Here is a 72,089-nt window from a genome sequence, read left to right on the forward strand (position 1 = left end):
TTCAATTCCAGCCATTTAACACCTGCTGATTATGAGAAATTCAACTTCTAAGTTCATCTGAATAAAATTTTGGAATGCCTCCAGGACCAGCACATCATCAAGAAAAGTAGCTCCTTATCCAGGAATCTGTGACTGGAATGTCAAATGAAGCATTTATTTAACTGGTTTTACATTGCATCATGCTTTTTCATAGGCAGTCTAAGAGCAAACTGAATTTTTTTTTAGATAGCATCCAATGGGCTTTCTGTAAAGCCCACATGTCAATTACCCAACATGGAGTAGAAAATATAACTGTCAATTGCTCACAAAAGAGATGATTTACACATAGATTTGCCCACAAATCTTTGAGTTGTTTGTAAAGAATATATATTTAACAAATTGGAAATACTTAATTATATTACATACAGGGATAAAGTGAATAATCCATTTAAAAAGACACCATTCATTGCACAGGCAACTATTTTAGATAGTTACCTTCATAGTTTACACATATTTATCATAGCCCAAAGAGTTATACATGTTTATTATTATGGCTAATATGGTATTAAGTATAAAATTTACAACTTACAGTGATAGTTGTTACAGGGTATAGTTAAATTTCATTCATGCAACACATTAGAATTAATAATAGCACTGTACCAAGTCTATGATTTCACTTTATTTTCATATCTATCCTAGGAATAAAATTATATCTTTATTTTAATGATAAGAAAACTAAAGTACTAATTCTGGGGATTCGAGTAGACAAAAACATAACCTGAGATTTATAAGGACACACAATTTAAAAATCAATTATAATTAAGGGTAATAAATGTTAATGGGGGGGGGTTGTTAACAAGAGAAACTGGGCAACCTCAGAGGATCAAGAGGAATTCCTGGAGGAATGGAATTTTATAGTAAGAATTAAATCAAGACTAGAAGTTACAAGTTAAAAGTAATGAGGAGGATGAGAAGGAAAATGCAGAAAAGGTTTCAGCATGTACCATGCACTAGATATGGAAGAGCAATGCAACAGAAAGTTGAGTGTGTTTCAAAACAAATCTAATGGTATAAAGGAAAGAGGAATCACAAGAGAAAGACATTGCTAAATTGTCAAAGAATTTGTATCCTGTGTAAGGAGTTTACTTGTAAGGCTAAGGGCAGCTGTTAGGCATTGAAACATTTTAGTCACAATAGTTTTGCATTTTAAAAGGTTGCTTTGGCTCCAAGTGGGAAAGAATTAAAAGACAAACAGCTTTGAATTCACAGAAACCTAATAGAAAATAACTGCCATAATTTATTTAGTTAAAATTAAATTTAACCTGAAATGGGAGGGAAGAGTAAACAATAAAGATAGAGGAAACATACAGGAATTAAAATCAAGAGCACTGCCTTTCAAACGTTAGCATGTGTCAGAGTCACTTGAAAGGCTTGGTATAACACAAGTTGCTGTGTCTACTCCCAGGGTTTCCAATCCAGACGATCTGGAATAGGGCCAAAGAATTTGCATTTCTAACAAGTTCTCCAGGCAACAGGACATTGATGCTTCTGGTTAAGGCTCTCTTTGAAAACCACAGGTCAAAAGAAGGAAAATAGGAAGGGAGCCAAACATTCTATGTCCTGCAGGTACACCCTCTCCTCCCTCTATTGTGGAACGTAGGGAGAGGAGTTCTCCAAGGAATTAATTTGAAATAAATCCAAATCATTCTATTTCCATTCGGACTCAGGATTCTGCCTTTCCAGAGACCACATTTCCTACAAACTCTATTGATACAGCACCTAATCACACTTTAACAGCATAAGGCAGGAGAGAGCTTTAGGTAAGAAAGTAAACTGGGTCTTGAAGTCACTTTTGGTTTATTTAGAGATTATACATGCACAGAACTATATTCATACATTAATCATGATCCTTGTTTCATGACACAAGCACTGATCAATGTATGGCCCACTTTTATGGATTGTTATTTTAAAAAATCAAGTAAGTACTCACAAACCAATCACCTAAAACCAAAGTTAAGGATAGTGACCAAAAAAATCCCCCAAAAACAAACAAACAAAAACATCCCTACATTGAACCATATGGTAATGCCCCAACCCATGTACTTGCGGTCTTTCCCAGGCCGATTTAACTATCCCTTAAACTTTAATCCCATATGTCCTTTTCATGTAACTTTGTGACTACACCTAAGTGCATATTTCTGAAAAGAAAATATTTAAATTTTAGGATTTTTTAACTTTATGTAAGTTATAGTATGCCTTATGTTTGGGACATACTTTTATAACTAGTATAATATTGATGACAATTACAATTCCATGTGTCACTATAGATTAGCTGTGACTACTATACAATATTTCTTTACGCAGATATACCAATTTTTCATTTTGTTTTTCTTTTTGTGAAAGTGTTGCAGTAATCATGTTTAGTCATTCACCATCATTTAAACTGCTGTGAATTGTTTGTCTTGACTTGAAAACAAGAATAGAGAAACACTTTAAAGAGATATTCTTTTCCCATTCCAGAATTGGTGAGCATAATCATATTTTGCTCTACATTTACAGTCATGAACTCTTAAGCTGGGAGCTACAACCAAGAACCAAAAAATGGTGCACTCAGCTTCTTATAATTCATCTCTGCTAATAAATTATAAGAAACAAGGATAATTAATTAGGGAAAATATTTTATTTGGGTGCTTTCCATAAACAAGAGACTATAATTCTTTTTTTGTGTTTTTTTCACTTAATGAAGTATCTTTTTTTTCTTTTTTTTATCGTTCAAATACGTTTGTCTCCATTTCCCGACCACCACTTCTCCCCACCCCACCCACCCCCACCTCCCACCTCCCACCTCCCACCCTCAATCCTTCCCCACTTTGGCTTTGTCTATGGGTCCTTTATACATATTCCTTAACTTGACCCTTCTCCTTCTTTTCCCTGTTATCCCCCTTCTTCCTCCCCTCTGGTTACTGTTGGTTTGTTTTTTCTTTCAGTGTTGCTAGTTATATTTTTCTTACTTGTTTTGTTGATTAGGTTCCATGGGACTAATTCTTAATACATTATTTTTCATCTTTGCAGTTTCTTTAAGCAGTCCAGTGTGCCACAAAATTGTTTTAGGATGTTTCATATAAGAATTGTTTTAAAATTGTTCTTACTATTAGGGTAGTTGTAGAAGTATTTCAAATATAACTGGTGATTTTTAAAAGCCTAAGTACTGACCTAAGAAGCAATTGTATAAATTCTACTCTGGAGGGAAGGGACGATCTCAATGAATGTTGTATGACTTTTATATTTCTGGGCCTTCAAATAGAAGTAAAAAGATTGATTGTGCAATTCTGCTTTTTAAACAGGAAATATTACCTCCTTAACCCTGCATGGAAGGGCTGATATTTTAAATTGCCTATTTTATTTTAAATTAACCCATCCTAATATTTTTTTTTAATTTGTGAAATGTTTTTATTTTTCAATGTTTAAAAAATAAAAACTGGAAGTTCTTTGTTTAGTTATAAAAATAAAATCTTGTACATGTCTGGTTCTTCAACACTTGATGTAAACAAGTAGATTTTTTTTTTATTTGACTTCAAATGGAGCCTAAAATTGTATGTTATGGTGATCTCAATGTGCTCTTCCCACTCTTGGACACTAATAATTTTCGGCACCTCTTTGTGTGTTTGCTAGCCATATGCATTTCTTTCTATATAAGCATTTCTTTTTTCTCACTATTTTATTGATCTGTTTGTGCTTTCTTGTTTATTGATAGTTCTTTATATAATCATATTTCTATTTTAAGTTTTATGTATTAATAATATAATCCTGAAAGGTGCAGCCATCTCTTCAATTGCTGTAAATCTCTTGATAATCAAAAGTGCTTATTTTTATTTAAAATATATACATTTTTTCTTTCATAATTATTTTGTTTTGTCTTAAGAAATCATTCAAGAAAAAAAGATATTCATTCAACTGTATTTTTTATATGTTTTAGTGGTTTGTTTTTTGACATTTACATAATCTATTGTTAGTTATTGTATAAAGAGATCAAATTTAATCTTTTCTATATAGAAAACTTAGTAAATACTAAGAGAATAGTATAGAAAAATGATAGCACCCAACAAATTTGGATTTATCCAAGATACTAAAATTAGTTAGAAAAAAACCTGTAAATATGATTTACTACCTTAAAAAATTAAAATGGAAACTGTGTTATAATCTCGAAGTGTTTGGTAAAGCTCACTACCAAGTCTTTGTTTTGTTGTTTGTTTTTTTTTTACAGGCCATGAGAAATTTAAGAAGGGACATTTCTTAGCCTTGTAAACAAATACCTATAAGACAAAACAAACTAAAGACCTGAGCTAATTGTACCTTAAATGTAGAAACTTTATAAACTTTCCCTTTCAAGTCAGGAATAAGAAATGCCAACTATACTGTTGAGAATTTAGCTAACCTACTTCATGTCACTGCCTGGGTACCCATTTTGTGTGGCTGGGTGGTCTGAAAGGGGCTGTAACGGACACCAGCCCCTCCCTAGTCCTCGTCCTAGATAACATCCCACACAGTCACAAGTAAACATAAATTCCTGGTAACTCCCAAAACCCCCTTTTTGTGTGACTCCCAAAAAGTCCCTGGTAAGCTGTCTTTCCCCTGTCTCCCTGGGCCTTCTCCTTTTGGTAAGCTTTGAGGGAATCTTATCCTACAAAGCTTACCAAAACCCTTTTGCTTTGAATCAACCAATCTTTTCATTGTTTTTGGGGATTTGAATTAACAAATCTGGCTTTAGTACAAGAACCCCAAAGCACTTCAACTGAGAACCCTAATAAAGGTACATGACTCAGGCCCTGCCAGCACTCTCTTTGCCTGCACTGTGCCTTGACTTCCTCCTGTGGGCCTCCTAGGCATGCCCTCTGCTTCCTTCAGGACCTGAGAATAACAAACTTTTCTATCTCTGTTTCACTGTTAGTCTTTTCATTGAATTCAGGCTCACCATCTGACACTCCAGGGCTTTACCTAACAAATGTTAATTTTAAAAAGTCACAACATATACCAATATTATTTCATATTATAGTCTTTAGTCAATAGTATAAAACCAACAGAAGAATTTAGAGGCATAAGCATTAGCAATGAGGAAATACAACTTCCTTTTTTTGTTCTGGAGAGTACCATTCACACAGAAAATTCAAAGCAGTCTATACATTTTTAAAAATAACAATTGAGTTTAATAATTTATATGAAATTGATGTACAATAGTCAATTGGTTCTGATATCCTCTTCCCTTAGAATTACTGCTTCCCAAAGTTATTTTGTTCCACAATAGACTCTCAATTAAGTCACCATTCCTTTATGTATAGACACATTTGAATATCCTTTCTAAATCACAAAGTTTAACACAATTGACTCTCAAGATGAAATCTCTTTTATGTGTGCGCACATGCCCCCCCCCACACACACCCCCACACACACACCCCCCCCCACAGTTAAAATGTAATAGTGATGTTTTCGGGATTTTAACTTTTATATTCCAGAAAAGAGAAATACACAATTATTGAGAAATTTTGTGGAGAAGTACAAATGAGCTATGCAACAAGGATTCATATAGGTAATTAACATTAATTATTTGAGGCATAATATTTTATGCACTTTGATGAATTATAATTTCTCTTGATTATATAAAAGCACCATGTATTGAAAAAAATATTTTTGAAATTAAGGGTACAAGGCAAAAATGAGATAACCAGCTAGTCTATAGAGATTAGGAACTTTTCTGTTATTTGTGTCACAAGTATATGTGGGGAAGTTTAACATTATTTCCAAAAATGGAAATGAGCATAATACAGGGAGCACAAATAACACATCTTATTGGGCTTCTTTAATGCTTGAAAAAAAGGACAAGTAGCACTGGTTAAAATTTTGAGGAAGAAGGATAAGTAGAAAATCTATTTTAAAGAGCAACAAGCTGCTATACTTTCAACATATGCTATACATTTATAGGGCACTGAAGTGATTAAATAACTTAATGTTTTAATCAAGAAAGTTCTCTGATATGTTTAGCAGAATGAGTTTCTGGTTTGGGGTAAGAAGCAGAATTACATTATTGTAAAATAACAGTGCTAATTTTAATCAAGTTTTTTTTTTTTTTTGCCTAAATTTGTGAGCTAAGTGAATACCTGATTATATAATAATCAAAAAAAAGTAATCTTGTGAGATGGTGATGCCCAAATTTTTGTGTCTAAAAATAAGCACTGAAGTTTTCTCTCCAATTAGATTCACATATATTAGTGAAAAGGGGGACAGATGTTTTCTTCAAGACAAATTCTTACTGGTAGGATTTAGTAATGCAAATATGGCTGCTGTTGCATCATTGACCTGAAAACAATCTTTTAGGTTTTTTGAAGAATTGCTTAATTTTTAAAGGTATGCAGTTTAATATTATTTGAACATTGAGGTAGTAATGCATTTGTTTAAAATTTCTTATTTTCCTTCAATAATCAAAGTTTATTGAGAATTAACTATGTTCTAAGCACTGTCTTAACTTTTGGAGAAACACTAAAGAACAAACCATATAAAATTTCCTTTCCTCATTTGAGTTTAAATTATACTGGAGAAAAACAAATAATATACAATATAAATTAAAATATATAATATGATAAATATGAAAAAAATTAAGGAGAAAAACAAAGCATGATGGAAGTATGTGCGCTCAGTATGGGGTCTGGAATTTGGCCAGGTATTTAGGGATGTAACTGAAACTGGCGTACACATCTCAGATCCTACGGCCCTATAGGGCCCACCTAACTCTGAAATATGTCTCTTGGCCCCACTTCCTAGATGCCATAGCAATAAGGATGGTTTGCCCAAATCATGGGAGCCCCGCAGTCATGCATATACAAACATCCCCACTGTTGCTTCATCTCAGTACCACTGACTGTACTTGGACTATCACAGGAAAGAGGGTAGATCTTCAGCATGCCCAACACAGCCAGAGCCTCAACAGCCTTAGTGCTCTGGACCAGCTTAATTGACCAAGGATGAGTCTGTCTTCAGCCCTGACAGCCTGGAAATACAGTGTATCAGAGACTGTAAGTGTGCAGAAATTTTTATACCATGAGGTAACCTTGACGAGTGACAAATACAAGATTGCCAACAGACTATTTAAATTACTTGCTCTTCCTTTCCCTGATGGCTGGTTCCAAGAGGCAGTGGAAATGTCTTGAGTAACCCAAAAAACAGTGATATTTCTTGTGAGGTCATTTCCAGCTCAATAGAATCAGCTTATCAATTTATAGAACTAACCTCCTCCATCTTTTTGCATAATCTTACCTAAACTTTGTCTCAAACACTGCTTGCTAGGGAACTCAGAGATAGTAGTTAACTCCTGTTGCATAACAAATTTTCCCCAAATTTAGTGGATTAAAACAATAACCCTTTGCTATTTTATGAGTCCATGGGATGATAGGGTAGTTCTTGTAATCTTGGCCAGTCTTGGCTGATCTCAGCCAGTTTCAGTCGTATCTGTGGTTGGTAGGCTGGAGGCTGCTAGTCTAGATTAATCTCAGCTGGAATTATTTTGCTATCATGCACATGGTCTTCCACCCTCCTGTCCTAGGCTTGTGTTCTTGGTGGTGGCTGGACTCCAAGAGTGTAAGTATAAGTGTGCAAGATCTCTTAAGACCTACACTTAGGATTGGAACTTATCCCTTCCACAGCAGACTATTTCCTAAAGCAAGTCAAAGTTCATCCCAGGATCAAAGGGTGAAAAACTTCTAATTTCTGTCATCATGCACACAACTACAAAGTCATATTGCAGGGAATATTCAGAGGGACAGAAAGAATTATGGCCATTTTTGCAATCAGTCTATTATGCTAGAATAAAACCAGAAGGCTTCACTAAAAAGCTGACATTGCAGTAAAAATATGAATAAGAAAGAACTATGAAGTTATGTCAGAAAGATCATTTCTAATCACAGAGAACATTAGGGCAAAATCTCAAAGGCAAGAGCATGCTTGGATTATTAAAAGGAAGTGAGCGCAGTTATAGCAGAGTAAGCAAGGCAGAGGGTCCTAGGACATATGTCATTGAAGTCTTGAGGTCGCAAGGAAAAGTGATTGAATGATTTCAAAGTTTAAAGCATTAACTTTATGACATAAAAATCACTTCGACCCTCTGGCTCTCAATTCCTCATCTCTAAATAGAAAGAGTTGTGAAAAGCAATGTATTTCAACCTGCTTTATGCAGCTGAGATTATTTCTGCCAGTGATATATTTTATGGAATTGCTGCCTATAAAAAGTAAACTCAGAACTGGTCTGTTTGAGTGGCAGTAGGAGGGGCCATGCTCAGCCTCTCGCCCCATTTGTAGCAGTCAAGAGGCTGTTTCTTAGAAATATTTTTTAATAACTAGATAGATGATCATTAAAATTCTATCTATATCTATGGCTCTATAGTTAATAAAGTTCTCCATACACTGCCTAACATGTCAGAAATTGAGCAATTAACTTGCCACCATTCGTAGACCTCAACCAGCCCTGTGCCCTGTCCCACACAACACACATGCTCAGCAAAAAAAAAAGAGAAAACAGCCTTGGAAGGTATTTTTTGTCACTAAATTAAAATCCTAGTCACATACTTAAATTATAGGTATATTATGCATATTTCAGAATTTCTCCTAATTGTTGTTTTGCAAATTAATTCGAGGTAATATTTCCTAGGACCATTTTCTGAGACTCAAGAAATATTATCAGTTTCTGCTTATTTATGATTCCTGTGATGCCTAAAAGGAAGAAAAATATTACTAATAGGAAAAATTTATTTACAATGTAATTTTATAGCCTAATAAATTTTATAATAGGCCTGTGATTCTAAGCTAGGTGTGAGGGAAGCTGGGACTTTATTTTTGACCCCGTGGCAAAATCACACAGACACATGGGGAGCACAAAGCAGTGCTGAGATTTTCTTATTTTTATATCTGACCATGAGATTACATTTTTTCCAAAAGCCACCGAAAATATAAATAAATATTAATGAAGTATATAAAACATATTAAAACCTTTAAGCCAGAGATTTCCCACACTGAGGACATCTTGGACTGCATCTGTGAACCTTCTACAGCACTTATAGTCCCACTGTATGTGTTTGTGTAGTGTCTCATGGGTAAATCATATAGCGAAAACATGGTAAGATCATGTGTCCTATAAGCAAGCATTTGATTATAAAATACAATATTTAGCTGATAAATTAAAAACCGTGTAGTATAAACTAGTGTTAGACACAACTTTTTTAAGGGAAATCAGTATTTGCTTAAGATGAGTGATTCTCATTGGTATTTTCATTAACCATAAATAATTTTCATTTGGCTATGAAATTTAAAATAAACTTTAATAGACAGTTTAAAATCTTATCATTATAATCTTTTCAAATATACCATTTTTTCTGCTCTCTTTGATCCATATTACCCAATTTTAAATTCTTGTTGCCAAATTATTTATGTCTTGATAGGTACGTTTTTCTTTCCTTCTGATCCAGAAGTAATGCTTTTAATTTTGAAAGCCATTTACATTGATCTAAAGTGACAATCATTAACCTGTGATTAGTCTTTGATCTAAAGTGATGATTATTAACAGCATTCATCCTAACATGTTAACGGTCATCTAGAACCTTTCACCTTCGACTCAAAAAATATAATTATATTAATTATGTAATTCTTAAAAGACTCCTATATCTACATAATTACTCTTATTCCTTTTTTAATTGAAGAAAGCAAAGTATTTAGGTTACCCAAAAGTCATGCCAAAAGTTAAATCTGAGTATAAAAGTGAAATCTGTGTTTTAATTTCTAGCTTTATACTACAAAGTTGAAATTTTTATTCAGAACATTTTGGCACATTTTTTCCCCCAAACATATTTTATCTAAAAGGTAGTAGAACACATAAAAACATTTCTTCCTTGGTAAATCAACCAAAAATAAAACTTACTTCTAAATATTACCTTAAGATCTTTCAATACATGAACTGTGAATAGTTATACTGGAGAAACTCTTTGAAGACTTACTGCAAGGAAGGGACATGTGGAAGCTCATAGGAAGGCAGATCTTAGGGGGTGTGTACCTTAGCAATGTGAGATCAATTTTCATTATGTGCATAATATTCCATTAAATTATTTAGTGCAGTCAAAAAGCGATGGAGACAAAAGTGCCAAAGGTTGAAGTTTTGCTGGTAGGTTACTGTGAAAAATGGCTATAGTGATATATGTAATTCAAACGAATAGTTACAGCAAGAACAATTCTCCCATTACAAGTATAGACATAACGTTAATATAAACGTTTTCGTGATTACACTTAACAATACATCTGAGGGGTCATCTTTCATCTCACAGCCTGTGTCAAAGCCAATATGCTCTTGTAGCACCATATCTTTTTCATAGTAGTTAGCAAACTGTGCATTAACATTTGTTTGCAGAATTGTATAATTATCCTTCTCTTTTGCTGGACTGCTTGAGGGTGGGCATCACCATTCCCAGTATTTAGTACCATATCGTTCATATGTTATATATGAAAGTATTAATGAAGTAAAGCATTTTGAATGGGATATCGGAATAAATTGTGTTTCAGTCAAAGATACTTTTTTGCATTATGTATAAGGATATATTATAGTTATGGTAAAACATCTCACCCAATTTACTCATATAACATGAAGGGATGATAAGTGTAATAATGCTTCAAGTATTCTGTGGCCTTAAGATGACTTTTCAAAATGAACCAAATAATCTGCCTAGAATGATGTTAGTTCATAAATATAACTTATCCTGAGTTTATCACACTTCTATTGAAATAAATTGTTATAGATTTATTTAGTAGATCCCTTGAATGAAACTAAAGTATTTTGGGTGAAACACTTTTTATTTGCAGAACCCTGACGAGCCTTTTACTACACCATTTTACTAAGTTCCTTTTAAATCTTTAGTGCCTATTATGTGTGGAATAGTGAGTGGATTCCCAGTAAGAAATTCAACAGACCAATTTAGTACATTCTTTTCAACTGCCCAGAATTTCTCACTCTAGAAACTTTATTATTTCAATAAACACCATTTTGGGAAGCAACTGAATTTTAAAACAGACAAGAGTATTATGTTGTATTACCTAACTTAAAGTAGTTTATACTGCATTAACTTGCTTAAAGTAAACAAGTTCTTAAAAGCTTTGTGCAAAAAAACAAACAAAATTAAATGCATCACATTGTACTGCATTGTAGAACAAAATGCTTAGACATAGTAAACATGACTTAAATAGCAAATTTATTGTTATAACTTAAGAATATCCTTAAAAGTATCAGTATATGTCTGCCAATGAGTGCATATCATTGAGAACACGGCACACTTCATCAAAGGCAAATGTAGAATTAGTGGATCAATTGTTTAATAGCACACTTGTGATGCTCAGGTCGCCCTTGCCTGATCGGGAGAGGAACTCGAAACCACTGAGGCTGAAGCTGAGGCTGGAGCTGAGGCTGGAGCTGAGGCTGGAGCTCCTCTCACTCACTGTCATTAGCTGGTCTGTGCTGCAGGGTCGCTCTCAGGGTCCCACAACATGTATCATCCTTGTAGCACCTCACTCAGTTTCTAATTTGTATACTGGAGATAGAAAAGTTATTTGTACTTGTGGTATAATTTACTGAAATGACTTAAATTTATAAGCAAATAATAAACTCAGAGTTTATTCATCATGGCATTTCTGGTGTTTAGTAAATTAAGGTAAGGTTTGTGTACATGGTTTAGCAACTCATGCTAACTTCAGATTCATTCAGTTTCATAGATATAGCAGAATATTGTTTGTTTAATATAGTCATTTGAAATAGAAATCTTCTCAATTTATTTTACATTTGTTTTCTTTTTTAATTGAATTTATTGGAATGACATTGGTTAATAAAATTATATAGATTTCGGGTATACAGTTCTACAATAAATCATCTGTATATTGCATTCTGTGTTCACCACCTCAAGTCAAGCCTCTTTCCAACACCATTTATCCCTCCTTCACCCTCTCCGACCTCCCTCCACCCCACTTTCCCACTGGCATTCACCATACTCTTGTCTGTGTCCATGAGTCCATTTTTTATTTGCTAAATCCCTTCAGGCTTTGTATCCAGTCACTGCACTCTCACTTTTGACAGCTAGCAGTATATTATCTGTATCTATGAGTCCATCTCCACTTGGTTAGTTTATTTTGTTCATTAGATTTCATATATAATTGAAATAATATAGTACTTTTCTTTCTCTAACTGGCTTATTGCACTTAGTATGATATTCTCCTGGTCCATTCACGCTGTCATAAAAGGTTAGATTTTCTTTGTTTGCATGGCTGAGTAGTATTCTATTTTGTAAATGTACCACAGCTTTTTTATCCATTCATCTACTGATGGGCCACTTGGACTGCTTCCAAATCTTGTCTATTGTAAATAATGCTGCAGTGAACATAGGAGTGCATATAAGGTTGTCCAGAAGAAATCCAGCCATTGTTAATATAACAAGAAGAGTATCATGACATCCATGTAACCTGGCAGCCAAGGAAAGTAGATTGGACTGCACATGCATGAACAATGACAATTTCACTGTACTAGTCAGTGGGGGCAGTAGACGCTGTTGAATGAGCTTGTGTACTGTGTGGCTGTTGCATTCAAAATGACTGAGCTAGTAGAGCAATGAATCTGCAGCAAATTTTGCACTAAACCTGAACATTCCTCTGAGGAAAGTACTGAGATGATTCAGAAGCCCACAGCTATGGGCTACTGATGACTGGCAGCTTCATCACGACAATGCACCCACTCATGAATTACGTCTTCTGCTGAGTTTTTTGGTGAAACATCAAATCACCCAGGTGATTCAATCCTCCTTTAGCCCAGATTAAGCACCCTGTGACTTCTGGCTTTTCCTAAAACTAAAATCATTTTTAAAAGGGAAGAGATTTCAGGAAGTTGATGAGACTCAGGAAAATATAATGGGGCAGCTGATGGAGATTGGGAGAACTGTGTGAGGTCCTAAGGTGCCTACTTGGAAGGGGACTGAGGCATCATTGTCCTATGTACAATGTTTCTTATGTCTTGTATCTTCTTCAATAAACGTATTTTTCATAGTACATGGATGGATACTTTCTGGACAGAATGTGTATATTCTTTTGAATTAGAGTTTCAGGCTCTTTTAAATATATTCCCAGATGGGGGATTGCTGGGTCATAAGGCAGTTCCATTTTTAATTTTTTCAGGTATTTCCATACTTCTTTCCACAGTGGCTGCACCAACCGTCATTCCCACCAACAGTGCATGAGAGTTCCCTTTCCTTCACATCCCTGCCAATACTGGCTTGTTGATGTATTGAGGAAAGCTATTCTGAGAGGTTGAGGTGGTATTTCATTAAGGTTTAATTTGCATTTCTTTGATAATTAGTGATATGGAGCATTTTTTCATATGCTATTGGCCATCTGTATGTCCTCTTGGAGAAGTGTCTATTCAAGTTTTTTTACCCATTTCTTAACAGGATTGTGTTATTTTGGTGTTGAGTTCTGTAAGTTCCTTATGAATTGTAGATATTAAACCCTTATCAGACTTCCAGTCCAGATTAATGTGTAGGTAAACATGCCTCCTCTATGCATACAACTAGAGCAAAAAAATACGACTAGACTACAAAACAAATATCACCCCGAATTGTCATAAAATCAAGCTGTGTGGTTGTCCAATAACCAAAGATTTAAAGAAGACACATTCATCCTAATGCATAGGAGCGGCAGAGACAACAGAGTTGCAGAGAGGCACACAGGGGCTCAGAGAGACATGGAGACGTGGAGTGGCGCAGAGAGGTGCAGAAACAGGTATTAGAATGGGCAGTCCCACAACCACATGTAGGGGATAAAAAACAGGAGGGATCACTTGGGAGCGAGGAATTCCAGCCCCAGTCCAGACCACCCAGGCCAGGGTTCCAATACTAGGAAGATAAGTCCCCATAACTTCTGGCTATAAAAACCAGTGGGGGTTGGGGCAGCAGAAAACACTGTAGGGCTCTCAAGATACTCCCCTTAAAAGGCCCATGACAGACTTAGGACTCACACAGACCCACCCCCTCCAGAATTCAGCACCAGGGCAACAGCTGGAAGGGTACCAGTGGCATATGGGAAGAAAATGAAGTGCGAGTAATGGGAGAGAGCTTCCTTCTGGGCAAAACTCCAGAGGCCAGGCAGAAGCATTGTTCCCCTCTGCGAGCCCTCGTCCACACAGAGCAACAGATCAGTGACATGGGTCACCCAACCCTGGCCATTACCTAAGGCTCTGCCGCATACAACCTAACAGGTGCACTAAGACAGGGAGTCAAAGCTGCTCTACCTAATACACAGAAACAAACGTACATAGGCTGCCAAAATGAGGAGATGAAGAAACATGGCCCAAATGAAAGAACAGAACAAAACTCCAGAAAAAGAACTAAATTAAATGGAGATAAGCAACCCATCAGATGCACAGTTCAAAATATTGGTTCTCAGGATGCTCCAGGAACTTATTGGATACTTCAACAGCATAAAAAAGATCCAGGTGGAAATGAAGGTTGTATTAAGAGAAATAAAGAAAAATCTATAGGGAACCAACAGTGGAGGGGATGAAGGTGAGAATCAAATAAACGTTTTGAAACACAAAGAAGGAAAAAAGATTCAGTCAGAAAAGCAGGAAGAAAAAAGAATTTTAAAAAAGCAAGGATAGGCTTAGGAACCTCTGGAAAATCTGTAAATGTGCCAACATCTGAATCGCAGGGGTGACAGAAGGAGAAGAGGAAGAAGAAGAAATTGAAAACTTATTTGAAGAAATAACAAAAGAAAACTTCCCTACTTTGGTGAAGAAAATAGACGTACAAATCCAGGAAGCACATAGAGTCCCAAACAAGACCCAAAGAGGACAACACAAAGACACATCATAATTAAAGTGAAAGGTTAAATATAAAGAGAGAATCTTAAAAGCAGCAGGAGAAAAGCAAGGAGTTACCTACAAAGGAATCGCCGTAAGACTGCCAGCTGATTTCTCAAAAGAAACTTTGCAGGCTAGAAGGGACTGGCAAGAAGTATTCTAAGTGATGAAAAGCAAGGACCTACAACCTAGATTACTCTTTCCAACAAAGCTACCATTTAGAATGGAAGGGCAGATAAAGTGCTTCCCAGACAAGGTAAAACTAAAGGAGTTCATCCTCGCCAAGCCATTCTTATATGAAATGCTAAAGGGAATTATGTAAGAAAAAGATCAAAATGATTAACATTAAAATGGCATTAAATTCACAACTATCAATAATTGAATCCATATAACAAACCACGCAAACAAGCAGAACAGGAACAGAATCATAGACATGGAGATTGTTTGGAAGGTTATAAGCTGGGTGGGGGAAGAGAGGTAATGGGAAGAAAGTTACAGGAATTAAGAGGTGCAAATGGGTAGGTACAAAATAGACAGGGGGATGTTAAGAACAGTATGGGAAATGGAGTAACCAAAGTACTTATTATGCATGACCCATGGGCATGAACTAAGTACAGGGATTGCTGGAGGGAAGGGGATATTGGGTGGAGGGGGGCAAAAGGGGCAAAATTGGGATGACTATAATAGCATAATCAATAAAATATGTTAAAAAATAAAAATAAGCCCTTATGAGATGTATCAGTGAATATGTCCTTCCTTTTAGTGGGTTGTCCTTTCATTTTGTTGATGGCTTCCTTTGCTGTACAAAAACTTTCAGTTTGATGTAATCCCATTGGCTTATTTTGTTTTTGTTTCCCTTGCCTGAGGCAATATTGGAATGAATGCTGATAATAAAGCCAAATGAAATCATAGACATGTACATGACTAGAATTTCTCTTTTCTGTTTGTGAATTTCAATATTGCTACTATTTTTATACTTAGAATAAATGCATAAGATAAAAAGAGCTTGACATAACATCCTGTCAGTAAAATTAGTAAAACCTGGAAAGCAATTTCCATTTTAGTATGTGGATCAGGAGATAAGATGCAATATTAGTTCATTTTCACTATGGCAAAAGAAAGTGTAATTTTCAGTACTCTCCTAACTTCTATTATCCACATGGGAGCTGTTATTATCTGCATAATGTACTGAGGCATTGCAATTAGGCTTACTGTTCAGATTAGTTTTCCTTGGTTTCAAGTCACTTTCACTTGAAATGATAAAATTAAATTAGCAGTCTTAACCTGGTCAATGTGAAGTTCTTCCCCAATGGATTTTGCAAGCTATTGTTGCTCTGTTAGTTTTCGTATAACGTTGGAAGCATCTGGAATATAGATATTTTTGCCCCATTTGTAGGAATTTTTTATGAAAAATGGCAATATATATTTTTCTTTAACTCAATTTCTTTCATTTAGTTCTTATACAAGAGTTAAAATAGCAATACAGTGTTTTGCTTTGGAGTTAATGTATACTTTTTTTTTGGTGTTTCAAGCTATGTGATGAGGTTTATATTAAAAATTTAAATATATTGACATGATAAAATAATAGAGTCCCATCTGTAATACAAACTGCACTTTGTCTTTAAAGCAGGAGGTAGAATTATTATATTATGTCTGGAAAAGAATTAGTCTCTTGCTTGTTTGCTTTCATTTTTTCCTCCTTTATATTTTTGTATTTCCCTTCTCTTTGACACAATTATCAAATGCAAAGAGTCTTGTTTTTTAATTTGTTTCTTTTGTTTATTTGTTTGTTTGTTTGTTTGTTTTTTGGTCTTATCAGAGTATAGGGGACTCAGGAATTTTTTTTTAAAGGAAAATAGCACAGACACCTAAAGAGTAGTATTCATATTCAAATTATACTTATTCATAACTGATTAAAAGGGGGATATCAAAAGTTGAATTGCCAAAAATCTGAACATCCTCAGCAGTAGAGGCAGTGACATTTTCCCCTGCTTATTTAAAATAAGAAATAAATTTTGGTCTTAGGCTTCTGTCATGAGGAATCAATCATCCTTAGTTCCTCAGTTACTCCTGTCCCTTTCATCTCCCCTCTACTTGGAAAGGCTTTGTCCCAGTCCTTACTTAACTAGCTTTTATTCTTCCTTCAAGACACAGTTCTGTCACTTTTGGAAGTGCTTCCGTAATAGGCTGAGATAAGTGTACATCTTTGGAATGCTGCAGCACGCTGCTCGCACATCTGCATGCTCGCTATACATTGTTTACTTCGTCTTTAAAGCTTAAATACAAAATGTAACAAATCAATAAGGCATGAACTGCCCTATTCATTTCTATATCCTCAGACTTTTACACTCATTTTTTGACAGTAGAAATTGAATAACTATTTGTTGAAAGACTGAATAAATGAATCATTAAATTGATAGGTTAGGATTTTTTTTTTAGAGTAGTAGAAAAAAGTGGAAATGACCAGCTAAATGCGAAAGACAAGTTGTCATATCCTTTTATAATCCTTCTCTCTTTATACTATATGCTGTATATATACTTTCTGACTCAGAAGTGACATCTGGCTGTGTGCATGAGAGAGAGAAAGGGAGAGAAGCAGGCAGACAATAGGCAGACTATAGATGCCTTTAGGCAAAGTATCCCACTTTTCAGTTCTCATTCTCTACCACTCCATATATTATATGCCTCATCCCTTTATGGTACTAGAATAGCCCTAGAAAGTAAGCATTTGAATTTGGAACTCTTGTTATAAGTATGCCTTGAAAAGAAGAGTGCTCTGATAACAATGGAAAATTAAAAAAGAAATTTCCTTTAACTTGGCAAGTTTTCTTTACAACGGATTGACCTTTATATTACTTTGAAAATTTTAATCTTGACACATTTACTGTTTTTTTTATTTAGATTCTCAATTTAAATATAAACTCAGAGAAATAGCCATAAGTATACAATTCCTATCAAGAATTGTTAAAATCAAAACTCTCTGAAGATCCAATGTTACTCCATAATTGATCTGACACCTCATTAGAACTCACGTAAAGCTTTCCGTGGCCTTTATACCACCTAGTGTGATTATTTAGGCATTTTTCTGCAGAAATATTAATGCAGTTGATTATGAAATAGTGTTGATATTTGAAATGCCTAAAACACAGGTAAAAGTAATCTAAATTTTGGGCCTCACCTATTCCCAAGGATTTCATTTAAGGGAGTAAAATTCATATACAATAAATACAAGTATAAAAAAATACTTGAAACCTAAATATACCTAGACTAGAAATTTAAGAAAATGAAGTAGAATAAAAGGAGACATCCCATGCAGCAGAGAAAGGTTGCTTTATTTAGTAATGCTACACAGGTATTCAATTTTTCCCCCCAAGGGTAAATTATTTTTAACTTGAATTCAAGAATAAGCATGATTAATGAATCTAGTAACTATAAATTTTTTCCCAGGATAGAAATTCCCATTATCCATTATTTTAAACAACCCTTTTGTCAATTTGTGTTTGATAAACATTAGAAGCTAGACTATTTATTTTCATCAGGTCTTAAAAATATATCACAATAATATTTAAGTTTAAAGTTACCTCTGATGATGCTACCTTAATTTAATAGTTTTGCTTCTTATTCTCCTATTTATAGATGCTAACTACTTCACATGTTATTTTCTTTGATATTAACTAGATACTCACTAGGATTATGAAAGATGGAGAGTTAATGCCATAAATTAATCATATACACTAAAGATATAGTTCTCCCAGGCACACTTGACAAAAACGATGTTTTACCCAGCATACCTTACAGCCAATAGTTGCTAGATGGCAAACGTGGGAACACTGTCCACGACATAGGAGCTAGTTCCCATCCCTTTTCTTTGTATACCATGGTTAAAGCTGTTGCTCTAGGTTTCAAAACATGTATAACTGCAAATGAAGATTTTTTCATTGGGGAAAAAAAGCCAAATTTAAAAAAATCTTTCCTTCAGCCATTTGGTTTTGGCTTTGATCATATGTATTGAAAATGAGGTAATCCTTCTTCATATCCAAACAGAGATGCCTCTCATTATTTTAATCAGAATCCTATCGGCTTGAATTCAGAAAAATCTGACTTTTTATTAAGGGGATTTTTGCAAAACTTAATGCCAACTTGGAAAACTTAGCACAGTATTCAGGGTCTATAAAGAAAAATCTGATGTAATTTAAATTCAGAATTAACAGATACATGCATATGGACAAACATACCAGTCGCTATACCAGTGAATAGCAATTAATTTTAAAGGTAGAATAATGGTCTAATCACTAAAATTATATAAAATTGTAATAAAAACTTCATAGTATATCCTGTTATATTACTGCTTAAAATTGTTTTTTGCAACTGAGTGACATTAAGTGTAGTTTAGGTCCACTGCATACAGTGTCATAACTGCTATACTTAGTGGGACCTGAAAATTTATTTAATAATGCTTATTACAAAAATAACTTTACTGAGAGTGCTAAAATAACTTACATGTTTTAAAAGGACACAAACAAAAAATAGGAGCATCAATATTTAGACTAATTGAAGGTGAATGCAACTTCTTATATAATCAATGAATAGACCCTGAACTATTTTCCTCAGCAAGCATGTCAGAAGATGGTTTAGTTCAGACTTGTCTGTTAATGTATTAATGTAAAGACTCTTATCTTGCTTTCCCAAACTCCCTTTTAAGCCAGTATCTTTGTGAATGGTGCTGAACTTTAACAGAGAAAAGGTGTATTCTATGCAGATGATAAAAAATGCCTACACTACCCCAAAGAGGCAGAAGCGGGGCGCTCATGAACCAGACTGCACGCGATTGAAACACAGTCCTCACAGCAGGGGGTGGGGGGTTGGATCCTTGGCCGAAGGGGTCACAGAACTGCCCAGAGACCCCTGAGGAGAGACTAGAAACGGAGGCATTGGGGAAGAACGGGAGGAGGAACTGGGGAGTCCCGACTCCTTCTCCTTGCCGTAGTCTCCATTGCGTGGGAAGAGGCCACACCCACAAAGAGCCAAAAGCCGAAAAGCACGCAACAGACACCCCAAAACGACCCAGTGCAGGTGCGCACACTTGTGCCGAGTGACCGGCGAGGGTTGGTGAGCATGTGTGTGACCCGCAGGGGCTGCCAAACGCTTGCCCCGGCGGGCAAGGCCTCCCACAGATTGGCACCCATCCAGCCTGCAAGGGAGTGCACAGAGGGGCAAGGGCAGGCGTAAATTGACCCGCTGTGGCCCGGGAGTACAGAGCGGCCCACAAAATTAGTAGATCGGGGCTGAAGGGGTCACAGAGCTGCCCAGAGTCCCTGGAGGAAAGACCAGAGACAGGATTAACTGGAGAATCCTGGAGCTGACTTCCTCCCATTTCCGTAGTCTCCATTTGGCGAGGGCAAGCAACGCACCCGAAGAGCCAAAAGCGGGGAAAACACACAATAGAAGATCCTAAACCAACCCGTGCTGGGGAGCTAGCCGGCCAGGGGGGCCAGATAAGTACACGATGTAGAAAATAAGCCCCCTGGTCTGGGGCAAGCGCCGCCCAGGCAGGCAGGGGATCCTGCCGGGCAGGGGAGCGCGATCAAGGAGCCCGCGAGAGAGTGCAGAGCGATCCAGAGAAATAGTCCAGCCCTGACCGAAGGGGTCACAGAGCTGCCCCAAGCAGGAGTGAGACACAGACAGTAGACTCCTGGAAGGCTCAAACAAACGACCCAAGGTCATATAGGGTCAACAACTGACATCATCAGAGGCAGGCCCAGAAAGAAAAGTAAAGGGGAAAATTAATAAATAAGTAAATAAAAAGACCCACCTACTATCATAGATGTTTAATCCACAAAGTCAGGAAATCTAGACAGCCCAATTGAAGCAGAAGCAAAAATAAATTAAAAAAAAGTGAATTACTTAACAGACTCTCACAAAAATGGGAAGAAAAAGAAGTTCCCCTCAAATGAGTGGAAAAGGGGACTCCCCACAGAGAGAGCTCAATGAAATAGAGGCAAGGGAACTATCAGATACTGAATTCAAAACATTAGTTCTAAGGAAGCTCAATGAGCTCTGCCAGCTCAAAGAGAACTATGAGAAACTGCAGAGAATCTATCAGGATCTTACAGCAAACTATATCAGCCTGGAAGAGGACATAGAAACTATCAAGAAGACACAAGAGGATATGGAGAATACCATTTCTGAATTGAAGAACACAGTAGAAGGAATCCAAAGCAGGCTGGATGAAGCCGAGGATCAAATCACTGAGATGGAGGATAAGGTAGAAAAAAGCTCCCAGAAAGAACAAGAAATGGGAAAAAGACTCAAAAGGAATGAAGAGGCATTTAGGGAAATGCAGGACAACCTGAAATGCAATAATATCTGTATAATAGGAACACCAGAAGGAGAAGAAGAGGAGCAAGGGATAGAGAACCTCCTCAAAAAAGTAATGATGGAAAATTTCCGTAATTTGAGGAGAGAAAGGCTCTCAAGGATCCAGGAGGCACAAAGGACCCCACTCAGGAGGGACTCAAAGAGGTCCACTCCAAGACACATCATCATTAAAATGGCAACTAACAAAGACAATGAGAGAATCCTCAAGGCAGCAAGGGAGAAGGAGAAAGTAACATACAAGGGGGCCCCAATACGCCTAGGAGCTGACTTCTCAACAGAACCACTACAAGCCAGAAGGGAATGGCAACAAATATTCCAAGTCATGAAAAGCAAGGGCCTACAGCTAAGGCTACTCTACCCAGCTAGGCTCTCCATTAAAATACAAGGGGAAATATAGAGTTTTCCAGACAAGAGAACACTAAAAGAATACATCTCTACCAAACCAGCACTCCAAGATATGCTAAGGGGACTGGTTTAAGCAGATGAAGGAAAAGAATGAGAGAGAGAGGAACACAGGTACAAAGAGAAAAGATGAGTAAGTTTCTATCAGTAATATCTCTCAATGTGAATGGACTAAATGCCCCAATCAAAAGACACAGGGTAGCTGAATGGATAAGAACACATGACCCACACATATGCTGCCTACAAGAGACCCACCTCAGAGCAAGAGATCTACACAGATTGAAAGTAAAGGGATGGAAAAAAATATTCCAAGCAAATGGGCATGAGAAAAAGGCCAGGGTTGCCATACTTGTATCAGACAAAGTAGATTTCAAAACAAAGGCCATAAAGAGAGACCCAGAGGGGCACTTTATCATACTTAAAGGAAGAATCTATCAAGAAAACATCAACATTGTAAACTTATATGCTCCCAATATAGGAGCCCCCAAGTTTATAAGGAAATTGTTGGATGACTTCAAAAAAGATATAGACAGCAACACACTGATAGTAGGGGATTTCAACACCCCACTGTCAAAAATGGACAGATCTTCCAAACAAAACATTAATAAACATATCGTGGCGCTGAATGACACACTGAATCAAAGAGACTTAACTGACATATATAGAACCTTACATCCCAAAGAAGAAAAATACACATTCTTTTCAAATGCTCATGGAAGTTTTTCAAAGATAGACCACATGATAGGACACAAAGCAAACCTCAGCAAATTCAGGAAAATTGAAATAATACCAAACTTTTTCTCGGACCACAAGGGCTTGAAACTGGAAATCAGCCTCAAAGAGAAACTTCAAAAACTTGCAAACTCATGGAGACTGAACAGTACACTATTAAACAATGAATGGGTCAATAATGAGATAAGAGAAGAAATAAAAAAATTTCTGGAAATAAATGAAAATGAACAGACAACAGTCCAAAACCTATGGAACACAGTAAAAGCGGTCCTGAGAGGGAAGTTCATAGCAATACAGGCTTACCTAAAAAAGACAGAAACATTTCAAATAAAAGACCTAACGCTACAACTTCAAGAACTGGAGAAACAACCACAAATAAATCCCAGAGCAAGTAGAAGGAAGGAAATAGTCGAGATGAGAGCAGAACTCAATGACAAAGAGATGAAAAGAACAATTCAGGTGATCAACCAATCCAGAAGCTATTTCTTTGAAAAGGTAAATAAAATTGACAAGCTTTTAAGTAGACTCATCAACAAAAAAAGGGAGAGGATCCAAATAAATAATATCAGAAATGAAAGTGGAGAAATAACAACTGATACCACAGAAATACAAAGGATCGTCAGAAACTACTATGAACAATTATATGCCAAGAAATTTGAAAACCTTGAAGAAATGGACAAATTTTTAGAAAAGTATAATCTCCCAACACTTAAGGAGGAAGAAACAGAAAGCTTGAACAGACTGATAAAAACTGGAGAAACTGAAGCAGTGATTAAGAAACTCCAGGCACACAAAAGCCCAGGGCCAGACAGTTTCACAGGAGAATTTTACAAAACATTTAAGGAAGAGCTAACCCCTGTCCTTCTCAGACTATTCCAAAACATCCAAGAGGAGGGAAGACTCCCAGACTCTTTCTATGAGGCCAACATCACCCTCATCCCAAAACCAGATAAAGACCCTACAAAGACAGAAAACCACAGGCCAATTTCGCTGATGAACATAGATGCTAAAATCCTCAACAAAATATAGGCAAACCGCATCCAAAAATACATTAAAAAGATTATCCACCACGATCAAGTGGGATTCATCCCAGGTATGCAGGGATGGTTCAATATATGCAAATCAGTAAACATGATACATCACATAAATAAAAGACAAAAACCACATGATCATCTCGATTGACGCAGAAAAAGCATTTGATAAGGTACAGCACCCACTTATGATCAAAACACTCAGCAAAATGGGAATAAATGGGGCATTCCTCAACATAATAAAGGCCATATATGAAAAACCTACAGCCAATATCATACTCAACGGGCAAAAACTGAAAGCTTTCCCACTAAGATCTGGAACACAACAAGGATGTCCGCTCTCACCACTTCTTTTCAACATCATATTGGAAGTCCTAGCCACAGCGGTCAGACACGAAAAAGAGATAAAAGGCATCCAAATAGGAAAGGAGGAAGTAAAGCTATCATTGTTTGCAGATGACATGATAGTGTACATAGAGAACCCGGTAGACTCTACCAAAAAACTCCTCAACCTAACAAGTGAATTTGGCAAAACAGCAGGATACAAAGTCAACATTCAGAAATCAAAGGCATTTTTGTACACCAGCAATGAAAGAGAAGAAGAAGAAATCAGAAAAAAAAATACCATTCGATATAGCAAGAAGAAAAATAAAGTACCTAGGAATAAATTTAACCAAAGAGGTAAAAGAACTGTATGCAGAAAACTATACAGCATTGAAGAAAGAAATTAAGGAAGACACAAATAAATGGAAGCATATACCGTGCTCATGGATTGGAAGAAATAATATCATCAAAATGTCCATACTACCCAAAGCAATTTATAGATTCAATGCAATCCCTATTAAGATACCAATGACGTATTTCACAGAAATAGAACAGATATTTCAAAAATTTATATGGCACCATAAATGACCCCGAATAGCCTCAGCAATTTTGAGAAAGAAACACAAAGTAGGATGGATCACAATACCGGACATCAAACTCTACTACAAAGCCACTATACTCAAAACAATCTGGTGCTGGCATAAGAACAGATTCATAGACCAGTGGAACAGAATAGAAAGCCCAGAAATAAGCCCAGGTCCTCTATGGACATCTAATATTTGACAAAGGGGTAGTTGCATAAAATGGAGCAATAATAGCCTCTTCAACAAATGGTGTTGGGAGAGCTGGATAGCCACATGCAAAAAATTGAAATTGGATCATCAGCTGACACCATACAGAAAAATAAACTCAAGATGGATAACAGACTTAAATGTAAGTCGCAACACCATCAAAGTCCTAGAGGAGAACCTTGGTAGGAAACTCTCAGATATCCCACGCAGCAATTTTTTCATTGATATGTCTCCTAAAGCAAGGGACATAAAGGAAAGAATAAACAAGTGGGACCTCATCAAAATAAGAAGCTTCTGCATGGCTAAAGAAAACATCAGCAAAATGAAAAGGGAGCCAACCATATGGGAAAATATATTCGCTAATGATACATCAGATAGAGGTTTGATCTCCAAAGTATATAAAGAACTCACGCGACTCCACTCCAAGAAGACAAACGATCCAGTCAAAAAATGGGCAAAGGACCTGGGCAGACACTTTTCCAAGGCAGAGATACAGAGGGCCCAGAGGCATTTGAAAGGATGCTCAGCATCACTAGCCATCAGAGAAATGCAGATCAAAACCACCATGAGGTACCACCTCACACCGGTCAGAATGGCCATCATAAACAGATCCACAAACAACAGGTGCTGGCGAGGCTGTGGAGAAAAGGGAACCCTAGTACACTGTTGGTGGGAATGCAGACTGGTGCAGCCACTGTGGAAAGCAGTGTGGAATTGCCTTAAAAAGCTGAAAATGCAGCTGCCTTTTGATCCAGTGATTCCCCTGCTGGGACTATACCCTAAGAACCCCAAAATGCCCATTCAAAAGAACCTATGCACCCCAATGTTCACAGCAGCACAATTTACAATAGCCAAGTGTTGGAAGCAACCTAAATGCCCATCAGTAGATGATTGGATCAAAAAGTGATGGTACATATACACAATGGAATACTACGCAGCAGAAGGAAAAACAGAACTACTAAACTTCGCGACAGCATGGATGGAACTGGAGAGCATTATGCTAAGCGAAATAAGCCAGGGGGTGAAAGACAAATACCCTATGATCTGACCTATAAGCGGAACCTAACCAACAAGCCAAAGATGCAAGGAAAATAAGACCAGCAACACTGAAAGGAAAAAAAAATCAACAGGGACAGGAGGGAAGGGGGGGCCGGGGAAAAGGAAGGGAAGGGGAAAGTCAAGGAACATATAGCAAGGACTCATGGACAAAACCAAAGGGGAAGAGCTGAGGGAGGGAAGGAGGGAGGGGGTAAGGGAAAGTGGTGGGGGGTAGGCAGAGACAAATGTATTCGAAAAAATAAATTTAAAAAAATGCCTACAGCAGCAGAAAATAAACCAAATAACAGTGAAGTCAAATTATCTCAATAGGATAGGGACCCAACTATTTATGAATGTGTAACACCAAATTCTGCCTCAGAGCAATACACTTGTTCTGTATATACTGATATAATAGTGTAAATATCCTGAAAATTGAATGATAAAGTTCACACAAATTAAACAAAAACCATAATGAATACTGCTAGGATATTTTTTCCTACTTCTGTTACTCATTCCAGTAAGTATTTAGTAATCAAGACATTTTAGAGCTTAAAATTTGTTCACAATGTGATTCATTTTCCTTTATTTTTATTTACACTTTATATAATTCATTTTAAATCATGTAATGATATAATGTATACAATTATAGTCATAATTACTTAATATGTATACATTTTAATTTAAAATTGCTAAAATTGCACTGTTTCTGCTGATAAAAAGAGTAATCCTGAATGATTTGAGTTAAAGTCTGCATTATATTGAATATGTAGTATCCTATCCTGCTTTCTCACTAAATATATTGTCATCATTTAAATATAATCTTATTTTTACTTCCCTGAATATTCTTTGCATGAATGGTACCATGACTTATTAATTCTGTAGCATGTTAGTTATTTCAAACTTCTAATTAATTTAAACTGCTATGAACAGCTCTGTTCAGAATTTTTCAAATAGGTCTCTAGATAGTTCCTTAGGGCAGATTGTTCCAATTATCAGACATTATATCTTTAAGCATCCCAATCCACATAGGCGAATTTCTTTCCAGGAGTGTCATACCAGTGTAGATTGCTTCAAGTAGTCTTTGGACATACATTTCACTTCCCTCTCAGCAACAACAATACAATTCACACAGTCTAACTTTTATTTATCTAATAGGCAAAAAGTGGTTTTAATGTGATGAAATAGAGGGATACATACACTATTGTTAAAATATAAGATTAAGCATGTCAAGGTGAGCATCTGAGTTCATTTCCTGTCCTATTAAAAACCTAACGGAATGATATGAAAGAAAAATTTCCAAGTACATAAAGCACAAGGAAAATGGAAAGGAAATTCTTGCCATGCTCTATGCATTCAAGAGATTTCAACAAATTTCTCAAAAGATGGACAACTGAGGGAATAGTGTTAACTAGTTACATGGATTTGATAAATATACTATCAATGGAGGGCAGGAATAGAGAGAGAGAGATTAATTAAAAGGCTATATAGAAAAAGTCAAAATTTCCACATACTTTCCGTGTCCTTTCTGTGAAAACAGTCACCACATGTGAATTTGCCAAAAATACATTTTTAAAACATTAAAAGAGAGAGAGAGAGAGAGAATGGAATATGCACCTTGTTATAGAATATGTTGAGAAGAATCTAGGGTAGAACCTAACAAGGGATCTGGTTTCCAAAATTAAAGCTCTAAATATTTTAACATTTCAGAATGGACAATTTTAACTGATACTTGGCTATTCCTTAAAGGAGAACTTATCCCTGCGACATGTCTAACCCACATACACAGAGCTTCTGTGTATTTCTGTCTTTTTTTTTTAAGTATCAGAGAAAAATCCAAGAGTTAACCAAAATTTAAGGAAAATTCCAACAGGGAAGAGAAAAATCTAAAATAATAAAATACACAATATGATTTTACGCTAAGGAGAGAGAATCCAGAGAACAAAAGAAAACATTTAAAGCTCAACTCTATTTTAGCAATCTCAGGTAAATTACAGAAGCTATTATAATAAAATAAGAACAAAGGACACTATTAAATAGGAGTTATCCTTTGTAAATTGGGAAAGATCTTCTGGAAATTAAAAATATAACTGCAGAAATAATAATGCAACCAAAAATTATAAACCAAAATGGAGAAAGTGCCCAAAAGTGTACAGTAAAAGACATGTAGAAAATATTAAATATCTGGAGAATCAATTCAGAATGTCCAACAGGTTCAAATGCAGGCAGGTTGATTACTAGACTATTTACATCAATTTCCTTTATTTTGAGAGAGACAGTTTTTTTAATTGTCCATCACTCTGAAGAAGTACATGTAAACACATTGTATTGAAATTTAAGAACACAAAAGGATTCTAAAATTCTTATAGATAGGAGAGGGAAAAAAACAAACCAAAACAAAACCACAAAACAATGTGAACCAGATTAGCCTCAAGCAGCTGTTAGAAGAAAACATTCTGAGGGAAAAGAATTTTAACTATAGATTTTACACCACAAAACTGTCAAGTACAGAGAAAATAAAGGCAACCTTTTGACATGAAAACATCCAGAAATTTTACTTCCTACATGTCATATATTAGGAAGTAATCTGAGTATTGCTTCAGAAAAATGAAGGATTAATTTAAAAAGACTTAAATATAAGTCACAACAGCATAACAGTCCTAAAGGAGAACATTGGCAGGAAACTCTCAGATATCCCACGCAGCAATTTTTTCATTGATATGTCTCCTAAAGCAAGGGACATAAAGGAAAGAATAAGCAAGTGGGACCTCATCAAAATAATAAGCTTCTGCATGGCTAAAGAAAACATCAGCAAAATGAAAAGGGAGCCAACCATATGGGAAAATATATTCGCTAATGATACATCAGATAGAGGTTTGATCTCCAAAGTATATAAAGAACTCACGCGACTCCACTCCAAGAAGACAAACGATCCAGTCAAAAAATGGGCAAAGGATCTGGGCAGACACTTTTCCAAGGAAGAGATACAGAGGGCCCAGAGGCATTTGAAAGGATGCTCAGCATCACTAGCCATCAGAGAAATGCAGATCAAAACCACCATGAGGTACCACCTCACACCGGTCAGAATGGCCATCATAAACAGATCAACAAACAACAGGTGCTCACGAGGCTGTGGAGAAAAGGGAACCCTAGTACACTGTTGGTGGGGATGAAGACTGGTGCAGCCATTGTGGAAAGCAGTGTGGAATTTCCTCAAAAAGCTGAAAATGGAGCTGCCTTTTGATCCAGTGATTCCCCTGCTGGGACTATAGCCTAAGAATCCCAAAATGCCCATTCAAAAGAACCTATGCACCCCAATGTTCACAGCAGCACAATTTACAATAGCCAAGTGTTGGAAGCAACCTAAATGCCCATCAGTAGATGATTGGATCAAAAAGTTATGGTACATTTACACAATGGAATACTACGCAGCAGAAGGGAAAAAAGAACTACTAAACTTCGTGACAACATGGATGGAACTCGAGAGCATTATGCTAAGCGAAATAAGCCAGGGGGTGAAAGACAAATACCATATGATCTCACCTATAAGCAGAACCTAACCAACAATCCAAAGATGCAAGGAAAATAAGACCAGCAACACTGAAAGGAAAAGAAAGGAACAGAGACAAGAGGGATAGAGGGAGGCGGGGACAGGGGAAAAGGAAGGGAAGGGGAGGGTCGGGGAACGTGTAGCAAGGTCTCATGGACAAAACCAAAGGGGAAGGATTGGCGGGGGAGCGGGGAGGGGAAGGTGGTGGGGGGAAGGCACAGACAAATGTATTTGGAAAAATAAATGATTAAAACAAACAAAAGTACACAGAAGGTAAGGAAGGGAAGTTTGAGGATGACGTGCATGCAGAAGACCTGAAAAAGTATTCTTTCTCAATGATAAGACTAGGTAAAGGAAGAAGTGCAGGGTGTAAATGCATATGCGTCTCTTTTGGGCATGGGTTCATTAAATCAACAGAGAAACTTGAGACACTGGCACAGCTAAAGTGTATGTTATAAAAAGGAAAAGAAAAATATAGGCAGTAAGTGACATTGGAGATGGGGAAATAGTGGCAACTGTGGCATAACACAGATACATATCATGGAACATCCTTTGGTTCTATACCACGTAATATTTATTTATTCATTACAAAGCAAATCCTATTAATTTTATATTTGACCCAAGTTGGCTCTTGTACACTTTAATACCACTAACAAGAGTAATAGAGAAAAAACACAAGGGAACAATAACATCACAGAGTTAAATCTAATTATTAGGACCAAAGAATAATTTTAGACATATATTTAGAATATTTTAAATAAAGAACTACACTTTAAAGGAAGCTGAGGAGAGGTATGACTTTATATTTTTTATCTGAGTAAGTTCTATAGATATATGTAACTTTAATAGAAAAGGTTAAAAGTTAGCTAAAGCCTTGCTTTAACAAAGTTTATTAGGATATATTTATTGCACATAGAAAGTTCAGAAACCAATGGTAATCGGGTCCTAAATGTGTAATTTCTAGGTGATTTTTTCCTGATATTATTTCCCTCACATTTTTTCTCTAAAATAGGATGTAGATGGTGAGGAATGAAGCCAGTGTAATTACCTGTCTTTGTGTGAAATATGAAGCCAGGCATATTTTTAGGTCCCAGTCAAACTTTGAGACCAAATAAAAATAATATAGCAGTTGCCCTAGGAAATGATTTCTCTTCGAAGACAAGTCTATAACCCAACAAAATTAGCTTACATGTCAAAACGAAAAGCAAGATCAAGACTCATTTTAACACCATTGCCTTGTTGTGTCCAGCAAACCAAAGCTGTTATATCATAAACTCTGTTTAATTCCAGTCAATTCTGTACCATTCAGAATCCACCAAAAATCTCCAAGTCTGGGCCTTAAGTCTCTAAATAACATTCTCTACCTACCTTCCCTCTTTTGAGACACAAATAAGACTATCCCATTTTCATGTTTTTCATTGCTGCATTAAGTTTAATACATTTATTTTGCTCGACCAACAGATTTTCCTGATGATTTTGTGGTGGAGTGGATGGTTCAACAATTCTGGAGACCTCATCAAGATTCACAGAAACTATCTTGCCACCATGGCTTAAGATTGTCACGTCAGAACCAGAGGCCTTCCCTGGGGTCCCTTGAGCCCTGTTTCCACACTGGTGAGTTACGTACCGTGTTTGGTACAGCCTTCTATGAATTGAAATGTCAAACACTGGGTTTAATGCATATTTTGGGAATTTATATCCATGTTTTGAGAATCCTTTGATAGAATGATCAATTCTGAAAATTCACATTCTCTATAAAAAACTGCATTCTTACTAATGACACTGTGTGTCCACCTGCCTTCATCTCTTTTTTGGTTACTCTGTAAAAGGAAGTTCACAGAACAAAGGACAGATATAGGTCTGCTAGGTTTGTCTTGCAGCTACAAGGGGTAACAAGGGACGGGATGCCATAGATTAATGTCCTTGTAGATCATACTTTCCTTTGAATCATCTCTCAAACAGCTGGAATTCTTCCCTCAGTATCACTGTTTTGTCCACGGGAGCCTAGGTCTAGCAAAGATTTGCTGGAAACATCGTCCATTACCAGAGGCTACATTTTATCATTTTCCATTTGGAAAGGACCAACTATTGGGTTGGAATCCTGAGATACTCAAGCAACATATTTGATCAAACAGATTTACATGAGTTTGTATCAATCTATGTATACATCTCTCCTGGACCAGATTTTGCTTCTTATATGACTCTTATTATAGCACCAATTTTGTACTTTAATTTCCAAATAGCAAAATATAATAAAGTATAATCACCAAGAAAATGGTCACTTTGGGAAAGTTTCTGTATATTAAAAAAATTCATTTAGAAGTTTCTTACAGAAATGGGAATTGGAAACAGCAATTTGCGGAGTTCAGCTGAATCTCTCCCCAGTGTCACAACCATTTAACAGCTAAAAAATTAAAAAATAAAAATGCATTAAGTTACCAGAAATTGTCCTAAGGTTATACTGCAAAAGGAAAAACTTTATTCAAGAAAACCTACTAAATCTCAATAAAAAGAGTGAGACTCTGTGAGTTGGCTTGTTTCTACCCCATGCAAAGCCCAGTGTTTTCTGAGCTCTACTCTGTGTGTACAGGCACAAAAGGCCACATGTTGTATGATTCCATTTATATGAAATGTCCTGAGTAGACAAACCTGTAGATACAGAAAACAAATAAGCAGTTACTTATAGCTGGGAAGGACAGGAAGAATGGAAAATGTCTGCTAATGGGTACAGAGTTTCTTTTTGGAGTGACAAAATGTACTAAAATTATATTTTGGTTATGGTTGCACAACTCTGAGCATACTAAAAAACACTGAATTACTTATTTTAAATGGGTGAATTGTGTGGTATGTGGAGTCTTTCTCAGTAAAGTATATATTGTTTGAGGATACTGTCCGTATGCCAAATAGACAGCTTACACAGCACTCTAGTTTGACATTTCTAGTTCCCTTTTACTGGAATAATATCATTATATGTCTATGATATTAGTTATAGATATGAGAATATGCTTTAGCAGTGAATCAGAAAGGAATTTAAGGTCTATCAAGTTTCTCCAGAACCTCTAAATGGTCCATAATGCTAGACTTGGGTGCCAGGAGAAATATTTAAGCTAGGGATAATCCTGATAGGAAAAATACCAATCCATAACATGGAAATCTCAGCCATGGTCAAAAGTTAGAAGAAACAAAAGCATTCTTAGAACAATAAACAAGTCAAATTTTCAAACACTCAGTTGGTCTGCATTTCTAATTGGAATGAGGAAAATTGCAAAAAAAGAACTCAGATTCCAAAATTGCCTCTTTAAAGACTGCTTGATCAGGACAAATAAATAATATGGAAAAAGTAAACCCGTGTTGAATTTAGATCATGCTAAATTATAATTTGAACCTATCTTGAACCTACATTCTCCTGCATACCTTTATTGTTCCCTACTTGCCCCCTTCTTTCTGACCTTCTTCCTTCCACTCAGGTCAAACAGAAACTGTTACAACTCAGCTGGCCCTCTATGGCAAAGCTTTGCTAAAGGGAGAAATCCCTCATGGTTTATTTTAAGTTGTGGTCTCTGTCAGAATTAAGAACTATTGAGAAGGCTTTTCTCAAGCTTAGATAAGACAGATGAAAAAATTACACAGGAGTTTTAAAATAGTCCATGGAGGGGACACCATGATGCACTACCCAGATATTCTTCCTTCAGGAAGGTCAGTCTTAACTGGCTCAAGGTCACACAGCCTTTCTTAGGCAGACTAGATCCAATGTAATGTGTTGCTCTTTTCCTGATGTTTTTAATTCCTCAAACTCAGGTTACATATTCAGACTTTTTTCCTTTTAAACATGAGTATTTAGAACCATATTTTCTTCCCTCCTAATATCATTTAGCTATAGTCTATCCATTTAATTCTGAGGCTTTTGAAAACTAATTCAATGCTCAATATTTTTAATAGTTTCATAATGATTTCTTCTTTGATCCTTGAATTCCTCAGAAATATATTTTCATTTATTTTTAACTTGCCTTTGTATACAGCGGATATGGTATGTATGTATTTTATTATTTGGGATTTGTTGAGGTTTGCTTTATGACTTAGCGTATGTTCAATTTTCGCAGATGTTCCAATAAAACTGAGGCTGTGGGCCTTTGAGGATCTTGCACACCAGGGCAACACAGCTCCAGTGCTTACCTAGCTTGCTGGTTTTCTACTTTCTCATTGTTATGGACTGTGAAAAAATTTCTTATTTAAGTACCCAGTTCAACAATACATTAAAAACAAGTTTCAAAAATACTTTATCCACTGGTGGTTAGTTAGGGCTAAGGATTTTGATCAAAATGCTCTATGTAGTAATTGTGGTTTGGTGTCATATAGGTAAACGTAGGAATATAAACATAATAGATGTATATATAGAAATATAAAAAATATTAAATTGTACATTTAAATTGAGTATGTTTTGTTTTATATAAGTTATAGATCAATAAATTTGATTTAAAAATTACTTTGCCTAATATTTTTAGTAGCTATACAGAAAGTAATTCTGCTGACTGTGTAGTCAGCCATATTGCCTTTAAAATTGCCACCAAATGCTGTATATGGTAGGCTGGCAAGTTCCAGGCAGCATGGAGAGTATCTGAACTGATTGAAAGGCTGAGGAATGTAGATATCAAAAACAACAAGACAAGTTACAATACTACTAAAATTAAGCAAGAGTTAAAGATGTGAACTAAGGCATCAACACTAAAAACAGAAAGGGACTGAGATGATGTAACAGATGAATGCATTGGACTCAATTTCTGATAAAGTGTGGAGGAAAATCCTCTTTGCCTACGGGAGAAGCATTAGAAGATCACACTGTGGAAAATTTATTAGTTCAGATTAATACATGTGCATTAAATAAGCCCCATTAGCAAAGTAGCCAGAGCACAATATAAGTATATGATTATTATTATTTTTCAGAGGAATAAGGAAACAGGTGGATGACAAATAAAACTCTCTGAGGAAGGTAGATGGCCACTGCAGCCCAGTGTCCCTGCGCCTCTGGGGATGAGATGCCAAGAGTATGAGGATGCACACAGACACAGAGATGGTAAAAGAGAGGATATGGCTGGAGACAAATTTCAGCTACTTTCAGTGTCACTGAGGGTTACTGCTAACTAGGAATAGTAATAATACTGTCCCTCTGTAATAAGTCTTGCTATCCTTTTAGATCATACCGTTTCCTAATGGCTTTAGGAATAACAATAGAATGTTTTGGTTTTGAGACTTTAACTGTTTAAAAACAAAACAAAAAATTTAAATGATAAGCCAAGGAAGACATTAAGAAAGAAAATCTATAAATATCAACAGTGCCTGCCACTCTGTGTCTGAACTATAATTCCCAATATTTTCCTAATAATAACAGGAATGTCAGCTAACTATGTACCAGATTCAGACAATCGTTCAAAAAGATCTCTCTATGGAAACATCATGTGGACACTTGTTCAGCTGTAATAGCAGAAAGTCATTATGCAGTTAATATGTTTAAAATGGTGGCCACTTTTAATATGTTTTACCTAAAAATATAGTCATTTTTTCTAAAGATTGCTCACCCTGTTAGTAGACTGGAAAAAAGTGTGTCTGAAAATCTTGAAGAGACCAGTGAGAAAATAGGCATTTTATTCAGTCTGCCATGAGCAGTTGTGTAAAAGAATTCTAAGACTATTCTAGTGAATTAAACTGTAAAAAAAAAAAATCCCATCAAGCTACTTTATGTACATATATATGTACATATATGTGTGTATACATATACACACACATATATAATGTGATCTCCTTGACAGTGGATGATAGACATTTGGAAAAATTTAAATTATTAAGGTGATGAGTTTTGTTCTGAATAGAGAAGAAAGAGAAAATCATTTAAAGTCATGATATGATGAGATTTCTACTCTGCCAGGACAAATGAATTGCAACTACAAAGTATGTCTGATATGTAAGATTTTCTTAAAGAAAAGTGCTGATTGTAGCTACTGTATTCTAAAACATACTGTTTTATGTCACTTTATTGAATGTTTAACTTTTCAAGAATCAGCAGTAACATTTTATATCAATACTTAGTGGGCAAGTGGCTTGCATTTCAAAATTAATAATGCATATCCTTAAGTATATTTGATACAAATGTTTGTTAATTAAAAAACTAATTTGTTTTTTGTCATTTCATCCTTGAGACCATTTTAGCTATGTCATTTTTTCTGAAGCAGCTCAACATGTAAGACCAAGTTTTCACGTAAGTAATAACAGAGGTTGATGTTACCATGCATGCTTTCAATTTGATATGGCAATTGACTCTTTATACATTTTAAAAGGTTTGTTAGTGTAGTATTCTGAAACTGGAAAGACTAATAAATAGTAACACCTGCATTTCCCAAGTTTAGAGCAATACAGAAATAAGACAAAACTATTGACAAATAGACAACCATCATATCATTCTTACAAATGGGTATGCCTGTCATTGATCATAAGATCCCTAGTTTCACTGAACTAATAGAAGCAAGTCCTGCTTAGCAAGAGATATCTCTATTCCGGTCCTTTTTTTAGCATTAAAATATTTACTGAGGGATTTAGCAAAAAGGAAAAAAAAAAGAAAAAAGAACTCATGGACATGGACAACAGTGTGGTGATTGATTGATGGGGAAGGGGAGTATAAAAGGACTAAATTGTAATGGAAAAAATACAATAAAGATTAAATTTTAAAAACATAAAATATTTATGTCTACACCAGTCAGATCATCCTTTCTCAATGGCATATGTGCTCTAGAAGCAAAAGTAATTTTGAACAGCAGTGTAAGACTTAATATTAAAACCCAACCAAGCACAATAATGTAAATGTACTTAATGTTAGTAAAGTTTACCCTTAAAAATGGTCAAAATGTTATGCCTGTTTTCAGACACACATCAAACTATCTCATTTCCTTGCTTCCATTTCTACAGTATTAAAATTACCTCAACTCTTCAAACCCCTATTTAAAAAAGATTTTATTTTATTTACTTTTAGAGAGAGGTGAAAGGAGGGAGAAAGAGAAAGAAAGGAACACTGATGTCTGAGCGAAATATTGGTGATTGATTGCATCTCCCTCCAAACCGGGGACCAGGCCCACAGCCCAGGCATATGCCCTGACTGGGAACTGAATCAGCAAGCATTCCTTTTGCAGGACAATGCCCAACCCACTCAACCACACCAGTTAGGGCTGAACTCTTAAAACTCTTAATAATTATCTGATGCAAGCTTAGTTGGGTCAGAGGATTGGTGGGATTCCTGTTTACCAAGTCTGGAACTCCAGTGTGTGTAAGATATCCTACCTACATACAAAATTGTGTAATATCCATGTAAATACTATGAATATAATCAAACCCAATCTTTCATTTGTCATTTATCATTAAAATAGGCATTTCATGGGGAGGTTGCTACATTTTAGTCTTCTATTGTAAAGTGATTATTGAATTTGGAACACTTCATTGACAGATTATCTTCTTTAACATGAATATTTCCCTAAATGTTAGGGATCACCAAGTACTTTAAAATCATTTACATGTTTAATATGTAATCATAATAGTTCACTACACGAAAAAGTTTAGGTTCCTTTGTTGTTGCTATTTTTGAATTTAAGTCACAAGTAATTGTTTTATAATTGTGTACTAATATTTTATAGCACAAAGCTGTTATAGTTTAAAGCATATGTAACCATTCAAATATAGTCAAATACTCCTTTAAAACCATCTAAGAGTTTATTATTAAGTGAATACCATGTAGCTGAGGTGTTGGTAAGAACTAACATATTTTCTTTACATAGAAAGTTATTAAATGTAATTTATGAGAGAATAAACAAACCCAAGTATAAATTAGAGTGTGTGCTTATCTGGAATGCTCACTGTAAGGATCAGATATGTGTTTCCACTAATGGGTGTTATGTGTGCACTGTGCATTTATAAATATATCCCTACTAGGAAGGCATATACCAAAGACAGAGCATCAGGAAGGAAAAAAAAAAGAGCTTTGAAACATTATTATTAGAAGCAATTTACTAATTTCCAAGCATAATCTTACCCCTGATTCACTCAGGAGTTAAATATCTGTCTACCTGGGTAAACTCATTGAGGTAACTACTCTCACATGCTTTGTCTTAATTATAATTAAGAAGCTTTCACAGCGAGTTTCTCCTCAGGGGCTTGTAAACGGATTTGACTAAGAAAATGGAACAATGCAAATTCAGGTGTTTAAACATTTACACTTCTAGATATCAACCAATGACTGAAATGTTAACTACTGAAAAGTAGGACATTTCTACCAACAAAGCATATTTGAAGAACATGGTAAGAGCATGCTTTTCCCCAAATATAAGAAAAACCTCTTCCTCTAAATTTAAGAGCTATTGATATTGCAGCTAGGGATATTCTTCTGGGAATCCTAACTAAGAAGTGTTGGGTTTGTTGTTCTCAAGGACTTTATAGTATGTACTATTGAGAATAGATTTCTATTGGGGAAAAAAGGATAAAGGTACAGATTTACTTATATGTAAAATGTATTTTATTTCTAATTGTGTATGTTTGAAATGCCCAAAGGATGGGTGTTGATTTTTGAATTTTTTTATAGTTGTAGAAATGGAGTATATTTTCTTTAAGAAGCTAAAATCTGAGAAGAAAATGCCACTTAACATCATTGATGTGTCAGTATAGGTCAGGAGGAAAAAAAATACTGTGATAAGCTTGTCTTTTTTTTTTAATTGTTGTTAAAGTACACTTGTCTCCATTCCCCCCCACCCCGCACAGCCCCCATCTATCCCCACTTCACCCTACCCCCTTTGGCTTTCCATATGTTCTTTATATATGTTCCTTGACCACTCTTCCCCTTCCCCTCATTATCCCCTCTCCCACCCCTCTGGTTTCTGTCAGTTTGCTCTTTATTTCAATGTCTCTGGTTACAGTTTGCTAGCTTATTTGTCTTGTTGATTAAGTTCACTTATAGGTGAGATCATATTATATTTGTCTTTCACTCCCTGGCTTACTTCACTTAGCATAACACTCTCCAGATCCATCCATGCTGTCATGAAGGGTAGGAGTTCCTTCTTTCTTTCTGTTGTGTAGTATTCCATTGTGTAAATGTACCACAGTTTTTTTTTTTATTTTCACTGATATGTCCCATAGATCACAGGACATAAAGGAAAGAATGAACAAATGGGACTTCATCAAAATAAAAAGCTTCTGCATGGGTTAAGAAAATATCAGCAAAATGAAAAGGGAACCAAACATATGGGAAAATATATTTGCCAATGATACCTTGGACAAGGGTTTAATCTCCAAAATGTATAAAGAACTCACACGACTCCACTCCAGGAAGACAAACAACCCAATTAAAAAGTGGGCAAAGGACCTGAACCAACATTTCTCCAAGGAGAACATACAGAGGGCCCAGAGGCATATGAAAGGATGTTCAGTATCACTATCCATCTGAGAGATGCAAATTAAAACCACAGTGAGATACCACTTCACACTGGTCAGAATGGCCATCAAAAACAAATCAACAAACAACAAGTTCTGGTAATGTTGTGGAGAAAATGGAACCCTAGTCCACTGTTGGTGGGAATGCAGACTGGTGCAGCCACTATGGAAAACAGTATGGAATTTCCTCAAAAAGCTAAAAATGGAATTGCCTTTGACCCAGCAATTCCATTGTTGGGATTATACCCTAAGAATCCTGAAACACCAATTCAGAAGAACCAATGCACCCCAATGTTCACAGAAGCACAATTTACAATAGCCAGGTGCTGGAAGCAACCTAGGTGCCCATCAGTGAATAAGTGGGCTTCTGAATTTTTTATTTATCCTAGAACAGAACCTTTTTAGGAACTGAAGACATGTCACCAAAAAAATACCTTGGTGCACACTCGTGTGGCAAACATGGCCACAAGTTTTTTTCTAAATTATTTTGTTTAATTTTCCCAACCCCCCCAAAAGTACATATTATTATGTATTATACAAATAAACACAGCAAAGGAAAACAGACAGACAAGGCAACTTGCTTAAGATGTCATGGTGATTCCTTCAGTTCCTAGGCTGAAGGTAAAAGGAAATGCACATAAACACTGTACTGTAGCAGATAAAGCAGTGTCCGAAAGTGGTGTTGGTAAAATCCCAATACTACTGTACAAATATATTGCAATTGAACAATTGAATTGTTACCTGGTATGAATTACCTGGTATGAATCAGGTTTGTCATAGTTGGAATACAAATGTACAGATAAGGAGGAGAGGGTAGAATGACTCATGTGAAAATGCATTCAAGTTAGATACATTAATATATACTCATGGTCAGCTTAATATAGATACAAATGCTTACACATAGATATATATATACACATATATATACATACACACACGCGCGCATACACGGGTCAATATAAACACACATATTCCTTTGCCCTGCCAGTTAAAAGGGCCCAGAAGCAATGACACCCTAGTAATAAGGCACACCTAGCACCCAGACTTTGGTTTCTGATACTATTAGAAATTTAAAGAAACCATCCTCAGGAGTAAAGACATGATTTTAAAAGAAAAAAAAATCCTACCTTGATAGGGTTATATCAAAGGAACACAGAAGCCAACTAAAAGTGTACCCAACGGCCAAAGTTTGATATATTTGAACAAATTAAATAAAGTAGTATTAGATTATAATCTAAGCTATAAAACAAATATCCATGAGTGCATAATGATATAAATAAGTACTTGAATAAACAAATGGGGGGAAAGATATAAATATGTCTTACAAAGAACTCCAAATAACTTATGTAAATACTCTATCCTTAAGGAGGAAGGTTATAAATCACCCCTACTTAAGTGACAGCTGTACATTGTGGGTTCTTCCAAAGATACAGTATGAAAAGGGGTAAAAACAATAATCACAGCGGAGAAACCTGACAAATGCTACCTCATCCAGGTGACCAAAGTCACTGTCAACAGTGATAAATCATGGTGATTGTCTGTACAATTGATATCATGTGATGAAAAATGGCTTTTGGCCTTGTGGTATTATTCCTACCAAAAAGAAACATGAATACAATCTAGTCTTGAGAAGAACAGCCAAATTTTAGGAGAAAGGCATTTGAAAATATTGGGTTGGTCAAAAAGTACATTTGTTTTTTTCCATAAGGTTGCTCTAGTAGTGCTTAGTTGTCTTTAACTTCATTCAAAACAATTTTGTCATATTGTTTTGTGACACTTGTCATATCAGCGTGCATTTAAAAAAAATCAACATTGGTGAATTTTTGTGTAGCCATTTCAATACTGAAGATGGAAGAAAATATACAACATTTTTGGCATATTATGCTTTATTGTTTCAAGAAAGGTAAAAATGCAACTGGAATGCCAAAAATATAGATTTGTGCAGTTTGGAGAAGGTGCTGTGACTGATAAAACATATCAAAACTGATTTTCAAAGTTTTGCGCTGGCAAGTTCTCATTGGACGATGCTCCATGGTTGTGTAGACCAGTTTAAGATGATAGTGATCAAATCAAGACATTAATTGAGAACAATCAATGTTATACCACACAGAAAAGAATGGACATATTCAAAATATACAAATCAACAAAGTTATTGGTGAAAATGAAAAGTGTCTTTTATTTCATGGAAAAAAAACATATGGACTTTTTGGCCAACCCAATATATTTGATCAACTCTCCTCAAAACTGACAGAGACTTTAAAAACAAGAAAAGTCTGAGAAACTGTTAACAGCCAATATGATCCTAAGAAGACATGAAAAATAAATGTAATGTAGTATCCTGGATGAGCAACGAGGTAAGAGAAAGGATATTAGATAAAAAGTATTTAGGCTAAAGCAACTGAGTAATGGTTCATTACATTTATATGCTATAAAGTATTAAAATTACTTTATGTTAATGTGTTTGAGATTTTTAAAGTGCGTATATTTTTATGCTTATCATATCATACTATGACAATCAAGTCTCTACAATAAAGCATACCATATGCTAATAACATTTTATTTCTTTGTAGAAATGTCTACTTGCTGAAATAAAAAAAAAATTACATGTGAGGGGAGCTTTGTTTTGTAAGATATGCGCTAATTTCCTATTATTGTAGCTTCCAGAGAAGCAATCCAAATATACTCCACAAATTTTCAAATACTATTCAATTTTTTAAACTTTTATCAATGTTTGAAGTTGTATTTATGAGTATCATAACATTACTCAAGAAAAAAGATTTTCCAGAATCCTAAATAATAGCTCTTTAGGCTGCTATTTAATAAAACTCCATTCACTTCCCGCTCCTAACTAAAGCGGATTTTCATATAAATTATGTGACACATTATAATATATGCTGCACATTTATCATTTTCTCCCTCATATAGAGCTAGTCACCTTATGTGAGAGGGTTAAAGCTGATTGGGAAACAAATAAATAAATATATAAACAAACAAACAAAATAACTCAGGGCTTTCCAGTTTAAGTCATAAAATACTTCATGATTTCCAAAAGTAAAAATTAGCAACCTTTTGACTTGGCTGTGCTTGTAAAAATGAAGCCTCCATCCTGCCTGCCATGAAAAAACTTTGTATTATGAACCCTGCTTCACAAGGACCTGCTAACCAGACTCTGCCTCTGTCAGAGTTATAAAAGTAGTATTTTCAAAAGTATGACTTTTCATCAGCTGTTTTAATACATTTTTTTCTAATTTTATTGATGATATTTTAATGCTCATGCTTTTCCTATTATGATTCATGGTTTATAATCCAAGGTGACATTTCACAGCTCCTTTAGGAACTGTAATGTAAATAGTAATATCTACCAACTGCCCTTTGTCTTGCTCCAAATTTTGAATCTATGCCTATATATACGGCAAATAACATTACCTTGGGGATTAGTTCCCTATATGTCATTGGCTTAGCTTTGGCAAAATGGTTTCTATTCTAATGTAGTTTAAAGGAGGACACAACCACACACTCACAAAAGCAAAGGGCGTCATGAGTTATGTCTCAAGGGAGCCATTCTTTCTGAACTGAATTTATCAGAAATTAAAGCCCTGTTCCTGGAGAAAAAGGCAATGATCTAGAAATCCTCACAGGGCCTCTCCTTTTCCTGACCTTGTGTCTAAAATACACCATTAAAAGTCTATAGAATCAAAAGCAAGTAACTCTGCTCCAGGGCAACATGCCCTGTTTGTGTCTGGGTGGTAAAACCAGTCAAAGGGTAAACTGAAAGCATTACTAACTCACTGTCTAAATCATTTACTGTTGCTGGAAGCACCAAATCATTATTACCAAAGATGTTATGGTAATGTTTGCTACTGAGAGGTTTGTAAAGTCACTTTTTAGACACTAAATCAAGAGTGGAGTTGTTCCCCTCCCCTTAAGAAAGATGTTTTGCAATCATTGCTTTTCTCTATAGCATACTTTATATGTCAGTCACTGTGTGCTGAAATTATATAGTCCTATTAATAGGGGTATATTGCTATACATTGGATCATGTCATCTCTAAATTCATATGTTGAAGCCCTAAATACCAATGTTATTAAATAGGGCCTATAAAAAAGTAATTAATATTAAATTAGGTCATAAGGGTGGGGGTCCCCTGATTCAATAGGACTAGTGTCCTTATAAATAGAGACATCAGAGAGTACATTGTCTTAGTCCTTGTATGAATACAGAGGAAAGGCTACGTGAGGATTCAGGGAGGAGGCGGCTATCTGCAAGCCAGGAAGAGTCCTCATCAGAAACCAAATGGACCAGAACATAGATCTGGGACTTCCAGCCTCCAGAACCATGAGAAAATAAATTTCAATTATTTAAGCCACCTGATTTGTGGTATTTTGTTCTATCAGCCTGAGATGACTGATACATATATTTACTGAACGGTTAATGAAAATATATCCAATCACTACACATCACTTATTCCCCTACTCCAGTTACCCAAGCTCTTTCATTTAAATATTCACTGAGCTTTTTTTCTTCATGAATCAAATCTTTCTTATGTGTGTGTTTGTGTTTTTTCTATATAATTGAATAGTTAGAGCCAGTATGGAAAACGCTGCTGGTTATCATTCTTTACACTTCCTTTTTACTAGAAGACACCCGAATGTATTCTATTGTTTTTTTCTCCTAAAACACAATTCTGTGACAGAAGTGTGTTTGTTTCAAACCACTGAAAGTTATCCCCTTCCTCCTAGGGATTTGCTGATAGGCATGTAAAATACTCTGAACAATGTGATGCAATGGTAAGTATACTAGGTAGAAAAATACTTCATTAAAAGGTTTCTTTTTGTTGAAGGAGCAAATATTATTGAGTAACCTAGACTTTATTGTCTGTGGATATGAAGTCTGAAACTACGTTAGCTTCTTGCAAACATGTGATGCACTCATTAGGGGAAAACTGATAGATTGAGGTAATATGGCAGAAAGATTAAAATAACCTAGATGTCAGGATATTATTGAAACTTAAATTAAGTAGCATAGCATGGGGTTTACTTATGTCCAGATTTCTTGCCAGACAAGATAATAAATCTTTTCTTGTTTAAGAAGCATTGAGTTGAATGTTGATAATTACATTATGATAGTTACATCTTAATTTATAGATAGGATCAGATATTAAAATTCCCTGACTTTCACTTTCTTGGGTTGTCGTCAACATAAAACTTTTGAAAATAATTATAATTGCTGATCTTTTTAATTAATCCCTTTCACACTAGAGAAAAACAGATACTTTGAATTAATGATACTTCTATATTATAGTAAAATGAATGCATAAAAGTGTCATAAAATTTTTGTAAATAATATACAAGAAATAAATAATAGTATAAGGGATGTTGTGAACTAGCAGTAGGAGTGTCAGGGGTAGAATGGACATTTTTATGCAATTTTATATTGTGAGTTTTTAGAAATTTATAAATGTAATACTTATTCAAACTAAATGAGTTTAAATTTTGAAAAAGTAACGACTGAGAAGGCTGTTTAAATCATATATTTAAGGGAAATAAAAATAAAAATGTTACCGACATGATAATGCCTTGATCTTATAGAAAGATCAAGAGGTCTAGGTGTAATGAATGCCATTGTAAACTGTTTTAGCAGTTTTCCTCATCAATTCATGCCAATATAGAAAATCTTTAAAATTTCTTTAAAATTTCTAATGTGATAACTAATACGTTTCTCTTACATTTTATTAATTTATTTATTACTTATTTTTCTTCCTAAATATCTTCATATGGAAACTTACATTCAATGTGCAAAATAATCACAGTATATAAACACAGGAATATATGTTTTTGGTGCTTATTTAATATTATACATTCAAAGTGGAAGAATACCAACATAATAATGATTAAGTCATCAGATTCTATCTATAGTGACAATTTTAAGTCCAATTAGTCATGCTGAGGCTTCTTTTGGTACCCAATTCAGTGGCTAATCTTACTGGACTTTGTTAAAGGTCTGATAGTCATCTAGTTTTCTCATGTTTCAAAAATCAGCAATTATGTAAGAAATTCCATTAAATTATTTCAAAAATTATACTGTATTAAATTAATAAAATTTACATAGTGCTTAGTGCTACCTGACTGTAGTGAAATTAATATGCTCAAATTTCACTGATAACAGTAATTTAGACATTATATCTAAATATACAATTAAAAATAAATGTGTCATTAAGTCATCCTTCTTGAGGAAACTCATAAAATGGTAATAATCCAGGAAAAATTATATGGGAATTAAGAAGTTTTTAAGATATTCTTAATCCTATAATATAAAAAATAATAATTTAAATGTAAAAACATAGAATGATTTACGAAATAACATCATATTGACAGTATTATACAACACACTTATAACAACTGACCATATGAAGACACAGGGAAATGGTCGCTATATAAGATGAAGTAATAATTCAAAACTATAATTTTTCTATGACTATATACATAACTATACACACTCAGATATATACGCATACATACATCTAGAAAAGGAAAGAAAAGAAACAGGAACCAAGGAAAAATTTGGTGACTTTTAAATTTAAATTTTAATTATAATGTTACCTATACTAAAAGCCGATTATTATATATTGCTATAATTTACATACTTATACTTTTATTCTTAATGAATAAGCTTTTAATGAATAGCTACATTTTTCTAGTGAAACCTATTGTTTCATAGTGTTGGCATTAAGTAGATTAAAATGACCAATCCTTGAAAGGTATAGAATGAGATAGACCCATGCAATTAGTGGGTTTTCATCAACCCACTAGTCTTCCAGTCATTCTTTTTATAATAAATAGCTGACATTGCAATGAGTAACTTCTCTAGACTCTGCATTTTTATTTCTTTAGAAGAATTGTTTTTGCATCCCCCTTTGTCTTGTGGCTTATTGAAATCTCCTGTGTGCTTAAGGTAAGAATCAGCAATTGTTTCCAAATAAAAAATTTTAGTGGTATTATGTTTTCTGAGACCTATTCAATTGAATTATCTTGTTGCAGACCATTTTTCATCTTGGGAAGATGTATAAGTTATTTAAAAATATATATAACCACTTCAGGGAAAGCCTGACAGTCCAAGAACTAGGAAAGAGGTACAGAAAAGGGAAAGATACATTTAAGCAACATTCCTCTAGATGTATATACTGATTCTAAAGTTAATGTGGGGAATGAGCTGATAAACTGATTTGCCTGTGAGACTGACAAAGACATTTGGTCATCTTAAGTTTTTGGGGACAGAGATTTTTCTGCTGAGGTACATGGAGGCCTATAAACCAGGGTTCAGGGTAAACCAAATAGAACAGCTCTCAATAAGACTAAACCAGTTATAAATTAGTTCAATCTCTGAATTCTAGGAACTATAGCTGCCATATTGCTTGACAGAAGAAAAAAAAGTAAATTCCCTCTGTGAGAAAATAACATTATCCTGAGCCTGTATTACCTAAAATTTTTATTTTCATAAGAAATGTTCAGCAGGAAAAAATAATTTACCAATCATACTAGAAAACAAAAACATGTAATACAAACAATAATGACAACAACAAAAGAAAACTGAAAGAGCTCTGCTGAAAATATGCATGTTGGCATTATCAGAGAGGTATTTTAAATTATTAAAATTATAATGTTTAATGCATTCGATGATAATATGGAGAATTTCAGGTATCATTTTAAAGCTTTGGAAAATCAAGTTAAAATCTAGAACTGAAAATATGATAATTAAAGTTAAGAACTAAACAGATGAATATATTAAGTGCACAAAAGAGAACTCAATGGTTAGAAAACAAAGCTATTAAAATAAACTAATCAAACTGAAGCAAAAAGGAAAAAATATAGAAAATATAAAAGGTCATATAGCACATGTTGAAAAGAATGAACATTTGTTTAGTAAGTTGTGGCCAAAATTGTCCAGAAATTGAAAGATTTCAAACCACAAATTCAATAAGTGCTAGAAATACTTGCAAGATTAATATTGATACAAAGACTACCACACCATGGTCCATAATTGTGAAGTAATTGAAAATCACACAGAAAATGATAAATTCAAGAGGTATGAAAATAATTACTTTTATTCAGCCTTATTAAGACAGTGGACCTTTTTACAGAAAACATGATCAAGCAGGAGACAATGAAATGATAAATAGAAAATATGAAAAGAAAATGTTATTTATAGGCAAATGATTATATATGTTGAAAAATTTTTTAAAATATCAGATAATCTATTAGAATTAATAAATGAATTGAATTAGGTATTTGTATTAAAATGAACAATATTTCTAAAACCCAGCAACAATAATGAGAAAATGAAATGTTAAAAAAATAATGCAATTGAAGTAATTTCTGTTTTCATTTTAATGTATAGGGATCTTGAAAGTTGCCTTTCCATCCCAACAAGAAGTAAAAAGCTGAACAGATTGAAAAATCAACAACTATTCTAGATTCCATGAGTGGTGAGGATACAGGGTAAGCTATTGTTCCCAGATTGGACAGAGAGGTGAATAGAGGGGGTCATGGCCCAGTGGATCAGAGACCGATGAATGGCAACCACTCCAGGAACCAGTACCAGGGTACAAAAGCTGAGATGTAATTAATGAATTGCTGGATGCCGAGGGTGGACCAGTCTGAGATTTAAATACTTCAGGGGGACCCAGCCATAGTGGGGCCCCCTAATTTTGTGAGATTTACCTCCAGAGACTTTACCAGGTTCTTTCAGTAAAATAGAGGGGAAAAAAAGCCCCTGTGTTTCCATCAGGAAAAAGGCAAAGGAACAGTTTTGAAACATGCCAGAACCCTCCGCTCTTCCTAACAAGGCCTGACCTCAGGAGACACTGTTTAAGCAGAACTAACTTACTGGGATATTGTCAAAGCCTAACTTAACTGGGAAAAGGGAACTATCCGATTCCAGGCAGCTCTGGCCTTCCACATGGAAGAAAGGAAATACCTAAATCCAGGCCATTCTAGGTATCCTCTCCCACCTAAGGGTGTAAAAAGAAGAGAGAAATACTCATAAAGTTCATGGTGTAGAGGCATGGGTTCACTAAAAGATTGAAACCTAATCACAGAATGATAGAATGCTTCCCCTCATCCACACCAAACCATCACATCACTAAAGGCCTATATACAGCAATTCTTTTTACCCAGTATATCATATCTGGCAATCGAGGAAAAAAGTACAAGGTAAACCAAAAAGGCAAAAAATATACATATAGTTTGAAGAGACAGAACAAGCATCAGAATAAGACATGCAGGGATGCTGCAATTATTAGACTAGGAATTTGAAACAATTATGGTTAATTTGCTCTGGGCTCTAGAAGATAAGTAAAGAGCATGCAAGAAGAAATGTGCAATGCAAGCAAAGAGATGGAAATCCTGAGAAAGAACTAAAAAGAAATACTAGAGATCTAATATACCATAACAGAGATGAAGAATGCTTTAGTGGTCTTTCAAATTGATTGGACATGTCTATAGAAAGGATTTTTGAGGCTCAATGTATCTCAATAGAAAGTTTGAAACTGAAAAACAAAGAGAATAAAGACCAGAAACACAAAACAGAATATCTAAGGATTGTGTGACAACCACAAAATGTGTAACATGTATAATGACGATTACCAGAAGAAGAAGAAATTGCAAAAGGAATAGAAGAAATATTTGAAACAATAATGACCAAGAATTTCCCCAAACTAACATTATACATGAAACCACAGATCCAGGTAGGTCAGACAACAGCAAGCAAGATACACTTTTAAAATAAATTAATTAAATTATTTTTTTTAAAAAAACAGCCTAGGAATATCTTTTCAAACTACAGAAATTAAAGATAAAGAAAATAAACTTTGAATAGAAATCAGAGGAGAAAAACACCTTACCTATAGAATAAAAATGATAAGAATTGCATTTGACTTCTCAGAAAGCATGAAAGCAAGAAGAGAATAGAAACAACTATTTAAGTGTTGTGAGAAAAAAAAACACCGATCTATAATTTTGTAGCCTGAGAAATTATCCTTCAAAAGTGAAGGAGAAAAGCTTTCTCAAACAAGCAAAATCTGAGAGAACTTGTTGCCAGTAGGCATGACTCAAAAAAAATAAAAAAGTTATTTAGAGAGAAGGAAAAGAACAGATTAGAAACTTGGATCTACATAAAGAAAGCAAGGGCATCAAAGAAGGAATAAGTGAAACTTCAACTCACAACTGTGCTGTTCTGTGCTTCAAGATCCTACAGAAAAAAAGCACAAGTTATGATTCATCTCTTTCAGGCGTATATCCCCACTCTACTGCTACGGTCACTCCTGTCTTATGTTGTCACACAAAATTGTTGAAAGGAAACAAGAGAAGAGGGGTTGGATGCAATTCTAAAGGTGATTTCTCACAAGACAGAAACCAAGGGAAACTCGTTGGGGATTCTAATTTTAGAATGATTACTACAATGTACACAGGTGTCAATATTGAATAAGCCCTTTTGAATAAAACTTAAATACTGTTTCCAAAATTGATGCCATTTCAAGCATTGAGTACATCAAAGTCTTACAAATATTTCATGAAAGATAGCTTTTATCACAGATATATTTGGCATGATGTTGTATAAAGTGTCATCAATGGAATTGTTCTAGTTAGAAATATAAAATGTCAAATTTATTTTTTTAATTTAGCTGTGTGTCTAATATGAAATGGGCTAGTTGTCATCAGAACACCTATTTGAGAGCCAAAGCCATGTTCTATGTCCAAAAGGAACACTGCCTAGTTTTATACTTAGAAAACAAGAGCTGATGTAAACATAATTTTTAAGGCTTACTTCCTTTTTATTCTAACATAAAATTATAGACACACATTTAAATATGAAGGGAGACCCCCCTCCAAAAAAACAACTGAAATAAGCTTCTGCAAGGTGACACACCCTTGTAACACAGGCTTCCCCCGCTAGCTTAGTGTTCTAGAAAACCATTTGTATCAGTGTACCACAGGTGGTGTTGTGAGAGGCTGCATTTGGTTTCAGTGAATTTTTTTGAAGACTCTTTAACTTGTTTGCCCATTACATAAAGGGTGGTTTATGAGCACACCTGTCCACGTGGTGCTGAGTGTTTTGACCAAAAACAGCATGACCCCCATGTCCCACACTCCCTATTCACCTGGTCTCACCCCAAGCAACTTTTTTTAGGTTTCCCTGGATGAAAAAAGTCCTCAGAGGAAAATGTTTTGCCAATGTGGAAGAGATGAAACAAAAAAATGGCAGAAGCACTAGAAGACATCAAAATCAATGAGTTCAAAAACTGTTTTGAGTACTGGAGAAAATGTCTCAATAGGTGTATTTCATCAAATAGAGAGTACTTTGAAGGTGACCAAATTTAAACATATTAAGAATAAATACACAATTTTTTATAAATAAAGTCAGGGGTTTGGGAATCCCTGCTCATATTATCATCTTTAGATTTGAAAAGGGTCTCATTTTTCTTTTTCCTTTTTAATCCTCACCTGAGGATATGTTTATTGATTTTAGAGAGAGAGGAAGCTGGGGTTGGGGGCATGGAGAGAGACAGAGAGACAGAAAGACACATCATTATGAGAGAGGAACATTGATCAGTTTCCTCCCATACACACCCTGACTGTGGATTGAACCTGAAACCTAGGTAAGTGCTCTCACCCAAACTGAACCTGTGACCTTTCCCATTAACAGGATGACAATCCCACCAGATGGACCACCTAACCAGGTCTCATTTTTATTTTCCAGAAATAACTGTTGTGGTAAAAGTTAAAAACACAATTAAAATAAATAATTTTACTTTAGTTCTCTTTTTTTTCCTCTCAATAACTTTTGTTCAATATGCATTGTTTAGGAATGTATCTGTGACTTCATCAGTTCCCTAATGTACTGTCTTTGTTTTTAGTGCATGTAATGCAGAGTTACATTAACTAGTCAATTTGAATGAAAGCCAGCTTTTACTGCCATATTTATTTTGCAAAAGACAAGATTTTAAAAGTAGCTAAAGAAAACATCAGCAAAATGAAAAGCGAACCAATCGTATGGGAAAATATATTTGCCAATGATCCATCAGATAGCGGTTTGATCTCCAAAGTATATAAAGAACTCCCACGACTCCACTCCAAGAAGACAAATGATCCAATTTAAAAAATGGGCAAAGGATCTGAGCAGACACATCTCCAAGGAGGACATACAGAGGGCCCAGAGACATATGAAAGGATGCTCAACATCATTAGTCATCAGAGAAATGCAAATTAAAACCTCAATGAGATACCATTTCACACTGGTCAGAATGGCCATCATAAACAGATCAAGAAACAACAGGTGCTCCACAGGTGTGGAGAAAAGGGAACCCTAGGACTCTGTTGGTGGGAATGCAGACTGGTGCAGCCACTGTGGAAAATAGTGTGGAATTTCCTCAAAAAGCTGAAAATGGAACTGCCTTTTGAACCAGTGATTCCACTGCTGGGATTATACCCTAAGAATCCCAAAACGCCAATTCAAAAGAACCTATGCACCCCAATGTTCATAGCAGCACAATTTATAATAGTCAAGTGCTGGAAGCAACCTAAATGCTCATCAGTAGATGATTGGATCAAAAAATGATGGTACATATACACAATGGAATACTATACAGCAGAAAGAAAGGAAGAGCTACTACCCTTCACAACAGCATCGATGGAACTGGAGAGCATTATGCTAAGAGAAATAAGCCAGGGGGCGAAAGACAAATACCATATGATCTCACCTATAAGCGGAACCTAACCAACAAAACAAACAAGCAAGGAAAATATAACCAGCAACACTGAAAGAAAAAAGAAACCAACAGAATCAAGAGGGAAGGAGGAAGAGTCGGGGGCAGGGAAAGATAAGGGAAGGGTCAAGTCAAGGAACATGTATAAAGGACCCATGGACAAAGCCAAAGTGGGGAAGGATTGAGGGAGGGAGGTGGGGGAGAAGGGCAGGGGAAAGCGGTGGCAGGAAGGTGGAGACAAATGTATTTGACAATTAAAAAAAAGTAGTAGCATTATGAGGACAAATATATGAATGTTGCTTAAAAAATCGAGCCTTTCTATGCTTTAAAGGAATTGGTCACAGAAAAGTAATCCTATGTTGAGATAAAGTTGCAAGCATTAAAGTACAGAAGTTATAATAAAAGATTAAGTCATTGGGAGAAAAATTCCCAATGATTTAATTCAAATTCCCATTTGTATCTATCAGCCACAGTATTTTTCTAACTCAGTTTCTGGGTTCTTAAAAGGTCCAAAAGATAATTTACTATTACAGATCACCAATGTCTTTTTTCTCTTTCTTTGTTTTCACAGATGTTTTTTTATTCACGCTCTAAGGAAGTCATACTGGTCATTCCATGTATTTTATTTTTGAAGAGGTAGAACAAAATGTGGGACTCTATTAAAAGAATTACAAAAACAATTTTATTAAAATATTTTATGTTTAAGGCAACCTGAAATATCTATGAATATAATTCCCTCATTTCATTAAATTCATGCACAACTTTAATATTGTTAGATTAACACTGAGGATATAACTCAGCCACTTAGGGTCAAAAACATGAAATAGTTTAATCCAAAAGCAAAGAGTTTACATTGGGTTAAAAAAAAAACTGAAGGAAATACCTTTTGGATGGTAGAGCTGCAACTGAGAATGTCCAGCTTTAAGCTTCAAGATGGTATCTTGAGTACACATCAATCTTAAAGCAATTATTTAAAAAATTAGAATACCACACATAAAAGTTGGTGACCTAAGATGTTTGCAAAGCATTTTCATTTCTTACTTCAAATTCTGTGCTCTGTTTCTCCTGTGAGTTTAAATGTAAAATAAAGATGTTGTCCTAATCATGCATTTCTAAACCTTTTAAAAGGACCATTGATCCTTTTGAGAATACAAGGGGGGAAATTCACATGTACATATATCTAAAAAATTTTGCATACAATGTAAGGGATTCATATGTACCCCACCAAAGGCTATCTGGACTCTCTGATGTTTCACGTAGCCAAGCTAAGAACCCCTGGCCTAACACAATGTATGTTCGGCCTCAAGGCTTTTCTAAACCTCCTACCATCACTGTCAAAAGCTTTTTGAAATAAGTAGCACCCAGTAGGTACTCATCAAATGTGGGTGGTTGATGAAAATAAACATCTGTTTCCTCCACTTACATATATAACTTGAAATTATTTATCTCATGAATTTTCTGCCTGAACTATTCAGTCCACATTTCCTATTTTCTTTGATATTGAAAGCAAAGCAATATTAGAGGTTGAGTAAAATTTTCAATACGTAGGAATTGACAAGGCCTAAAGTAGATCTAAGTCCATGAGAAAACCAGGATGTCCCAGGATGTCTATAGAACTTAGTTCTGCAGTCTCCACAGCTCAGAAGACCAATAAATTAGGAAGCAGAAAGCAAAATCATCTGCAATTATATCGGGATTTGTTTATAATTAGAAATGATGCCCTCCTAAGTATGGTAGTAATGACCAACTCTTAGCACTACCCATTCCTCCTCTCCTTCTAGATAGAAGAAAAATATTTCCAGCCTGCTTACAATTACAGTAATATGATGGTTCCAGTTGGTAGAATACAAACAAAAGTGGCAAGAGTCGCTCGCCTAAGGCACTGAAAAGCCCATGATCTACTACCCAGTTTTCTTTAACCGTGACAGCAAACCCAGAAACTACATGTTTATACTGCAAAGCCACATGAAAGGATCTTAAAACCATCACTTGGAAGGGAGCACAACTGGAGAAACTAACTTAGGCCATTAATATTTCAGGGCTTATTTGCTAGCTAAGAATGGCTTCGCCTAATCTGACTAATGACCCAGGCCAGATGACATTTTGATTACTTTATTTATAATGTAATAGGTAATAGAAATGTTGTAAAATCAAGTGATAGAAATTGGTCAAAAGATTTTGAAAAATTTTTGACACCTCCACAATTCACAAAGTATATTTAATACATTGACGTTGCTTTCAGCTCTTTGTATAACAATAGGTGATATTATTTCTGAGTGGACATGGAACCCGAAGTGGCTCTTCATTGCTCATGTTTGGGGTTATTATGGGAACTGGGTGTAGAGTTTGCTGACCAACAATCTCAGCCGAACATTTACCACAAATTGTAAGATCATCTAACTCATAAATAGTAACAATTAACTCTAATATGACTGGTAAGAAGATGTTATGTGTGGTTGGTGAAAAAATCTCCATGAACAAGGAAAAGTTTAATGACTTATAAATAAAGTGAAAAGCTGTTCTCTTCTCTAAGTAGACTAAAAAGATGTACACACCGCAGGGAGAGACAGTGGGTTCGTAAACAAAAGAGTATAAATTATTTATCCTCATTCGATGCTAATAGACAAACATCTTACAGAACAAATATGCAGCTACCTCTGGCAACTGTTCCTTAAAATAAACAATTGTATTTAAATGACCACTATTTTTATTAGTAGGAAACATTGCTAATGGCAAATGCCAGAAGATTCATACCCCAAATTATAATATGTATAGATTTTTCCAGAATCCTTCCTAAAATCAATCATTTAGTTGTCACAGGTCACTTGAAGCTAAAGTACCTTTTAAATCAATGCTCAGCATACCTTCTATGACGTTAAGTGTTATGCACATCCAGCAAGAAGAAAGCTTAACACTCTTTATAAGCCTGATAATAAAGGCAGTAATTGCTAATAGAATACTTGCAATGACCTAATATTGAGCTCATAAACACCTACACATTGATTGTCTCAATTGCTGTTAGATGACTCTCGGAGGGTGGCAGACCATTTTTTAGCGCAAACTGGCATTCAATTATGGTCTTCATTTAATTAACTATAGTATTCACAAGGTCAATTTGTTCTCTGTACACAAGCTATTACATCTTCTTTATCCAAAGGAGACAAAGTAGTGTCCCTGTCTTTCTGTTACTAGAGAATGAAATGAGATTAGCATCTTGTGTTAACGATCCTTACAGATAAAGGGGCATTGTTCAGCTAAATGGGAATATGGAGCAATATTCTAATCACAGAGCAATATACTTTGAAAGCTAGAATATCATTTGAGAGGAATTAATTCATCTCCATGGTATATTGGGGAAAGAAATAGATGGCAATTCTTCTACCATTCAATAGGGTAGCAAAGGCACAAAGATCGGTGGACACAATTGACAGACCAAATCAGAACAAGCCTCACATGACTGCTATGGTTGTCATAATCATTCTATTTTAACCCACACAAAACAAGCCCTTCTACGTTTAGGTTTAAGGCAATCCTGATTTTTTTCAAGTGTCATAAAAGCATATAAACTTATACAAAACAGTGTAACCTTACATACACACACACACACACACACACGCATTTAACACTCAAAGCATTGATAAACAATATAAAAAAATCACTGGACTGGACTCCCTTTTCTTTGTTCCAAATTACTTCTCAAAGAAGATGCTCATCTCTCTCTTTCTTTCCTCTTTCACTTGTGTCTCAAAAATTTCTCCTATATCAACTAGACTATTGTTCTTTCCTCACATCCTACCCCAATGACTGTGCCTGATGCCTTTCCCAATCTTAAGTCCTTTTCTTTCACGAGTTTCCATTTTTCCAGGCATACTACCCACCTTGGTTTCCCTAATTCCATATCTACATTCACACCATTAACTAAACAGAATCTAGTTAGGGAAATAATTTGTTTTGAAGGTGGCTGTATGTGTGGAATTGGCCAGGAAAGGGGCAAAATAAATATGTGAAAACATATACTTTCATATCAATTTTGTTCTTGTCATATCTCTATATATGCACACAAATAGCTCCTTTATTTCACCAAATTTATGACTGAAGAGTAAGTTCTCATGAGGTGGTTACATCTGAGTCAATATTTTTCTCTACAGCCACTAATTTTACCTCTTCTTTTACTTCAGAATACTATGTGTCTTGAAAAGTTTAGTCAAATCCATTCTGCTGGAAGTTTTCTGTTACAAATATCTCCAAATCCAAAAGTTCCAGCCCCCAAAATCTCAAAAATATAATCAACTAAGGTAATATTTGTGTAACTTATAGAGGACTTGAACAGGAAGAAACTAAACCTGTCCACAGAAAATGTCTACCACTTGTTAAAGTCATATTTTGCGTATTTTACGTATAGTCAGTCATTTATAAAATGGAGAAGACAATAACTGTTCTATCACTGTAAAAAAGTTGCAACAAAATATTATAATACATACATAAATAAATTCACTCAAAAATTACAAAATTTCAACCCAATGAAGGATCTTTATGTTGCCCTTTATCACTCAGCCAGATGATATTAAATGAAATTTCTTGGAAACTGGGTCCTTCCATTGTTCTCCAGGTGTCCTTTTATGCATATTCTTTGGTGTTTGCTCAAGCATCCATGATAATTTAAAGCAAGGAGTAAAGAATTAAGAGAACAGAAACTTGAAATAAGCTAAGCTCAAATTCTGGGTTCTACTAGTTACTACCCATAAGACTAAGGGGATGTCATTTAACTTCATAATGCTTCTGAATCTTCATGCATAAAATAAAGATAAAACTAGTACCTAACTTAAGGTGTTGCTGTGATAATTTACCATGTTAATATGTGTAGTATAATCCTGGTAGTACATTAAGAGTATTATAAAAATTACTTGAAAGAAAAGATAGAATATTTTCACCATCTGCCATTCTATGTCAAGAGTCTGGGGAAAAAAGTCAAAAGCTTCATATTACTGAAAGCATTAAAGTTGCCAATTCAAACTTCATGTGTTTGCAAATAAGATAATATTTCCCAACATATCCATGTCGATTTTTTTAATATTAGTTATACTTCGCTATATATTATGAGTATCAGTTAGTGAAAGGAACACAGTATGTGGGACAGATAGACTGGAGTTTAAGTATTTTTACTTTTAAACAAATTATCTAACATCTCTGAATTTTATTTTTTGGCATCTGTAAAATAATAATAATTCTTAATATTTTTGTGAGATTCAATATGAACCTATTTCTACTGTTCTTGGCAAATAGGTTATAAGAAACAGAGCATAGTATTTACCTTCTCCTTTTGATGATGTGTGTTTGTATTCTTTCTAATAATATTCATTACACTTCAGGGTCCGTGGGATTTCAGACTTGCCTTCTCAATTTCAACTGAAGAAGTCTTAAGAAATTCATATTCTTAAGAAATAATACTTCAAAGAAGTAGTTTATAAACTGTGGCCCTGGACCCCTATGGGAACCCAGGATTATTTCTATAAAACCATATGTGCACTAGTCCCGGCCTGCTGATTATATAAACAATGTAGAACACTCAAGTATTAACAGCATACAGAAACATTTGAAAACATGTCTTTTCCTTAAAAACCTGGAAAACACTAGTCAAAGGACACTCAAACTAAAGCATTTTAAAGTTATTTTAAATTGCTGATTCAAAGCAGGGTTCTTATTTTAACTGTCCATCTTCCCTCACACTCTGGTTATTTTTATAGTTTCCTCTTCATGCTGTTTTATAGTGTGATTGCTCATGCATATTTTTTCCAAGGCTATATTTCTACTACGCATAGAATCATGCACTCTCTGAGTTAAAAAGGACCTTAAAGTCATCTAGCTCAGCCATCCATCAAATGCATGAATTATTCCTACTTATGTCTACATTCACTCTCATGGCTCCTTAAATAGACACTGGACATTAGCCCTATAGCCAAACATTAACTCTGACTCTAAGTGGAATTCTTAATTCATCAGCACTTTTAAAACTTTCCACTTGTAACAAAAATCTCAATTAAAGTGTATTTAACCGTTACTTTCACAAGATGACTGATTCTCCATAATATATATTGAGCTAGCTCATCATCAATACCCAAGTCACTCTCATGTATTAAATTAGATGCTTAGGGAGTTACATTAACTATTTCAGACCACTAGGGCAGTCAGTGTACTAAGTGCAGAAGCTGTAATAAAACATTATACACCAGACAGAGGCATGAATAGATAGATTGCTTCATGAGAATTCAAATATATACACCAGAAATAAATGACCTTTGTAAGAATGGTGCTTTTTAGTACATGTTAAATACAAAAAGAAACATCACTAAGAACTGTGAGCCACCATTTAAATGATTTCATCAGAAATTTAAATCTATATAGACATTCACTCTTTGAAGCATCACACTAAGAGTAGAATTGTATGTTAGAGACAGATTGTAATAATGACAGTCATTAAAATAACTGTCCAGTCAGACACAAAATGATAGGCATTAAATTTGTGTTGATTAATCATTAACTTCTTTTTTAGGTTTTATAGTGACACAGAATGAAAAGTATTGAATGTAAATTTTCTCCTACTTCTTCTCTTTTTCCTCCTTTTCTCCTTTAAGAATCATATGCTATTCATGCAGCTTTACAAATGACATTAAAATAATGCATTATTAAAGTATTCATACTTATACAGACCTTTGCTAATAATTTTGGATATACAAATAAGAAGTATTGTTTGTTACAAACCCTTTTTCCTCCTTTTTTACATCCATTGCTCTTGGAAATTGAGTGTATTCTACATAGATTAGCATCAATTTAGGCACCAAAAATGAGTTGAAATATACCATTTATGATTTAAAAAACTGCATAAATTTGATTTTCCTTGTTTCTGAGAAACAAACTGATTTCTAGCTTCTCTGAATACTCAACACACTTATTCAGGTATGTTATCAATATCATGGTAGAGGACATACAAGAATTATAGTAGCTCTATGAAATGCAACAGATGTGCAAGTTCTCGCAGAATTCATCAATAAAATATCCTGTATTAGTTTTCTATTTCTGCCATTACAAATTCTTGCGGAATTTGTATTTTAACAGCCCTCCCCAAGAAGCTTCAAATGCTGGCAAATGTTTTCATACACAAACAACAAAAAAACTTCACTTGTCTCATGACTCTCAAGTTCAATAGTCTCACTCCAAACATGTGAGACTATAAAAACAAACAAAGAACAAAAAAAAAGACTATTACTTCAACTGTGGTCCTAACTCCTAGGAAAAAGCCAAGATTCAGCTTGTTGATGACGTCTAGAATTAGGAATGTCCTAGCAAAAAAAGTGGCTTGTATTATTAGATTAAATCTTTGTGGCTCTAGACACTTTAGAACCTTAAAGTAACTCCTTTGCTTTACTTCAGCAGTATTTCACTCTCTTCTAAGTTTTTTGTTTTGTTTCATTTTGTTTTCCTTAGTTTATTTTGGCAGGAACATCTATCTATTCTAAATATCTTTAAAGAAGAAATCTGTATGTTTTAATTTTTGTAAATAATCTTGTACCATTGATCTTGGTTTATTTCTCACTACTTTGCCCACAGGATTTTTTTTTCAAGACTTATTAAAGATGCCTCAGTTTTTTTTTTTTAATTTTTACTACTGTATACTAGTTCATATAGGCACCTATCCTTTAACATATGTCTTTATGAATCAACTTTAGATATGCTCTGTGTCTTTAGTCAAGGGTCAAATTGCTGGTTTACTAACAAGATTTATAAACATACATCTTATTCTCTGTTATTTTCTAGGACCATTATTGGCTTTTATTTTGCACTTATAGCTAGCAAACTAGCTGCAATTATTTTTCTGGTACAGTGACTATTCTATATTGAAGCTCATTTTATCCACAGACATTGAAAAGCATTGGCCTTTCCCTTTCATGTCTAATACACTTATTGATAATTTTACTTATTTGGTAAATTAGGACTCTCAACTATTTTTGTTTTTGAACTAGAACCCAGGTATTCCGTTCTGTGGTCAAATTAATTAGCATATTTCCCTTAAAGTATGAGAGTTAACATTAGCTGGTAGTTCAGATAGGCTTTATTAAACTAAGGAACTTTTATTTCTAATATTATGAGAATTTTATCATGACTATGACTAATTTTTGTTTTTTCTGTATTACTTTACATACTCATTTGATTTTGTTTCTCCTTCAGCCCATCATTAAGATAGATTATATCAACAGTTTATCTGATATTAAAACACCTTCAATTCTACTTGATCATTATTACTTTCATTGCACTGTTGTTTAGAGTTTATATTTAAGATTCCTAAAGGAAACGAAATATTTTTGTAGGTGAAATGGCTCTATAACTGTTATACTGCCTTTATCTGTTTTTAAAAGATGGTTTTTAAAAGATTTTTAAAAAGATTTCTTTTTTTAAAAAAGATTTGAAAAGATGCAAATATTGACTTAGTAGCATCTTCTTCTATTTCTATATCCTGAAATTGCATATATTAAGTAGGGGTTATCTTGAATGTTGATAGTTTGGCAGAATGTACTGTCTGTCAAGCCATTAGAATTTGGGGGAGTTTGATTGGAAATATTTTTATTATTAATTCAATTTCTTATAGAGTTTTTAAAAAATTCATTTAATATATTTTTTTAAAGCTTAACAGAAACTATTTGGCTAGGTTTTCCTTGTCCACCTTCCTTCACAGTATATAAATTGAATTTTTTACCTCAAAAACTTTTAGCTTAGAATTAGAAAATGTTTTGTATTCTATTTTCTTTTTCTTGAGACACCAAAAACATATAACAAAGGACTCCTTTAACTAAAACTAGTAAGAGCCAACTCTTCAATATTTTTGCTTTCTCTTCTCATTCTTTTGTCTTAATACTGAAAAGTGAGTTTTTATTTTCTTTCTATTGTCGTGATTTTTCATTTCTTCAACACCAGGTTGGTCTGCTTCTCAAGAACTGGGAATGAGCCTGGAAGTGAGTACAGCAGCCTGTGCTCCAGAGCGCTGGTGCGCAGCAAAACAAAGCAAAAAGACTCATCTAATTCCTGTGCTGTGAGACAAGGAGGGAACATCTGTGCCCCCAGCTCCCCACGCTACCACTGACAGCACTCACCCAGCCACTGTAATTCTGTCCACTTCTATTAGAACTGTCATTGAGCAAAACGAGGCACTTCAAGAAGATTTGATTTCTTTTCTTTGTTTCTTTGTTTGTCTAGACATTTTGTTTGGTTAGTGAATGGCTGATTTTCACATCAGATAGGGAGGCAAGTTAAGTCCTACTGTTGACTGGCTGCTTTTATCTTGGCTCTCACCCAGCATCAAGGAGTGGGAATTCCTAGATCTGGAGAGTTAACGAAATCTGATAGTTGCATCCCCCAGAATCTGCAGTTTGCCTGTCCTGGCTTTTTATTTTCATTCGAGACATGGCAGGCAGTTAGACGGACAGGAGCACAGTGAGAGCGATGGGCCAGGTATGGAAGGTCATCAAGGCAGAAAGCCCTGGATGCCTAGAAACTGGCAAAACTGGGAAAACAAGGACCCGATCTCCTTGGGTAACCTTTCCTCCCCTAGCACATCACTTGTAACGTTGTTTAGATCCCCTGAACTTTCATATTGATGGTAATACATTTCAGACCCCATGACCTTTCATATTGCTGGTCATGTGGTTTGGACCTTCCCCTGACCTTTCTCCCCTGGGATGTTGCTGGTCATGAGCGTTAGACCCCCTTAGAGGGTGGAGAAAAAAAGGGGCCCAGAGAATAGCCCTTAAGTGTTAAGTCCCCAGGACTATGAGGCTCTGACCCACATCAAATACATCCAGGCCTCAGTTGTGTTACAGCTCCAGGCCCGGAAAAAGCAGCAAAAATCAGGCAAGTGAAACCATGGCTGACACGAAGACCAGCTGCATTGACTAATGACCCCCTTGCCCTGGTGCCAAACAGTCAGTAGAGACTATGACCCTGAGAAGACACACCTAAAAAGCTGATGAATATTCTACTGGGGCCCTCCCCTGAGACCTCCAGAGAAATACTCTCAGGCTGAAGGGCCCAGTGAAGCTCTCCCTGGGGAGCGCATCCACACCTTTCCTAGCCCCATTCCCCCAGGTGTGTTTTCCCTCCTCTCCTCCCACCCCAAGCTCCAAGGGCTCTTCTTTTGCCTTTGTAACTTGTTCTCTGAGCCCATTTATTCTACCTCTGTGACTTGCTAAATAAACTTTCTCTTATAATTTGAGTCTTGGCTTTGAATTCTTAGCCAGGACTCAAGTACTGCAGTTGCTGAACCAAGGTCCGGTCTGACTCCACTGGTCTAATACTTGGTGTTGCTATTGCCATCAACACAGGGAAACTGAAAAGAGAGAGAATCAGACGTGATCAAGGTATTGTTGCTTTAAATATCTTTTATATGTTTCCTTTGAAAATAGTTACTATAATCTTAGGTACAGTCCAATAGCACAATAAAGTGACAAAAAGATCATGAAAAACAATCCATGAAACAAAGTTTTGCTTCCACACATGTCCCTCATTCTCAAGAGTACCCTCACCATATACTAATGCTGTTAGTAGTTGTATAATTCCAGAGACAGTCTACATATATACTTTGACTCATACCTTTTTGTATATTATTCTGTTATCTGACCCTTGCCTTTTTTCTACTTATTGCAACAGGTCACCATATATGTAAAATTGACCCACTTTTTTATAATATTTTAACCCTCACTCAAGGATATGTTTATAGATTTTAGAGAAAGAGGAAGGGGGAAAGACAAACATTGATGTGAAAGAGAAATATCAATTGGTTGCCTCCAGTACATGCCCTGACCAGGGATTGAACCTGAAATCTAGGTATGTGTCTAGACTGGGAATCAAACCCACAATGTTCTGGTACACAAGATGATGCTCTGCACAACTGAGCCAACCAGTCAGGGGTGACCCATTTGTTAAGCAGCCAAATGGTATATATCTAATTGTCTGAATGTTCCATAATTTATTTAACCAGTATTTTACCAATAGGAAATACTGGTTAAGTTGGGAAACAACTTAAGTTGTTTCAAACTTACAAATATGCTGCAATGAATATTATTCTCTAAACTATTTGTGCATATGTACAATTATATTTCTAGTATAGATTCCCTGAAGATTTGAGGAATCAAGTAGCATATAAATTGATAGCCAAGTTTTTCCTTATGAGTGTTTTTTCAATGCACATGTCACCAAGTAAGTATCTCTGAAAGCACTACTTTTCCTAAGCACTTACAGCAAATAAGGGTGGTATCATCTAATGTATGGATACCTGCCAATCTGATAAAAAAAATCACTTAATTTCTATTTTTCTTATTTGATGGAAAATGTTTTAAATCAGATTTATTAAGGTATAACTTACAATCTGCACTTTAGATTTTGTGATTCTGTTCTATAGCTTTCATATATGTATAAAGGTATATAATCACCAGTACTATATCAAGATATGAAACATTATATTACTCTAAACAATTTCTGCGTGCTACTTCGTAGTCACTCCCCTGCCCCATATCCAGGCCCTGGAAACCAGTGATCTGATTTTGGTCCCTATAATTTTGTCTATTCCAGAATGTCATATACTATGTAACATTTTATGCCTGATATCTTTCATTTAGCATGATTCTTTTAAGATACCTGTGCTGTTGCATATATCAGTTGATTTTCCCCTTTTTACTGTATGATATACCACAGGTTTTATCCACTTCACAAACAGGTGATGGACATTTAGATTTTTTTGTTTATATATAGGTATTTGATAGATATATCCATTTTCCTTTGGCTGAATATTTAATAGGGTGATTGCTGGGTTTAATGATAATGTATGGTTAATTTTAAAATAAAATGCCCAAATTTTTTTTAAAGTGGCTCTAGTATTTTTCATGCCCATTAGCAATTAAAATTCTAGTTACTACTAATTGGTGTCGGCACTTGATATAGTCAATTTTACTTTTTAAAGCTTTTCTAATAGTTGTGTAGTGGCCTCTCAAGTGGTTTTAATATGTATTATACTGATGACACAATGACAAATGATATTGTTCATGTTTTCATATGTTTATTTACCATCTATCTGTTTTCATAATTAGTATGTTCAAATCTTTAACCGTTTTTCTTTTCATTAGGTTATTTTTTTCTTACTATTGAGTTGATAGTTGTTTTTTCTCATATTTTTTGAAAACCAATCTTGTATCATTTATGTGTTTTTCAAAGATTTTAAGTTTTATCCTGTCTTCGGAACATAGAATTGAATACAAAATTAGTTTTACCTTGTTATGCATGTCTTTAATGTTTTTACTTACTTTTTGTCCATTTAAATTGTTGTGCATTGAGAGAAATGAATCAAATTCTTATATTAACAAGTTACATATTATGTATTATTGAATATATTGTTTCTTCTAATATGTAGTTTACATTTCTATAATCTACCATGTTCTCCTGGTCACAATCTATACTACTTTTCTATGTTCATAATAGAAAATATTAAAAAATATTTCATAAATATCAGATGATCCTTTAAGAGATAGTATTTTCAATTTGATCCTCACAAAATCATAGACTATTACTAGATTTGAAAGAAGCATCAATCCAACTGCCTTTCAGTGAAAGAATTGCTTCTACATCATCCTTCACAATTACACATACAGCCCTTGATTGTATGTCCCCTCTAGTTCAAATGACTAACCATTCTTAGACAGCCCATTTTTAACGTTGGGGAGTTCTAATGTTGATCATCTATTTTAATCTATTAAGACAAATTCTGCTTCCAACTAGTTCTCCGTGTCATGTCCTAGTTCTTATTCCTATCACATGTTCAATAACTAGTTCAGATCTTCCCACTTTCTTTAATTCTTCACAAGTATTGACAGCCTGATCTTAACTGTTCCAAAAACCAGCTTCTATATAGTCTAATTTGTCAATGTTCTTTTTATATAAAAGATTCAACAAATTCAATGTGGCAAATATATCATCCCCAGTAAAGAACAATGTGATAATCATTACCTCAGCTCATATACACTTCATGTGTGCTAGTACAATCTAAAAAAACTTTGTGGTTTTTTAGTAGCTATATTTTAAAAAGTAGCTCCAATCTTTTCAAATAGATCAAGAAAATGAAACCTATAAACAATTACAAAATGACCATATTTTGCCACATATAAAAATTTGAGACAAATAAGAAACAACCTTAATCCAATTCCTATCACTTGGACATTTCTTTAATCTGTTCATTTAGTCAGTCATCCAGGAATTATTTTGGGGGAGCCCACAATATGGCAAGCTCTATTTCTTCATTTGGGAGACCCGATCTTGTAGAATTTGCACTAATGCAGGAGAATCAAACTTTAAGTCAATGATAGGGTTCATAGCAAGGGTTGACACTTTGTTTAAAAATATATAGTTTTGTATTATTACAAAGTTTGTACAAATTTATTGTAGAAAAATTTGTTCAATACAGAGAAATAGAAATAAGAAAAGAGTTGCCCATAATTTTACCACCCAAAGATGGTCATTCTAGACAGATTAGTTTATTTTTTATTCATGTATGTGTGCATTTACATATAAAATAAATGTGATATTATACATACATTTTTATACTCCTTCTTAGAATCAGAATAACGAAAGTATAGGATCTGTAGTCAACGTGTTTAGGTTCCAGTGCTGTCTCTGTCATGTTCTATTGAGCATTTGGCAGTAGGTGAGCCTCAGCATGAGGGCCGCCTTTCCACCACTACACCTGGAAGGCAGCATTAACCTGTCACAGACTTCCCATTGACCCAGAGCCTACAGTCGGCTCTTCTATTCAAGAGAAGGTTACTGTGAAAGCTAACAGAAAAATTGCTAAGGACACACCAGCAACCCAGACTGATCACTCTAATCCTTATTTACATATAAATAAATAAGAGGTAACTCTATACTGCTTTCCACAGTGGCTGCACTGATATGCATGCCCACGAACAGTGCAAAAGTGTCCCCCTTTCTCGACATCCTCGCCAGCACTTGTTTGTTGATTTATTCATGATAGCCATTCTCACAGATGTGAGATGAAGCAGCATGGAGATAGTATTTTGCTATTTATATTGTGCACTTTGTGCCCAAATTTTTTAGGAAAAAATAAGGATGCGCATTATAAATGGGTAGTACTAATTCAGTATCTATAAATGTGTTTCTTTTATTTATGCTTATGCATTAAAAATGTAACTCTAGAAAGTAATAATGATATCCATATGCAAAATAATATCCTGGAATATAACAGGTTTTGTTTCTAAATATAAATAATTAAAAAATTGAATTAAAAGTTAAAACAAAAGATTTTTTTCCCCTGAAAGTTTGGGCCAAAAACATGGGTGCACATTATACCTGGCAAAATACAGCTATGTTAATTCAATTTCTCTTTACCTAACAATTTATGAGGAAGATAATTGTTGCGTTAACTAGAATAGATTGCATAGATAGACTTTTCGGAAGATACGGTTCAAATAGACCCAGATAGGACCAGATTGAAAGAAGAAACATTCAGTTCCAACAGAGCCCAGGAAGCTTCCAAGCATTGGGAATCACTGCCTAAGGGAGAATAATAACTTGCAAAAACTCAAGAACTTGGGTAAATTAAGCACTTTGAAACTTTTTCACTACCCCACGTGTGATGCGTCCGGAAATAATCCCAGCAGCCATTTACCAAAGATGATTATTAATCACAGTGGAGGCACTGTTACAGTCTGCTCATAAGATCTTCACTGAGAAAGACTGAGTCGACGTTCCTCTATCAAGTCACAGTACCCAAAGAAAAGGAAACTCATGGAGAAAAGCCATACTTCCTAGTATGAACCATGAATATTACGTCCAAATATATGAATATATTTAACCTACGCAATGAGAGCCTCCTGGTGTTAGTAAAGAACACATTCACATGAAAATCACAACTGACAAAACAAAAACAAGGAATAGGCAGCAAATTGATCGCTGAATACTGTAAAATTCAAATTATTTATGTGGAGGGTTGTCTCAAAATAATATGCCAGAACTTGGAGAAAAAACTTGATGGGGAGATTGAGATGATGAGCAATTATATGGATATTATTAAAAATGGAATTTAAGCCCTTTGCTCTTGGATTTGTAACATCTGAACATTTCAGCAGTTTCTAATTTCTTAATCATATAGGATGACACCAGGTTTTAGATGGATCCTAATATCTGTATATTTTTAATTATTTAAGGTTGTATTTCAGATTATTTTCATCTATCTATCTATCTATCTATCTATCTATCATCTTTTTCTACTTTAAACTCACAGATATTCTGTGAGGGAAGGAGGTGATTGTAAGAAGAAAGAAGTAGTAGAAGCAGAAATATTTAGAATGAATTGATTCTTTTCAGGTAGTTGGTTAATAATTCTGAAGGCACACAGTTTAAATATATCAAGTAACTGATGATAGTTGTTTTTGTATGTCTAGATGGCTGTAACAAAATACTACATACTAAGTAGCCTGTAAACAACAGAAGTTTATTTCTCACATTTTGGAGGCTGGAATTCTGAGATCAGGGTGCCAGCATGTGTAGGTGAGATCCCTGTTTAGATCTGCAGACTTTGTGCATGGTCACATGTCAGGTGAGGGCAAGGGAGCTCTCTGGGGCCTCTATTAAGAGAGCAGTAATCTCATTAATGAATGTGCTGCCCTCCTAACCTAATCACCTCTCAAAGGCTTCACCTCCTAATACCATCACATGGGGCATTAGGATTTTATCATTTGACTTTTGCGGGGACCACAAACATTCAGACCACAGCAGGAGCATAGATACTTTTTCTTAGGTTGCTAACAGTTTTGTGTCTACTAGAGCATTATAGCCCAACTACGAAATAGTTGGTACATCTGTATGAATTTAGCTGTTTTCCATGCCTACACCTGTATGCCCTATCTACCATCTACTGAGTCACGATTGCTAACAACCTGTACAGCCAATTGTTGTCAGAATATTATAAAAGTGGGCATTACATGATTGTCATTATAAATTCAAATTTATTTAATGAACTCTCTACTAGAATCTCACTTCGCTGAATCTACCTCCCTCTTACTTTCTGCCATTAACCTTGCTTTTCACATATTTGAGAAAATACAAACTTTTAGAGTAGTGCTCCTTCATCTCCCCATGACATCTGTAAACCTACTCATGTATGCTTTTAGCTTCCACTTCTTCCCTTCCAAAGAACCAAATGTTTTGTTTTGTTTTGCCATTTGTTTGTTTTCTTACATGTAAGTCTTTTCCTCCATAGCACTCAAAGGGTTTTATTTTCTCAGTCTCATTTTTTCTCTTGGCTTCTCAATAACTTATTACAATACTCTCATCAACATATAAAACTACTACTTTCTTGTTTCCCAGGTTCAGTAATTTTAGCCTCCTTTGATTTCATAGTCCAAACCATAAAAAGTTTTCCATAAACTTCTCCAGGAAATTGCTTACATCCCTCACCTCCACTTTGACATCACATCACTCCTCACACCACTACAACCTGACTTTTGCTTACCCCAATCCACGCACCACATCAAAGAATCTGCTTCAGCGAATGTAACTAACAATCTTTACTTCTTCAAAGACAATATATATTTTCATACATTTATTTCATTTAACAACATGACACCATTGAAATAGGTGACTCTCTGCCTTGTAAAATGCTTTTCTCTCAGGTGTTATGACAACACAGTTTTAATTCTCTGCCTTCTAACTTCATACATGGCTCTGCAAATTTCCCCATGTTAGACAGACATCAAACTGTCATTTCTTGGGACTTGGCTCTTGCTTCACCTTTTCTCTATATATACTTTCCCTGAAAATGATCTCATTCTCATGACATTAAAAGCTGTTGGATTACTGATGAATGTCAGATTTTTCCCATTTCTATTTGAAAAATATACAAGGTCTGTCCCAGAAAAAGTCCAATCATTGTTAATATAACAAGAACAGTTTATGTGACATCAATGTAACCTGGCAGCTAAGGAAGGTGGACTGGAATGCTCATGCGTGAACAATGAGAATCTCACTGTACTAATCAGTGGAAGGTAGATTCCACTGAATGAGCATGTGTACTGTGTGGCTGTCACATTCAAATGACTGAGTAGAGCAACAAATCTGTAACAATTGTTGCTGCAAGCTTGAACTTCCTCCACAGAAAATATTTAGTTGATGCAGAAGGCTTTCAGGTATGATGCAATAAGTGCAGTGCAAATAAAATTGAGGCCCAGATGCTTCAAAGATGGTTGAGAATCTGTTGAAAGTGATCCACATTCTGGAAGGCCTGCAATAAGCAGAACACCTGAGAATGTTGAACACGCACAGGCTAAAATCAACAAAGATCAGCAACTGACAGTGAGAGAACTAGAAGCTGATCTAGGGATTCCAAAAACTCCTGTGTGCGAGGCTTTCAAACAGGATCTTGGCATGAGTGCATTATGGCAAAATTCGTTCCACAGCTTCTGCTACCAGAGCAGAAGGAACATCGTGCTGCAGTTGCTGATGACTTGATTCAAACCACGACCAAAGCCCAGATTTCCTCAAGAAGGTTATAACCAGACATGAATTATGGGTCAATGGCTGTGATCCAGGAACAAAGGCCCAGTCATCCCGATGGAAACCACCTGGTTCTCTATGCCCAAAGAAGGCACAGCAACGTGGCAGCAAGGTCAAGACCATGAAAACTGTGTTTTTTGATAGGGAAGTTGTTGTCCACCACAAGTATGACCCTCCAGGCCAAACAATTAGTAAGGAGCACTACCTCAATGTTCTTCATCAGTTGAGAGATGCAATAGAATGAACTAGAGTGAAAACAGACACAGTTATGGGCAGCTGATGATTGGCATCTTCATCATAACAACATGCCTGCACATGCATCATGTCTCATGCAGAGCTTTTTCGTGAAACATCAAATCACCCAGGTGACTCAGCTCCCCTACAGCCCAGATTTGGCACCATGTGACTTTTGGCTTTTCCCAAAACTAAAATCACCTTTGAAAGGGAAGAGATATCACACCATTGGTGAGATTCAGGAAAATACGACAGGGCAGCTGAGGGCGATTCCAACAAAGGATTTTGCAGTGTTTTGAACAGCGGAAGAGATGCTGGGAGAACTGTGTGAGGTTCCAAGGTGACTACTTTGAAGAGGACTGAAATATCATTGTCCTATGTACAATGTTTCTTATATTTGTATCTTACTCAATGAACATCTCTAATTTTCATAGTACATGGCTGAATATATTCCAGACATACCATGTACACCTGCATACCTGAGCTCAACATGCTTAAGTCTAAGCTGTTGACTTTAGCCCAAACTTTACCCTTCTAAGCTTTCATTTCCTCAAGTGAAAAATATTCAAGTTATTGTCACCAGAGTATCATACACTGGTTATCAAGGGAGTAGCATACTGTGCAATGGTTACCAATCCCAGAGGAAGACCCTAAACACTTCTGCCCACTGAATCTTGGTATATGAGTTGCCAAGGAAAACACAGTACAGTCGAGCACTGGATGGAACACACCTTTACTCACAAAGAGAGGAGACAGAGCACTGGTCCCACATGGCCAGCAGGGTTTTCCAGGCAGCCATAACGGGACAATTGCCCACATGTACATCTCATGTGCTGCAGTATAAAGAACCCTGTCCCCTTCCCCTTAGAGGAAAGATATAACAGTGGGGTTAGCCAGGTAGCAAATGATACACACTCTAATCAGAGATGATCTAAGAGGATTCATTAAGCCTGAAACAAGGGAAGATATTCTGACATAAGGTGTAAGCCTGGCACAAGCTCTGAGGGATCTTTGTTCCTTGGTAAGAAAGTGTTCCAAGTCTAAGGACTATGTTTATGAAGCCAAGTGTAAGCAGAAAGACTGCACACATGACTGCTTTTCCAGTTATCTTTCTTTTCCACCCCCAAATTCTAGCAAGTCATGTTTAGCGCAGACATATAAATAGAGCTAGTTCACTTTTCTCTGCACCCACTGCCACAACCTTACGCCAAGCCATTGTGATTTCTTGTGTAGAAGACTGTGGTATCATTCTAAATGGTCTTCTCATTTCCTCTTTTACTTTCACTCAATTATTTAAATGTGTAATTACATATATACATTTAAAAAACCAGATGATGTGAGTCCCTTGTTTAAAATAATTTAGTTGTTCTTCATATAAAATACAACATATTACAATTGCCAATGGATCTCTGTGGACTCTGCTATTTTATACAATCTCATCCAACGTGCTTCCTCTCTCACTCACTATGGGCTAGCCACCCTAATTTTCCTTTACTTCCCTGAATCTGCAGAATGTTTTCCTGTCTCAGGGTCTCTGAATTATTGGTTCCTTAGCCTGAAATATTTTTTTTGTTTAAATGTAGACATGGTTGACTTCTTACAGTATGGTCTTCATCTTAAATTGTAACTTCTCAGTTAGAATCATAAGAGGTCTCCATCACTAGTACCCGCCATTATCTACTTTTATAACATCCTGTAATTCCTGAACATTGTAAAAATTTTGATTTGTAATTAACCCCTCATCAGTTCGTGTTTAACAACCACCTCTGATTTATCATGAAGGAAAAGGCTTGCACTATAATCATTTTTTTTTCCTTATATAGTCCCTTGCATGTAGCAGACATCCCAAAACATCTATACCATTAACTGATTTATGACAGAAATAAAAACTGGAAGATTAAAATAGTAAATAATTCAAGACTAAAATAATCAAATAATATAACAAACAAAAAATACTCCCCAAATTCTCTTATGAACTACACAGACAAGTATTTGGACAATCTATAATTCCTTGATACATTTCTCTCTGCTATAAACATTTTAAAAACCATTTTCAACCTTAAAATGATAATGAGGTTTCCTTTGCAAAATTTTTGTGCTCTTTGTATTTATGTGATGTCCTAAATACTAGGCCCATTTTTTGGATTTAATAAAATAATAACAAATTATTACTTCTAATATAACATTTAATTAAGTTAATTCATACAGGATATTGATAATTTTATAAAGCTTTCATATAACTTGAAATTGTAGCATCTGATAAAGAATAGTCTGTCAGTGCTTAGGAAAAGCAGACAAAAGAGTGGAAATTAATGATGTAATGTTTTGTGTGGGGGAAAGGGCCTTGTTCCAATAATTTAGTATTTATACTACAGAATATAAAAGATGGGATAATTTTCCTTTAAAGAGTGTTATTTTAGTTCTGTGAAAATATGGAATTAGGACTGATTTCTGATTATCTGATGGTGTAACAGTCTATTTCATGAAGTCCTTGAGTCAAATTTTGTTCTAAATATGCATAGTGACTCACAAGTATCTCTGAGGATAAAAAAATATACAACAGAAGAACTATTAAAAGCTAAAACAAAAACCTGTCAGAATCGTAAGGTACATTTTAAAAGCTGCTTTTTTTTTCATTTTCAACCTATTTAATTGATAGACCTGATCTTTCTCTACCATTATGCTTTTTAATAAATGTATGTTTTAAAGATCATTTGTCTATACCATGTGTGCATGATGGAAAAAAATAAGAAACCTGGAGTGACTTTTTTAATATTATTTATCAGTGTTTACACTCTCATCTGTTTGTAGTCAACAAGTTTAAAAATTTATTGCTTTTATGGGATGTTAAAAGTTATTTTCTGTATTATTTCTAAATTTAACACTTCATTGT

The sequence above is a fragment of the Pteronotus mesoamericanus genome, unplaced genomic scaffold, assembly GCF_021234165.1.
Source record: "Pteronotus mesoamericanus isolate MK-2021 breed Mesoamerican mustached bat unplaced genomic scaffold, CSHL_Meso_final scaffold_167, whole genome shotgun sequence".
NCBI lineage: Eukaryota > Metazoa > Chordata > Mammalia > Chiroptera > Mormoopidae > Pteronotus > Pteronotus mesoamericanus.